Genomic DNA, 72,089 nt, shown 5'->3' with positions numbered 1-72,089 from the left:
AAGATAGTACCTTCCAAAAGGAATCCACTCTGTGTAAAAGGTAACACTGTTTAAAGTGCAAACGACACATACGCTGCCTAAACAATTACTTAAGACCCCTTGTCTTATTGTTTTCACCGCTAAACACAAAAAGTTGATTTATTTATATCATCAGTACCCTTAATAATTTTAAACACTTCGGTCAAATCTTTCCTTTCGCCAGAGCATAAAAGGTTAGATATTTCAGTCTCCCTTCATAGTACACATCTATCATCCTAGTGACTCTTCTGTGAACCTTTCTCCAACAATTCAATGTTCTTCTTGAGGAAGGGAGCCCAAACAGTACACAGTAGTATAAACGAGGCCTCACAATTGATGTATACAGTTAATAATAATTTGTAAGTTTGTTTTGCGCTAGCCATTCCTAATTTAGCAGTGTAAGACTAGAGGGAAAGCATGTAGTCATCACCACCCACCCTCAACTTTTGGGTTACTCTCTTACCAACGAATAAGGGGATTTACCGTCACATTATAACGCCCCCACGACTGTAAGAGCGAGTATGCTTAATGTGACTGGGATTTGAACACGCGACTTTCAGATTTCGAGTCGAACGCCTGGTCATGCCGTAAGGTAAATCATTAGTGTGAAGTATCAACATTCTGTCCTGTAAAGTGTAAGTAAGAAACTGGACTTTACACATATATTCATCATATATTTTTCTTATAAAGCTTTCAGAAACAAGGAGCAGTTGGAGATGATTGAAGTAATAAGAAGCAAAACAATTCTTGGTTTTCTTTTTGTGTAAAATAACGAAGTTTTAAAACAATTAACAAGTGTATATATTTATTTAAAACTGACGAAACTGTCAGTGCCGTCTCCAAATAAATTCATTACAGCAACTCTAACTGTTCTACTCACTGTTTTTTTATCTGCATTTGAAACTAGATTTTCTGAAATAATACTTTAAATTTTACTTCGAATCAAACAATAAAAAATCCTATACAACAAACTAAGACAGAAGAATCACATTCCTTCTACATTCACAAACGTATTGAAGAAGCCTAAATTAGTTAATATTTCCGTTTTTGTTCATCTGAACGATGTATCAATAACTGTAACACTGACACCCAATATTCCTTTTTTAATATTCAAATTTCCGCCACATAATATCTCGTGAAGGTAACCACTTCAACAACAAACAAAACGTATGCTCTTAAATAATTCAAAGTAGTCCGGTAAATAACAATTTTTCCGCTTACAGTTTATATTTACACAATTCGATCAATTCACAATTCATTTCAAGTTGAAACATACCCCTTCCCGGGAAGTCTTTGCAATGTTTTTAAAACTATAAAAGGGAAAAAGCTGAACTTTTGAAGTTTGAACTGTCTTCTGATGCAACTATCTTTGAAATTTAACAATTAGTAAGTGGTGAAATTCCTAAGAAATTTTAAAATTTTGCGTTGTTGTTTTTCCTTGTAAAAAGCCGTACTTCACGTCACTGTTTAGAAGATTATAAGTGTTTAAGAAATATTCCGAAATGCAGTAAGGTCAGATGTTACTTTTTATTTTTTACAGAAGTAAACTTTCTGTTTTGCTTGTTTGTTTTTTTTCCGTTTATTACACTGATCTATCGTTTTCGTGAATGTAACTTACTAAAATATTAACTTTCTGGGAAAATCTATGTGCGACTTACAGTCTTTGGTATCGGACATTAAATCAAACACGTTGATATTGTAAAGTGTATTCACATGTAAACAACAAATCTTTACATTTGTTTTCGTTCTTCTAAATTGTAGCTAGACATTTTGGTGAACAATACCGGACGTTCTCAAAGGGCTCCATTTGATGGAATCTTCACAGAAGTAGACTATCAAATCTTTGGCACGAATGTCTTCTCTCACGTATCTTTAACAAGGGTTGTCCTACCTCATTTCCTGTCAAACGGAGGCGGCCATGTTATGGTGAACAGCAGTGTCGCTGGTAAATGTGGTGGGTGACTCGTACGTTTTCTTTCGAGTTATTGTCAAAAACGTAAAATAAAATTTTAGAAATATGACATCTATCGAAATCGATGTAAGTGAACGAAGGTTTTTTTTTGCATGAGATGTGTATAGTTTTGTATAACGTCACAGACGTATTTTAGATAAATGACTTTTGTGCATTTATCGTGGTGTTAAACGTAGTTTGATTTGGTTTGTTCCGAATTTCGAGTAAAACTACACGAGGGCTATCTGCGCTAGCTGTCCCTAATTTTGCAGAGTAAGACTTCAGGAGAGGTAGCTAGTCATCACTACCCTCCGCCAACTCTCTTACCAACGAATAGCGGGATTGACCGATAGATTATAAAGCCCCACGGTTGTTTGATATGAAGAGGATTCGAACGCACAACCCTCCATATTTTACGTTCAATTCTGGCATTAATCTTCACAATCAATTCGTTTCATAGCAGTTAACCTTCAGATCAAATAAATCCATTCTGTTGATAATAATTCTAGATCAGCAGAAATCTGAAAACAATTGGCAGTAAAATTAGCGTCTTTATTGCAACGGAATTTTTAGAATAATATAAGAGAATTCTAATCGACGACACCAAAGTCTACAAACCCACTAGTCTCAGGCTTAGTTACGTTTGTTTTTGAATTTCGCGCAAAGATACACAAGGACAATCTGCCCTAGCCGTCCCTAATTTAGTAGTGTGAAATTAGAGAGAAGGCAGCAAATCATCACCTTCCATCGTCAACTCTTAGACTACGCTTTTACCAGAAAATAGTGGGACTGACCGGCACATAACAATGCCCCCCACGGTTGAAAGGACGAACATTTTTGGTGTGATGGGGTTTTAAACCATCAAACTTCTCCAGGTGATTTTTAAAAATTAGCATAGTTTATATCTTGTTCTTTACATTCAGTTCTACACTCATATTGTATCTTCTATTATACTTTATGAGATCCCCGCCCAGTGGCCCGACGGAGTCTCTTGACTTACAACGCTGGAAACCAGGTTTCGATAACCGTTGTGGGCAGAGGACAGATAATCTATTCCGTAGCTAGCTTGTGCTTAAATTCGAACAAACAAATAAATTTCGTGGTCGGACCTGTATAGCCAAGTGGTTGAGGCGTTCGACTCGTAATCTGATGTTAGCGGGTTTGAATCCCCATCACACCAAACATGCTCGTCCTTTTAGCTGTGGGGGCATTATAATGTAACGGTCAATCCCACTGTTCGTTGGTCATGACTAGATGTCTTCCCTCTGGTCTTACACTTTTAAATTAGGGACGGCTAGCGCAGATAGCCCTCGTGTAGCAATGCGCGAAATGCAGAACAAACAAACACTTCTTGAAAATAAGCGTTTTAACAAAAACAACTTATTAACACCTACGCTTGTCCGTATTTTCATTATTTACGATAATTCATGATTTCTCTTTTTTCAAATAATGATATAAGACCAAAAGTGTACGTAGTTCTCAGTGATGGAGTAATCGGTACCGTGTGCGTTTGGAAAAGAAGTCACGAAATGTTACTGGCATAAAAAACAAAAATACTAAAAAGAACTAAAAGTCATGTAACCACTGGTTACGAGTATCAATTCGTGGTTGATTATTTGTTTGCTTGCTCGTTGTTATTAAGAAAAAGGTAGGGGAAGGGGTTATTTGTATTGTGCCTACCGCCTGTAATGAAAGTCGATTTAGCGTTACTAGACTGCGAGCTAACCACCGACATACTAATGGGGTCAATGATTAAAATAGACCATTTTAAGTAAAAATTTGTGCAAATTAGGAAACACTCCTTCTCTTCAAATTGAGCATTTCGAACCGTATTTATTTTAAACATATTTCGTGTTTTTTATGTCCTAACTTTTTGACCAAGAAAATTTGTAAGTCACAAGAAATTGCATTTTATTTTAATTGCCGTTAAAACAGCGCGACACTTTTCTGTCGATGGACCTGGATGATGGGTTTAGTTGTGAATCAGAGTGCACGAGGTTTGAGCTGGTTCCCCGTGGTAGTCATAGCACACATAGCCCAATTATTGTGTAGCTTTATGTTTAACTTCAAACGCATAGTTTAAAAATTAATTACTTGTTTTTTATTAGTTCACGTTTTGTTTGTCATGTTTATTGATATAGGAAGCACAAAAAGTAACTTTCTCTGTACAATATTTAATGTTGATACTATATTACTGGTAAATGTTATGATTATATTATCGTTACTTGCAGTCGTTGTTGATAGAAGTAGTAAAATAATGTTAAAACAGGCTTCTTATGTATATTTTGTGAGTGATACTTCGAAAATATCTGGAAGCCGTTGAATTTTTCAAAAAGGCCACATTTAATTTTTTTTTTTTTTTGCCTGGCATGACTTCGTGACTAGGGGGCGCTTGTATCGCAATCTTGAGAATGCGACTTCAAAATTCTGTTACAACGAACATGTTGAGCCTTTCTGCCGTGGGACGATATAAAGTGACTGTTAGTCCTACTATTCGTTGCTAAAAGAATACACCAAGAGTGTGTGGTGTTGACAATTTGCCTTCCCTCTTGTCTATAACTTTTCAATTGACGACGACTGGAGCAGTTAGCCCTCGTATGGCTTCGTGCGAAATTAAAGGAAACAAACCATACAAGCCAACTTCATGCACAAATACTGAAACACGATAAATATAACAAGTAGACTCTTCTACAGTACGGTAAATTAATTGTAGAAAAACAAGACTTTTTTGTGCGAACAGAACAGATACTGCATACATAATAATGATAGCCCGAGGCACCTCTCCTCCCCTCTTAACGAATATATTTATATATATATACGAAGTAAAAATCAGATCACCTAATTACTAAAAATTTCAAACATAACTTAATGTTAGATTATTTTGAAAACATTGTAGGATATTTATATAAATGCTTTAATCTTAAAATATGAGTTAAAACCCAAAGTACCACTATGGAACTTTATATCAACTAAACGGAGCAATAGTTTATTTCACGAATTTAACGTCACCATACTGACGTAGTGGACATGCTTGTTATTAGTTCTGAATCTCATGTAGTAAAAAAATTAAGTTACTCCGAAATCAACAACATCCTCCGCAGTGATAGAGGTCAAATTACGCTGCCAGACTCTTTCTAAAACAAAATCACGACGCAGATAGAGATGGAAAGGGGGGAGGGGGCTGTCAAGGACACATAAAACAAGAAATGTTGTTAACACTATATTCAAAGTGAAATTAAACAAAATACATACATCTTCACAGAGGGTTGAGTACTTGGATATAAAACGACTCTGAATATGTAAAGCAATATGTCTAAGCATCAAAAAATATACATATTACGATATCATTGATAGTGTTAATCATTTTTTATGTTTGATACTGTTCTATGAGTTATAACAGAAACTAAATATCTAAAAACAGATTATGATATTTTATTTTAATTATCTGACTAGTGCTAAGTTTAGTGCTAAGAAAGGAGAGAAGCTATATTAAATAAATGTGTTTTTGAAGAGACTAATTTTCTTTTAAAATATTTACCTATGGTTGTAATGTGTAATTTGAAGATTTTCGAATATTAGCCTTTTGTTGAAAATGAAGAGCAAATGGCAAACTGTAAAAGTTTACGAAAATTGTTTGTGTTAACATTTTTAACGAACCCTTGGATAAGAGAAATACGTGTCATAAAAAAGTTACATATAAGATGTACAAATAATATAATTACATATTGAGTATTTTCTGTTGTAATTGGCTGTAAAAAAGCTAGCAAATCCGAAACTCAAATTAGTTAGTTTTTCGGTCGTTTTGTAACTGAACGTCTACTTGTAATCTTACAGGTATACCTAATTTCGCATCTTACACTGGATCAAAACATGCTATTCAGGTACGGATTCCAAATACTTTGTTTATTTCTCGTGTTAAGCACTACGGAAGAAAACGAAATTCCTTACCTTTAATTGATTGTTATCTCCATTTACTAAGAACATCATAGTAACATAATGAGTGATATCAACATATTTTGTTTGGAGAATATTACAGAAATTGTTTGTTCGTCTTTTTGATTTCGCGATAAGCTATAAGGGAACAATCTGCGCTAGCCATCCCTAATTTTGCAATGTAAGACTAGAGGGATGGCAACTAGCTATCACCACAACCGCCAACTCTTGGGCTACTCTTATACCAACGAATAATGGAATTGAACGTCACTTTATAGCGTCCCCACGGCTAAAAGGGCAAGCATGTTTGGTGTAACGGGAATTCGGATCCGCGATTCTCAGATTATGAGTCGAGTGCCTTAACCACCTGGTCATACCGGAGCTTTATTACAGAAATATTGAATAATAGGCTCCTGATAGAAAGCAGCCCGACATGTGGAATTGGCTGGAAATTTGATGTAAATAGTAATTGGTAAGCATTTGAAATTCAAAGCACAAACAATGGTCAAAAAGGGTTTACAGTAATATAAGAAGTACATGCAATTAGAAATAATTATTTGTCCTGAAACTAGATTAATTGTATTTATACATATGTATGTAAATAAAAAAGTAATCTAATTGGAGTTTACAAGCGTTATGTATAAGAAGTACATCGTTGGTACAGCGGTAAGTCTGCGAATTTACAATGTTAAAATAAGGTGTTCGATTCTGCTCGAAAGACTCAGCATATAACCCGATGTGGCTTTGCTATAAGGAAACACGCACACACACCGATAAGAATGTAAAGATTTATTAAAAATTGCACAAGAGTATAGATGTTTTATCACATTTATATTAATTAGTACATTAACGGTTCTTCATTTCTTCGTCTTGTTATTATATTCAGGGATATTTCGAGTGTTTGAGAACAGAATTTGAAGCTAAAGGAGTGTTTGTCACAATCGTTTGTCCTGGGCCAGTGTTCTCAAGCTTAATAGAACGATCTTTCACAGGGATCCCTGGAGAGGTAAGGTGATTGAATACAGTTGTAACATTATCTGCTACAAGTGTATTACAAGAAGGAAATTAAGGAAATTAAGAAATCTTAATTGTCTTAACTTTTTCACTTACTGTTACACGCACAAAAAAATGGGTTTCATAAACAGTAGCTTCCTCACCAGGCTAAATTACCTCTAGTATTTCTTAAAGAATATAATAGAACTTAGTAAAATTGATACACTATGCTATTTTTGGGAGTCGGTAGAAATTTAGGTAAGAGTTTCTATTTTTTTTGTTACCGAAAAAGTTACCTTAATGATAATTTTAATTTTGAAGAATTTAAAATACCGAAATTTATTAAGTAACTTTGTCAGTAAGATATAAATACACTGCTGGCCAAAATCTTAAGGCCAATGAACATAATATGCATTTTGCGTTGTTAGACTTAACCACTTATTTGAGTAGAGCTTCGAAAGATGAAAATAAGAAAATAAAAAATAAAAAATAAAAATAAAAAACTTCTTAGCATTTAATAGGAAATATGTAAACACTATGAAATTAGCCTAAATACTAGCTGGTAAAAAGTTTAAAAAGTTTATTTTCCATTTTCTTATTTTCATCTTTCGAAGTTCTGCTCAAATAAGTGGTTCAGTCTAAATCCGCAAAATGCATAAGTTTTCTTAATGTTCATTGGCGTCAAGATTTTGGCCAGCAATGCATAAATATTCGTTTTGTTAAATCTTATATCCACTGTTGTCGTATAAAACAAGAAGCTCAAATGGACAGATTTCTTTTTACGAAGATTGCTAGATAGATTAAAACACATTATGGTCAATCAATATCTTGTAGGTGTTTAATGGAAGACAGAAGGAGACAGACAAACGAATGCGTACATTTCGCTGTGCCCAGTTGATGGCAGTTGCATTAGCTAACAATTTAGATGAAGTATGGATCTCTCTACAACCATTCCTGTTAATTTGTTACCTGTCACAGTACATGCCGACTTTCTTCAGAAGGTAAAACTGTCTTAAAGTTTGATAAAATGGTATGAAATCTACTAAATTATGTTGTTTTATTTAAAATATTTATGTATCATTAATTGTTATACATTTTGATCGCAGTAAGTATGTACAGGAATTTATGTCGTGACATGTTTGCATAACATATTCTGTGTTCCATTCGTTTTTCATGTTATTTTGTTACCAGTGTAATTTGGTTTCTTATCATGATGTGTGGGATTTAGTATGAACTGCACTGTAAGTGAAGTTGTGAGTTTATACGAAAGACAATGTATGTCTCCACAATAACATTTTTTTATAATTCGATTGCACTATTTTCAACTAGAGGATCTGAAATGTCATAGGTGGCGTCTTAATGCCTACAATGAAGACACAACTGCAGCCATATTATCATGATACTTATCTTGTCAACCAATTCAGTTTCTTTCTGTGATTATTATCATTTTATCATGTAACTAAAAGAGATCAATTTATATTTTGCAGGGTAATCATTCCAAGGTTCCTCACCCCTGAGAAATTTGCCACCCTGCTGGAAGGAAGAAACTAATTATCATATTTAGAACATGTATAGATACTACTGTGTGTGTTTTATTAGATCCTTATGTTTTTATATATAACAATATAACTCATTCTACTCAAGATATTCAAATTAATGCAATGGTATTACAGTATATATAAATACATTTAATATGTTCATAATTACCCAATTTATCAATTAATTTTATACAATCAGTTAGTAACTCTGAATTATAAAGATACAATTAGTAAATATGTTACTTTTGTAATTTTTTATTTTGTAAGACGTCGTTTCGAACACAGATTTTATTTTCCAATACAACATTTAAAACACTCAAGTTAATTCTATAAAGTAACATATCCACTTTGTGTTTATTTCAATCACACCACACAAAGTGTAGGGGAACAGCGTTTGGATCCACTCTGACTCGGCAACACCACAGTTTCTTAACCTCGTTTATTTATGTTATTTCAACAATTATGGGTTGTTATTGATTTCATTATTTATGTTTGATGGCCCATAAAGGAATTTGAAAATTTCCTGTTAAATCTGCTTCATTAAAAATAATTAATTTCTTTTTCCATAATGTTGATTTTGCTCACAAGATTTCCCTTCCGTCTTTATACTTCCAGAATTTACACTTGAAGTCAATAACAGTTTATTTTAGCTATATGATAAAACCCATTAATAGGAGGAACAATCCTTCATTTCATATGAAAATAACGATTTTATGTCTTAATATTTCAATTGTTATAAATAACCAGAATTTTATTCCAGGTTTAATATATGCAAAATAATTTGTAATGGGAAAAGTAACAATTATTACATCCATGGTAATTGTCTAGATTTGGGTATTAACTTTGTAAATGGTAAAGCACAATTGTTCATTTTTTATAAGAGAAAGACATTTAATTTTCCCATTTTTGGGGCCTAGTGTGGCCAGGTGGTTAAGACACTCGACTCGTAATCCGAGGGTCACGGGCTAGAATCAAAACAGCAAACTGAACTGCAGATATGAGTTTGCGTTTCTCTGACCCCCATCTGGGTTATCAACAACAAAAAGTCTGCATACAAAATACATCAACAAACAATTAAAAAATAAATGTCATTAAGACAAACAGAATACAACAAAACAAAGGCATGTTGGGTATGCAGAACTGGTAAGAGATAAAAAATGTGAAAAGACATTTTTGTTGGTTTTCTCTCTCATCAGGTCAGTTTGAAATACTCTTGTAAGCCTAACGAAAAAAAATCTAAAGCAAATAAACAAAACCTACTAGTGAGAAGTTAAAATAACACAAACTATCTATAAGATTTATAAACAACCTTACAGAAACTTGAAAATGATCTAATAAGTTTGAAAAACTTAATCTAAATTGGAAAAGCTATACACAACCTGCAGTATGGATAGTTCTTTTATATTTTAATAACAACTAGTAATTTTTCCAATAGGTTTGACTCTACCAATTTACATACACATAAATTGTTGTTTTGTTATGTAGAGTTATTCAAGGAATATCATGTTTTAATTTACAACTATTTTGACGCATACAATGTTGAACTGTTTTGTTTTATAATTTTATTAACATGTTACTGAACAACAAGAAGTCAACATTCATTTCAATACAACTCAGTTAAAATGCTAAAAGTTTTTATTTTTTTCAATTCGTACTTTGAGTGGTATTTATGAATTGATAACTGTTAGGTTGTTGTGAAGTTCGCGCAAAGCTACACCACGACTATCTTCGTTAGCCGTCCCTTGTTCAGCAGTATAAAACTAGAATAAAGACAGCTAGTCATCATCACCCATCGCTAACTCTTGGGCTACTCTTTTACCAACGAATAGTTGGATTGACTGTCACATTATAACGCCCCAACGGCTTTAAGCTAGAGCATGTTTGATGTGACGAGGAATTGAACCCGCATTCCTCGCCAGGTGGTTTTAAAAGTTAGTATTGTTTATATCTTGTTCTTTCCATTCAGTTTTACTCTAAACTCATTTTATATCTTCTATTATACTTCATAAGACACCCGCCCAGTGGCGCAACGGAGTGTCATAACTTACAACGCTAGAAACCAAGTTTCGATACCCGTAGTGGGCAGAGGACAGATAACCCATTGTGTGTGCTTAAATTCAAATATACAAATACAGTTCCTCGTCGGCCACGTATAGCCAAATGGTTAAGGCGCTTGACTCGTAGTCTGAGGGTCGCTGTTTCGAATCCCCATCCAAACAAACTTGCTCGTCCTTTCAGCCGTGGGGGCATTATAATGTTACGATCATTCCCACTGTTCCTTGGTCATGACTAGGTGCCTTTCCTCTAGTCTTACACTTTTAAATTATGGACGGCTAGCGCAGATAGCCCTCGTGTAGCTATGCGCGAAATGCAGAACAAGCAAACACTTCTTGACAATAAACGTTCTAACAAAAACAACTTATTAACACCTACTTTTGTTCATATTTCTATTATTTACTCTAATTCATGATTTTGTTTTTTTTCAAATTACGATATAAGACAAAAAGTGCACGTAGTTCTCAATGATGGAGTAATCGGTACCATGTGCGTCTAGAAAAGTAGTTACGAAATCTTCCTGGCATAAAAAACAAAAATACTAAAAAGAACTAAAAGTCATGCAACTACTGGTTATGAGTATCAATCGTGGTTGATTATTTGCTTCCTTGCTCGTTGTTATTAAGTATAAAGCTAAGAAATGGTTTATCTGTATTACGGCTACCGCCTGTGATGAAAGCCAGTTTTAGCATTACAAGCCTAACAGCTTACCTCTGACATACTAATGGGGTCAGTTATTAAAATATACCATTTTAAGTTAAAATTAGTGCAATTTAGGGCCCTACTTCACTTCTCTTCAAAATGAGCATTAATCATATTTAGTTGTTAAAATTTTTCGTGTTTTTTTTTTGTTCTACATAATTTCTTTATCGAGCTTAGTGACCAAGAAAATTTGTAAGTCACAAGAAATAGCTTTTTATTTTTATTGTCGTTGAAACAGCACGACATTTTTCTATTGATGGACGAGGTCTAGCCGAGCGAATGATGGGTTTAGTTGTGAATCAGAGTGCACGAGGTTTGAGCTGGTTCTCCCACTGGTACAGCGCTATGTTTACCGATAGCCGTGGTAATCTGACCACACATAGCGCAATTATTGTGTATTTTTATGTTTAACTTCAAACGCTTACGTTTAAAAATCAATTACTTGTTTCTATTAATTCACGTTTTCTTTATCATGTTTATTCATACAGAAAAGCAAAAAATTAACTTTCTTTTTACAATATTTAATGTTCATACTATATTATTGGTAAATATTATGATTATATTATCGTTACTTGCAGTCGTTGTTGATAGAAGTAGTAAAATAATGTTAACAAAGGCTTCTCATGTGTATGTTGTGAGTGATACTTCGAAAATATCTGGAAGCCGTTGAATTTTTCAAAAAGACAAAATTTAATATTTTTTTTTTTGGCCTGGAATGACTTCGTGACTAGGGGGCGCTTGACGCGCAATCTGAAGAATGCGAGTTGAAAATTCTGTTGCAACGAACATGCGGTACCTTTCTGCCGTGGGACGTTATAAAGTGCTCTCAGTCCCACTATTCGTTGCTAAAATAACAACCCAAGAATGATTGATTCGGTCGGTGTCTTCCCTCAAGTCAATCACTTTTCAATTAACGATGACTGGAGCTGTTAGCCCTCGTATGGCTTTGTGCTAAATTAAAGAAAACAAAACACACAAGCTAAATCCATGCACAAATACTGAAACACAACAACAATAACCGATAGACTCTTGCACAGTACGTTAACTTAATTGGGAAAAAAACAAACTTGTTGTACGAACAGAACAGATACTGGATACATAATATTGAAAGCCCTAGGTTCCTCTCCCCAGTTAAAATATATATAAAAGCCACTTAATTACCACACATTTCAAACATAACATAATGCTCGATTATTTTGAAAATACTGTATTGTATTTATGCAAATGATTGTGTGTTTTTTATGGGCAAAGCCACAGTTGGATATTTGCTGAACCCACTAAGAGGAATCGAACCGCTGATTTTAATCTTGTAAATCTGTAGACTTACCGCTGTACTAATGAGGGTAATTTATATAATTGATTTAATCTTAAATTATGAGTTAAACGTCAAAGTATTACTAGAACTGCTTGTGAACTATAGAACTTTATTTAAGAAAAACGTAGCAATTGTTTGGTTCTCGCATCTAACGTTACCATACTGACGTAGTGGACATGGCTTTGAAAAAGGATCAGTTTGTTTGTTTGTTTGTTTTGTAATTTCGCACAAAGCTACTCGAGGACTATCTGTGCTAGCCGTCCCTAATTTAGCAGTGTAAGACTAGAGGGAAGGCAGCTAGTCATCACCACCCACCGCCAACTCTTGAGCTACTCTTTTACCAACGAATAGTAGGATTGGCCGTAGGATAATAACGCTCCCAGGACTGTAAGGACGATCATATTTGGTGTGACGGGGATTTGAATCCGCGACACTCCTATTACGAGTTTAAACACCCTAATTACCTGACCATGTTGGGTCCAGACAAGAAGGAAAGCAGTTAGTCAAAACTACTCAGCACTACTTCTTGGACTACTTTTTTTTATCTAAAGACTAATTGGATTGAACGTAACATTTTAAAGTCTCCGTGGTTGTAAGGGCATGTTCCGTGACGGAAGCTCGAATCATCGATCCGGAGATTGTGACTCCACTGGCCTAATCATCATGCCCCATACCCCCATCCTATAACATAAAAATATATATTGTAAAAGAAAGTGGTTTCAAAGCTAAAGTCATTTGGTCCCTGTATTGTTATCGTACATTGTGTACGTGTTCTTACTAAGCACCAGATCTTTAAATATATCAAATTTAATTACATAGTGCCATTAACATAAGTAAAAAAAAATCATGCATACGAATATTTCAATAAAACAGTGAATCAATTTGTTGGAATTCTCATCTATTCAGACAATCCCACAGTCGATCTCAAAACAGTGTAATAATTTAATAATTATAACCACTTATGCGAAATATGTATTTATTTTAATAATAAAATGACTTCAGTTTATTGAATTAGTTATTAATTAGTTATTAATTCAATACAAACACCACAATACGTATTTAACTTGTATACGGACGTGATCGCCGATCCCAAACACTGTATAGACGTGCTGTAATAATAACAACGATAACTGGTTAAATCCAAGTATTAGCAACCAAATACGTAAACAAGTAAAACGTGATATTTTACTTAAGTATACATTTTAGTTTAAAAATATGAAAATAAAATAGAACAAACACATTTGATAAACTGAACCATGGATAATACAAATAAAAAATCCGATTATTTCCATTAAACCCATTCGCTACAGTGAGTACAGATATATTCCTTGTTCTTCCTAGGGAAGTCCGTTTTCGCTGATTGTTTATCCGCCTGGAAAAAGGCACTCTGGTCTATATCACTGTTGTTCCTTTTGTTCAAGTGGAGGTTCACGAGACGCCCGTTGTGCTTGTAACGGGAAAATCCCAGGTATGTTGGGTAAGAATAAACAATGCCTCTGAATGCATTATGTTTTGTTTTTTTTGTGTTTAATAATAATTATGTGATGGTGGCTGTTTATCTACGAGATTTGTTTTATGGAAAAAGCTGCAATGTTTATCTGAAAAGTTCTGAACATTATATCCCAGTTTCACATAGCTCAAAATTATTTGTGTTTAAGTAGAGATGATTATATATGTTATATTTTTAAAAAATTCATAGCTTTATCACATCATTACAAACCAAGTCCCTGCATTCGATTCTGCTCTTGTTTTCCCAAGTTGATAAGTACCTCTTTGTTTTCCAATGCCAGTAAGTACAAACGATACCCTCAATCATGCAAGTTCTAAATCTCAATCTGAACACATCTTTAAGACCTGAGCTTATGAATATCTTGTGTCAGAAAGTACTATGCATACCTTTCTCAAAATCGATCGGTTTTCGACGGTATCACAATAACTACAAATTACCAAACAATTTATAAATGTAATTCTGATAGATTCCATTTCAACATGAATTTATATCGACTGTGGTTTGTTTTTACATGGCTTGCATATTTAGATATTCAAAGTCATTTTAATATAACTGAGTCATATGAGTTAATAATTAGATTTCAGGGGAATGTGTAACGGATTTAGAATTACATATTTATTTTAATATCGACTTTTGTTTAAGCTAAATTTATATTTGGAAAGTACGTAACTGATACTCTTAAACCTGTGTTGCGAAATTCTCATCTATTTATTAGTTGTAGATTTGTTTGTTTGTTTTGGAAACACCACCATTCCTATTGCAAGTCGAAATGGGTAATATTTTGTTATTTCTCATGCAATCCGAAAATCTCCAGAGGAGTTAAATTGCATAATAATTCCGATTCTAGAAGATAGATTATAAACATTGTTGGTTTGAAATCACTGTGGAATACATGTTGTATGATGTGATAGATTATCATGTTAATGAAATGTTTATCTTTGTTGCACAATTAATTCAAATTAATTAACGCAGTATTGTCAATACCTGAGAACAAGTTTGTTTGTTTTCGGAATTTTGAACAAAGCTACTCGAGGGCTATCTGTGCTAGCCGTCCCTAATTTAGCAGTGTAAGACTAAAGGGAAGGCAGCTAGTCATCACCACCCACCGCCAACTCTTGGGCTACTTTTTTCCCAACGAAAAGTGGGATTGACCGAACCCGCGACCTTCAGATTACGAAGCGCACGCCTTAACGCGCTAGGCCATGCCAGGCCTGAAAAAGGATCAGAGGAAGTGCTCGTTATTAGTTCTGAATGTCATGTAGTAAATAAAATGACATTACTCAGAAATCAACAACATGCTCCGGGTGGTATAGAGGTAAAATGCACCATAACCCTCCCAGGTTTTCTGCAACAAAATCCCGACGCAGACAGAGATGGGAGGCTGTATCAGACACATAAAACAAGAAAAGTTGTTAACGCTATATTCATATCTAACACAACCAGAATTTTACATGTAAAACTTTTTATTTCAATATTTCATAAATATGAAACCAATTCTGTGTTTCTTTCTCATGAAAATTTAATGAAAATATGTTTCAAAATTAAATAGATAAGTACTACTTTGGATCTTTTCATGGTATATACGAGGTTGGTTAAATTGATGTAATATGTATAGTATTAGGACAGAAAAAATAATAAAGTATAATATTGATAAAAAACATTTTATATTTATGTTGGGGCCTGGCATGGCCTAGCGCGTTAAGGCGTGCGCTTCGTAACCTGAGGGTTGCGGGTTCGCGCCCGAGTCGCGCTAAACATGTTCGCCCTCCCAGCCGTGGGGGCGTTATAATGTGACGGTCAATCCCACTATTCGTTGGTAAAAAAGTAGCCCAAGAGTTGGCGGTGGGTGGTGATGAATAGCTGCCTTCCCTCTAGTCTTACACTACTAAATTTGGGACGGCTAGCACAGATAGTCCTCGAGTAGCTTTGCGCGAAATTCCCAAACAAACAAAACAAATATTTATGTTGGAGTTTTTTAAAAGATTATGTATATGATGTATGATCATTTTTCAGGTGAAGAAAAGTGTTCTAAATTTTAAATTGAAGATGACTTTGCACTCAGTACAATCAGCATTCACTCCATATACTCATATACAAAATTTCAGCAAAAATGCTTAATTAAAAACTGTGGTGTTTTTTGTATTTTCTTTTTGTATCAACAAAAAGCAACAAACTCTTAATGTTCACCAGAGGCTACAAAATGTTCATTGAAATAAGCATATCAACTCTTTCACTGTGGCTGAGACGTGTATTTTCCAGTGCTCTCACCCATTCATACTGTGACTGTAGATTTGATAAACAATAGATATTGTTGTATATTTTGTACATTTACGCACATCAGAAAAACGGACTGTTTGATAAATTGTATTCCAATTCGCAGCAGTGGACATATTGGCATTTTCTGAATTATTTTAATTTAAAAGGTATAAACGAATGATTCTTACAAGTCCGGCAAAAATAAGGTATAGCAAACATTAAAAAAGAAACTTAATTAAAAATTAAGATAACCAGTATATTCATATTTTATCTGGAGTACCTTGTCACATTTCTGTTTTAGTGCCGAGACTTTAGTTTTGTAACTAGCAAAGGAAGGTGATAATATATTATCCTCTGGTATATTCCTTAGCAAAAAAAATAGACTGATCTAGAAAACTGGAATGTAGACGTTGACGTAAATTGTCTGTATCTAAGTTACGGTGAAACAGACCCCTTTAACTATTTATATTCAGTTGAAATTCGTGCAACTGAAGATTATAGACATAGGATATTCTACATTTGTTACACAAAACAGCAACGGTTAGAGCGCTTGCCTCGTAAACTGAGGGTCAAAGGTTCGAGTCCTCGTCACAATAAATAATCTTGCCCTTTCAGCCGTTGTGGCGTTATAATATGATGATCAATCTCACTATTTGTTGGTAAAGAAGTAGCCCAGGAGTTAGCGGTGGGTTGTTATGACTAGCTGCTTTTCCTCTAGTTTTATACTGCTAAATTAGGGACGGCTAGCGCAGATAGCCCTCTTGTAACTTTGCGCTGGGTTAAAAATAAGCAAACAAACAAAATAGATAGTACATGCGTTAAATTAAATTGTGCATTTAATTTGGATTCTGTGAAATGATGAGTTGTCACACGTGTTAACTGAACAGCTTGCAAAATATATACTTGTACATTTCACAATGTTAGTGGTGTTTCTATCTCCTCGAATAAACATGTACGTGCATGAGTAGAGGGTAGATAGTCGAATCCCGGCATCTAACAAGAGAGGTACTAAGAAGAAAAACAAAAGGAATTTTTCTGTTCCTTCTGCTCCATTGGAGTAACCTGTCAGAGAGTAATAATTGCTATAATAGGTCATTATTCTTGTGGTTCTCGTGCAACAAAATATCTTAAAGGACTCTATGTAAGCTCTCCTTGTCAAAGAAATATATCTGTAAAACCCCATTCTGTTCTTCAGAGTATATATTTTTTGAAGAACAAAACAAGACAAGTTTCAAAATTGTCAGTCCATTATACTTATCAAACGTAATATTAAAACTATTCCAAACTACTAAATTTATGTTTTCATACACGTTCAAGAAAAAAAGGAAACATTCTCGCTAGTAGTCAGCAAAAAGTGAACGTTTAATAAGAAGTAATTCATGCTGAGTTCAGTGCTGCCGATTTTTAATTTTATTATCAGAAAAAACAAACAAATGGAAAATGGTTCTTGATTTAACACCTGTGGTCTATACATAAATTGAAAGACCGTTTTGTTACTTCTTGGTGTCAAAAATTTCAGAGTGAAAAGAAACTAGGATGTTTTTTTCCTTTCACGCTGTGACAGACCCGGACAGGCACAGCATGGCCAGGTGGTTAAAGAGCTCTACTGGTAGCGGGTTCGAATTCCCGTCACACCAAAACATGCTCGCTCCTCCAGCCGTAGGGGCGTTATTATGTAATGGTCAATCCCTCTATTCGTTAGTAAAAGAGTAGCTCCACAGTTGGCGAAGTGTGGTGATGACTAGCTGCCTTACAACTCTCAATTATGGATGGCCCTCGAGTAGCTTTACGTGAAATTCAAAGGAAACAGTTTAAATTACGATAAAACAGGTTGTGCATTTGCTAAGCAATCTGGCGTTTATTGTATTGTGTTTTTTTAATAAGTTAAAAACTAATAAAAACTAAAACGTTTCTAAGTTATTTTGAACATACTCAAAAGAAAAAGAACTTCTCTGTTTTCTGTTTTTCACTGTTGTGCAAGTTTTCGTATCTCAGTTTCTGTAGCCACCTAACGACAGGCTAAGGTAATAAAGTGCTGCAGAAGCGGAAGGATCACTACTTCATGTGATTTGTCTTTGTCAGTTGATTTTCCAGGCAAAATTTAAAAGAACCGTATACAATGACAAAAGGTACATGCTGAACTCACATTGGAAAATAGACTAACTGTGACCGTTTTAAATATTTTACTGTTTCTGATTGGGGCAAAAAATATGGAGCTGAATCTTGGAACGTCCGGTGATCCTTGATAAATATAATAAGAAAAAGCCAAAGCAGAGGATTTCTCATAGAAGATGTTTATAACAGTCAATGAAAATCAGTGACATCACCTTCAACCTGAAGGCTATGGTTTGGAATGAGATCCCTCTTGCTGAAAAAGAAGGCATGAAGTGGCTCATGTTGTGGTTTGTTAACAATAAAATAAACAACAATTTTTGTTCGACGAAGTGTGACAAGCTTCCAGCCACACCTCAGAATTAAACCAAATATATGGAATAAGAGGTTCGATTTCCTTTAGTGGGTGAACTCAACAGATCGCCCGATGTGGCTTTGCTGTTAGGAAACATGCAGACACCTATTAGAACGTAAATATTTGTTAAAAATTACACTAAATTATACTTGTTTTATCACATATATATTAAGTGGTGCATTAATGAAGCTTCATTTCCTCGATGTAGTTTAGCGTAACGTAAATGTTTTGTTATTATATTCATGGATATTTGGAGTGTTTGAGAACAGAATTTGAAGCTAAAGGAGTGTTTGTCACAATAGTTTGTCTTGAGCCAGTATTCTCAAACTTTACAGAACGATCTTTCACAGGGATCTCAGGAGAGGTAAGGTGGTTGAATTTAGTTGGAACAGTATCTGCTACAAGTGTATGACAAGAAGCAAAATTATTATTTGTCTTAGCTTTTTGACTTAATGTTACAAGCACAGAAAGATGGGTTTCATAAACAGTAGCTTCCTCACCAGACTAGATTACCTCTAGTATATCTTAAACAATATAATAGAACTTAGTAAAATTGATACACTATGCTATTTTTGGGAGTCGTTAAAAATTTAAGTAAGAGTTTTATTTTTTTCCAAGTTTATTTTGTTTTGTTACCGAAAAAGGTATCTAAATGATAATTTTACTTTTGAAGAATTAAAAATACGAGAATTTATTAATTAATTTCATCTGTTAGATATTTATGTAAATATTCGTTTTTTTAAAATATTATGTGTATTATTGTCGTACTTAACAAGAAGCCCAAATGGACAGATTTCTTTTTACGAAGGTTGCTAGATAGATTAAAACACATTATGGTCAACCAGTATCTTGTAGGTACTTAATGAAAAACAGAAAGAGACAGACAAACGAATTCCTACATCTCGCTGTTCCCAGTTAATGACGGTTGCATTAGCCAACAACTTAGATAAAGTAAGGATCTCTCTTCAACCATTCTTTTCAATTTATTACTTCTCACAGTAATAAATATCACTTTCTTCAGAAGGTAAAACTCTCTTAAAGTTTGATGAAATGGTATGAACAAGACTAAATTATACTGTTTTATTTAAAATATTTATGTATCATTAATTGTTATACATTTTGATCGCAGTAAGTATGTACAGGAATTTATGTCGTGACATGTTTGCGTAACATATTCTGTGTTCGATTCCTTTTTTATCTTATTTTGTTAACCAATGCAATTTGGTTTCTTATTATGAATGTGAGGAACAGCGCTTAGATCCACTCTGACTCGACAACATCACTGTTAATTAACCTCGTTTATTAATGTTATTTCAACAATCGTGGTTTGTAATTGATTTCGTTATTTATGTTTGATGGTCCATAAAGGAATTTGAAAATTTCCTGTTAAATCTGCCTCATTAAAAATAATTAATTTCTCTTTCCATAATATTGTTGGTTTTCTCCACAAGATTTCCGGTCCATCTTTTTATTTCCAGAACTTACACTTGAAGTCAGTGATAAAAGTTTGTTTAAGCTTTTTGATAAAATCCATTAATAGGAGGAGCAATCCTTCATTTCATATGAAAATAACGATTTTATGTGTCAACATTTCTCAAGACACAATTTAGCTATCAAAAGGCTGTTTGTGCACACTTTGGATAAACATGAATCAAACCAATAGTGTAGTCGTTTGAAATAGGTCAGTCTTCATAAGGACGAAAGACACGTTTAGTCGTAGAAAGAAAATATGCAACATAGTCTTAATTGGTAAGCATGTTATATTGGAATCTGATACTTTAAATTACTGTGCATAAATTAGTCTTTATTGTTAAATATTAAAAATAGTAATAATGCTAATATAAGAAAGCGTGTATACTTTAATACCTAATATATCATAAGTATGTTGTGAATAAATTCTAAAAGGCGAAATTTAAGAATGTCAGAATTGACAATAGTTATCTCTTTAAAATCTGTGAAACTTAACTTTTAGTTCTTCTAATGTTACCGTATTACTTCAGTAAAAGTATTAAAAATAATTTATCTTGGTCGCTGGCGCTACTATTACTTTAGTAAAAACTAATTATTCATTCTGCGATTTTAATTTAAGTGTTCAATATTCAAGTACAAAATAGACTCTAAAACGCGCTGTTTCAGATAAAGTAAAACATGGATTAATACCATTATATAAATTAGCAAATTTCTGCAAAAAGTGAAGTGTCAAACACTACAGTTAAATATATATATATATCAAAAGATGCGTTGAAATCTGAACCACTTATGTTAAGAGTAGGCTCAGAAGACAATCCGAGCTCCTCAGATCAGATGTTTAGTTTACTGAGATACAAACGTACATTTAGAAGTTGCCTTGATGCAGAACTTCAAAAACCGTTAGTGTAAATTTGACCTTTTCACAATGGATTCAACTTGCTCTGAGAACAGCTGAACAGATTCATTGCACCGAAAGAGTCTTTGTTCCAGAAGAGACTTAATATTGCATCTTCCCTTTCTCTCAACAAGTACAACCTGTATCTGGAGAAGAATATGTTCGTCTAACGAGTCAAAGTTAAGATCTGTGGCGCCCAGAAATACTCTTATGTTTGTAGTATAAGTAATGATTGATTAAATAACAGTTATTTTTAGCTTGCTGTTATGCATGATGGAGGTAGCATTCCAGTACGAGATTCTTTAACTCATCCAAAGAGGAGCTATACAGCATTGACGGATTCTTTGATTTTACCTAATATAAACAAATATCTATTTTCTATGCTGTTCCTTCTGACTGCCGTTTAATGAGATAAATTTCATTTTACAGCCCAGTTACGATACCTACCACGTGATCTTTTGCGAAATGTAAGAACAATAAAGCTCTTACTTTCAAAATAGAATGTAGCAAAGAAACTGGCTTTTTTGAAATAACACGTATCCTTGTCACTGGAACATGGCACAAGTGCTTTGAATCCAGGCTTCAAATACTATGTGTACATTAACATAAAAGTAAATGAAAGTTTGCAAAAGGGATATTCTGTGCCAACAGTCAAACATGTAGAAAACTCACCGGTTATTTGGGATGTAAAATTTTTGTAGGGTGGTGCATATCATAACAACAGTTGATGAAGTCCTGTAACAGTAAATATGCCACAGTATATTACTCCATCATGTTATGCCCTTTGGAGAGAAGTTCATTGGGTATAATTTCATATTTCAAGAGAACTGTCATTCAACATCAAAGAAAGGTTAATCTTATTTGACAAAGAAAAAAAGCCCATGAGGTCTATAAGAAATGGAAATGCCTCCACAAAACCAGATCCTAATTGCATAAAACAAATGTAGGATTTGGACCTCACACTAAACGAAAATAACACCTGGAATGACTAGTTCTTGATGATAAGTCATTGTAGGCGTTTATTTGTAAACAGATTTGTCATCACTGGCATGGGTCATCTCACTGGTACTGCAACGATCTTAATTGATACACGTTGTACATGGTCCAAACATTTAGTGAATGAGTAAGCTGAAGAACCTGTTCTTTGTTCAGGTTATGAACTCAAGAAAATGTTGGGATAGATGCAATGATAAATAATTTAAAAATCCTAATTTTCACACAGGTTATTTGTAATACAACATATTACTACAGTATTCATTATTACCTCACCTATAGCTTTGTATAAACTTTAAACATTCAATACGCATTTGCTTAAAACATGGTATACACTGGACGATGGTCTGGATAACTTTGTAGTAAGAGATAGCCTCAAAAAATAGTTGAGGTTGGGGAACTTTTTGTTACCCACTTTCAAACCAAACTATTATGTTCTTATATAGTGTTTCACATGATTAATTAATTGACAGTCATTTGCAACAGAAATTTCTTACGATTTTAAGTTGAAACGTTATGAAAGAAAGTAGGAATTGGATATAATTTAAGAAATTGCCTTGATGTTAGTACTAAATTGACTGTTGGAGTATAACCTTCGTCTGAGTTTATATATTATTACAATAGTGACGGCCATTTGTTTTCATTGCACTCCTCTGTAGAGAGAACTAGTGTACTCTCTGAAATATATATAAGACGTTTGTGTGTTCTTCTCCCACACTGTGCAATGTAAATTATTTTATTGAAAATTTAATAGTTTTTCTGTTTTCTGGTGGAAGGACGTGGCACCACCAACGAATGTCGTTAATTTCAAAGACATTAAATGCTTGAGTGTTTCCAGCGTTTGTGAGCCCCAGTGACATGCCCCTTGTTCCAAACTATTTTCATTAAATTATTTGCAGACTTTTGACAGTTGTTTTAATTTTTATTTTGAAACTGCTTATTTACTTTTCTCGTACAACTTTTAATCACATTGGAAAGTGTACCTTAATGGTAGAATAAATAATTATTTCCAATTAATCTCTTTTTTTGTTTGTTTTAGTAGGCACAAAGCTATACAATGGGTCATCTGTGCCATGCTTACCGCGAGTATTGAAATCTGATTTGTATTGTCATAAACTCTCAAACGTTTCAACAAGTCACCGAGGGTTGATCTGTCAATTTTACATATTATATATTAGTGTTTGTTGAATTTCGCGCGAAACTATTCGAAGACTTTCCTCGATAGCCATAATTAATTCAGAAGTGATAGAATAGGAAAAAGAGAGCTAGTTAACACCAAATCCTGCTCACTAAAATAGAATAACGGGAATGCGAATCGAGCAATCTAACTAACAAGCTCTGCTCAGCCACATGTTAGTGAGATTGATGCAGGTTAGTTAGCGATTTAGAGTACAATATTTTGTACATAGCGGTATGAAGAACGAGTCTCATTTTTCCATTTTATTAGTATTAAAATTAATATTAATCTAAATAAAAGTAAAAATGTAAATTAAGTTGTTAAAATAAAATAATTTAAAATGAAGAAAGAGTTATAATCAATTTTTTGTATTTTATGTAATACAATAATATTGGTACTGTCGTTTTCCTGTTCTTGTTTCTTCAAGTGAAACTCTTTTTTTTTTTACATACTCTTACGAACATAAAAATCGTATTTATATACATGTGGCTTGCAAAGCACAGATAGCCCTTGCGTAGCTATTTCTAGGAATTCTACCTTGATATTAAGTAAACCAAACCCAGTTGTCGATATCGTTCGAAACAAAGACAGTGAATTTAAGACACTAGAAGTCATTCGAGGTATTATTAATTAAAATTTTGAGACCCCAAAAAACCTTTTGACAATATCTTTGAATGTTTCCACTAACAAATTAGCATAAAGTTTAAATTTAATATAATGTTGTAAATATAAGTTATATTATATTAAAATAAATTAAAACGCGCAAGCCGGTTGGTGCTCTGGTGGTGGTTTTGAAAGAAGACCAATGTGCTTCTAAAATGACTGCGGAGATTGGAGTACTTGCGGCAATTCAGTTTGCGTATGATGAAGCTAAAAAGAGATTAGAACATGTGGAAGAAGACATTCGAAAGATAACTGGAAGAGAACCTTCTACAGAATTTCAGTATGAAGTGGAGAACGTTTTAACCAGAATCTGAATAACGTTGAACTTTAATATTATTATACTAGTAGTTCGTTTATATGTATATACATGTAAAACTATATTACGACATATTATTATTTTTACTTTAAGTTTCGACTGTTTTGTTCGTAAACTACTGACAAATATTTGCATGTGATAAATACTACTCTCTACTGCTACTCACGACACTGGTAATTTAATGATAAAGTGTGGACTGATTTTATAAATTTTAGCTTACTCAGCAGTATTAGAGTAACCTAATATTAAATATACTGAACAAATTACAAATCCTTCAGTTACCCTAACATTAAATTTATCTATGCAGAATACTTTTGTGTTGTGAAATTTTAACGTGTAATCGTTTGGATGAGAGAAACATAACATAAAATTTTCACATTTTCCAAGATGTATTTTTATTGATTGTTAGATTATCAATGACCTTTCTTTAACAAATAAGAATAAATGAAATTATAAAATCATAAATCAAGCATTCCGATAATAATACCTCACTTCAGTGATGTCGAGAAAACCCACTTGTAGAAAAATATATATGTAAAAACGGCTCGTTTGGGTTGAGAAAATATTTTACGTAGAGGAGCGAACAACGTTTCGACCTTCTACAGTCATCGTCAAGTTCACAAAGAAGGAAAGGGGAAACTGACCGGAAGCTGACCACATATTTGAAAGGGGTTGTGTAACTGAGTGTCGGAATGCAGAGGACGGTGTTAGGTGTTTGAATATATAATTTTATTTTATTATATGTAATATAGGTGTAAAGGCGTTCAATTACATTGGTTTATTTTGGGTTTAAGTTGTTGTATAAGTAAGGCTTTTTTAATTTTGCGTTTGTTTATGTTCGTTTCTTTATGTACTTTATATACACTCAAATACTAAATAAAGAATAAATACTAAAACAGAAGAAACTTTGTTTGTTTTGTAATTTCGCACAAAGCTATTTGAGGGCTATCTGTGCTAGCCGTCCCTAATTTAGCAGTGTAGGACTAGAGGGAAGGCAGCTAGTCATCACCACCCACCGCCAACTCTTGGGCTACTCTTTTACCAACGAATAGTGGGATTGACCGTCACATAGTAACGCCCCCACGGCTGAAAGGGCGAGCATGTTTGGCGCGACCGGGATGCGACCCCGCGACCCTCAGATTACGAGTCGCACGCCTTAACACGCTTGGCCATGCCGGACCTCGTAAGAAACAGGTTAAATTACGATGATACGTGTTGGCATTTGCAAAACAAGCTTACGTTTATTGTATTGTGTCTTAAAAGGAAGACATGCAAAACGTTTTAACACTTATATATTTAATAACTAAAACAAAAACGTGTCTAGTTTATTTTGAACCTACTCAAACAAAAGTGCTTCTTTGTTTTCTCTTTCTCACTGTTGTGCAAGTTTTCGTATCTCCGTTTCTGTAGCCATCTAACGACAGGCTAAGGTAACAAAGCGCAGCAGAAACAGAAGGATCACTGCTTCATGTGATATGTCTTTGTCAGGCGATTTTCCAAGCAAAACATTTAAACGAACCATATATAATGACAAAAGGTACATGCTTAATTCGCATTGGGAAACAGACTAACTAGGACCGTTTAAAACATTTTACTGTTTCTGATTGGGGCAAAAAATAAAGGGTTAAAACTTGGAATGTCCGATGACCCTTGATAAACATCATATCGGCTATAAAGTGTGTGTTTTTTTCATACATTCCTCTTAATATGTCAATCGTAGATTTATCTAGTGAGCGTCAAAAACAGCTTTTGAGTAGTATTTATCATAAATTTTAAACCAAACAATTAAGCTTGGCAGGTAGTTTTCCAAAAATTAAGCCTTGTATTACTTCAATGAAAAACAAAATTAGTTGAAATAATTAACTCTGTACGGGTAGAATCGAAACCGGTAATATATCTAGTTGTGCCATTCAAACGGGTGTAAATTTCCTTGGTGGCAGTTTGATGGGTGGAATCTATAAAATATTACAGAAATCTAAAATTGAATAGTAAATCATAATAATTTGACTGTGCGTAAACACAGCAATACGTATAACAAGTTCACCACATTTACATGATATTATTTGAAACTAAGAAGTTTCACAAGACAAATTTGTCAATACACCAATTACAGTGGAAGTATTGGAAAGGAAAACCTTGGTGAAGTTAGTACGGTATCAAAGTTTCTTTGTTCTTTGACTGGAAATATTATATGTATTAACTGAATGTCATTAACAATGTTCTCGTTTAATGATATAACTTATGACACTGACAGTGTAAGAAATACTATGTGTGTAAATGTCAACAGATTAAATACATTTAGATCAATGTAATTAACCTAAAATTAAAAGAAATTCTATTTACACAGTACATATCAATATATGTAGAGTTTTATAATACTTAACCGTCTACACGGGGTGTCACTTTTGAAAAATTTAATCAAGTATGCGAAACCATAAATACTGGGAATGAATGAACAGGATATTCAAGAAGTTTATTTTATTTATGCACGTTTCTCTTTGAAGCTGTAACACTTAACTAACGCTACTAGTGTTGCAACTCAAAATGATCATACACGTGTGTACATTTACCTTGTTCACAACAGCATGCAGCCAACCATATGACATACGTCGTTTAGCGTCATTAGAACTAGTTATACCGAACTATACAGAGGAGAAGTTAAACACAGTAAACAACAGTATTCCTAGTCTGTCGGCAACATGGACACTGAATGGATGTGGCTAATCTGTCTTTTGATATTACTGTTTGTGGTTTTGTCGTTTAGGTGGTTTTATTTTCATGCAGATGGAGATCTAACTCTCATGTGGGCTGAAAGATATGGAAGGTCACCAGGTAGTGTTATTCATGATGACGAGAAACCCACTTGAGGTAAAAATGTATTCTCAAGACGGTTGGTGAACACCTAGAAAGGTCGAAACGTTGTTCTGTACTTAACTTTTATAAAAGTCTTAAAACCTATACCAGCCGTCTTGAGAATACAGGTAAGATTTTAAATAACAATTTTAGATGGGGAAGTAATGTTGTTGGGATTGTAATGTTACTTTTAACTACATTAATAATTATACAGAAGCTGATTGTCCCCAGGTAAGGGTTTATCATTTTGAAACCGTGCTTAAATGACAATGTAATGAAGTCCTAAGAGTTGTGTGATTACTTTTAATATATAATATTTCAGAATTAGAAGGTCACAAGATAAGGTTATAACGTTGACAAACTATGCCTAAATAATAAGGAACAGCGTAATAAAGTCACTGGAATTGTGTAGTTAATTTTTCAATGTAACTGTGCACATGGTGAAAGCCTTGAAAAATAGTATATTGGTTTATGGGTTCATTTATAAAGAATTTATGCTATAGATATGTAATTTGTTTTCCAATTCACAACAATCGTGCTGATAACAATAAACATTACAATGTTTTTCCGTAATGGAAGGTACCTTACAAAAGAATAAAGAAAAAGGCAGACGACAAGAGGCGCAGATAGCCTTCTTGCTTTGCGCCGTGAAACGCCAAACACACTCACCCACATAATCAACCGAACACAAGGTCAGTTTCACTTTGATCTTGCTATTTACCTTCAGGGTCGGGACAGTCATACTTGGTAACAGGATATTCGATTGTCAACATTCAGTAGGAGCAGTTCATTGATGATTGAACAGGATCTGTCTCCTTACTTGAGTAAAATGAAACATAGAGACGATTTGTGTTGCATATTTTCTTTTATACTGCATATAAACTTATGCGCACTGTTTTAAACACTTTTACAGAACTCGCTAATTCTAGCGAGTCTTTGTGAGAAACAATGAAACACAATCTGAATTTACAGAGTAAAGTATGTATTTATTTAATTCATCAATGTCAGTAATTACAGTGATAGTTTAAGGGTAAATATCTGATGTACATAACGTTTACAAGAAGGAAATGCTAAGTTCTAGTCCTTTATTTTTTCCGTATTTAATCTTAAATTAACACTTCTCTATTTTACTAGCATCTCACTTGAGCTCCAGTATTTACGTTCTATTAATATACAAAAAGATAAAAACTATTATATCAATGTATTCGTTAGAAAACATCACTGAACGTCATATAATAAGTTTTTGTATTTTTTAATTAACATATATTTAATATTTTCCCAAAAGAACTCAAAGTAGTTGAATATAACGATATTTCTAGATCACATGTTTAGCACCTTGTTTGTTCACTCCTTATGTACTTCATATTTTTCCACACGAACTCACAGTAGTTGTAGGTAATGTTATTCCAGGAATTAAATAAGTAATTAATTAAAGATATTTCGGTACGCATGTAATTACTGTACGACCTCTGGATAAGATCCTGAATATCTTTTCAGCTCGTTAGTGTACTATAGCATGTTATCAGGTAGGACAATCAATTCTTAAGTACTGTTTTGAATTTCGCGCAAATCTACACGAGAGCTATCTGCACTAGCCGTCCCTAATTTAGCAGTGTAAGACTAGAGGGAAGGCAGCTAGTCATCACCACCTACCGCCAACTCTTGGGTTACTCTATAACACCCCCACGGCTGACAGGGTAAGCATGTTTGTTGTGACGGGGATTCTAACCCGCGACTTTCGGATTACGAGTCGAGTGCTTTAACTATATGGTAATGGCGGTCCTCTTGCAGCTGAAGGAAACTTTTATTAAACTTTCATTTGAAATTATTACTAGATATATGCTGTTCTGTACTAAACTTTATACTAAGTTCCTTGATTGTTCTTTTGTTTGGCGAAGCTACTTCTCAGGTTTGCGTTACTTATGCCTGTACGGTTAACATTTTCAGAAATTCAGACATCCACTCACATGTTAACTGTGAATGAGGACTGTTGAAGAGGGTTCTGGTGGATGAATGGTGAGAGAAGGAAACACAACATTGGTTTTGAATTCCCAAATATCGGAGGTCCTAGGGTCATCTTAGATCAGTGTTATTCTAATGCCAGAATTGAATACCTTTGATGTGATAGACATTATGTGAAGTGCTGGTGTTTGTGTTATACTTTACAAAAGGAAAAAAACAGTGACATTGCTGCGCTGTCCTCAACATGTTGAACTTTCAACAATATAACATGTTGCTCTATAGAAATCCGTTGTAGATGAGGTCAGTGAGAAATAAAAGTTTCGATTTTAAACAAACAATTCATTTAAAAAAAACTTCGGTAAACAAACACAGTACAATAATTATTTAAACTTCCTATGTCTTGGTTTCTGATTATTTTCATAAATTATGAAAAAATTATTTTCCGTTGAGAAAGATCTACTTATTATTTGTGTTCATAGCTAATAGGTTCGATACCAAACACAAAATGGATCGTGGTTTAAATTTACTTCAAGCATATTTTTCACCATTATATTTAAAGTGTTTTAGGACAACGCTAAGAAAAGTTATCGGAAAACCCACTTTATCATTACAATAAGTTTGTAACTTATAAAGTATTGCTAATATTCTAAGAAAGTGCTTTTCCTATCATATAAATGCCTACACCTTTACTTTTGTCTTATGTTTTGTATTGCAAAGCCACATTGACCAATCTGCTGTGCCCACCGAAGAGAATCGAACTCCTGGTTTAAGCATTATATATCCGAAGATATACTTCTGTCCAATGGTGGGAATTCTTAACGAGACAGAAAGAAAACACTACAATACATATATATATATATATGTTTTAATATGGTTAGTTTTTCCAAAGTGCACTTCTCATTTACATCAGCTGATCATTCCAAAAGCCAAAATATGGATATCCACAACTGTTGGTAAACTATTTAAAAAATACTGTAACTAAAAAGCATAATATTTGAAGTATGTAGTAGCTTTTATCAGAAGAGCCGCTTTTTCTCTAATGACACCTCCTATTCAAAAGCTCAGTAACATCCTCAAAAGAATGATCCTTTACAATGTGTGATAAATACGGAAATAAGTCATCCCGCACAATAACCTCGTCACACATAATTTTACACTTATAGTCCAGAGGGAAGGCAGTTAGATAGTGGCGTCCACTGTCATGTTTTGAGATAGTCTAATCGAATAGTAAGATTTCACTGCCACTTTTTAACACATTCATGATCCTACGTTTTTATTCAGCAATGGAACACATAACAGCACACTAATCCTTAGTCCACACATGTCCATACGACACGTGTAAGTTTATTGAATGTGAAAAGCTCATATTTCTGAGCTGAGATACATATAACACGGTATTTTTCACCTACTAGATGCTAACTCATTTACTGTTAGATAATCACTAGCTTTTATGTTGTGTAGATATTATTTTCAAAAAGAATGAATTATGGTTGTTTGATTAAACATCACATTTAATAATTGGATATACCATTCCTTTGTTGTTATGAGTTTTTAGCAGTGCGCAAAACACGAAAAGTGAGATCAAATTATCAGATACAGCTCTTCAAGCTCATATCAGGGAATATGTTCATTCTTCATTTATACTTTGAATAAGGTAAACTCCAAAGTTAATGTTAGTAAATGTTAATGTGAAAATATATTGATGAATATTACTTTTTATTAGCTGAGTTACGTGGTAAAGTTGCATGGATCACAGGGGCTTCTAGTGGAATTGGAGAAGCATTAGCTTACGAGCTGGCTAAATATGGAGTCAGACTAGCTTTATCTGGAACAAAGGTAGACAAGTTGGAGGCCGTAAAGACAGAGTGTATAGGTAAGTATTATTAAAATCAAAAAGAAATCACATTCTTAAGAATAAGACTGGTGTTAAAAAGACGTAAGTACCATTTTCGTTTACCTACAGCCCTCTCTAATCCAGTAGAAATTAAATAAATTGACTAGTTGTGAATTTTCTGGTCACGTAGAAAATATTCTATTTACATATACTTACTAATAAAGTAAAAGCCTAGAGTATAACTAGAGTCATGCATTAGAGAATAATTTACTGCAAAGACTGTGGATTCTTATTTCTAATTAAAAACTTCAATAGCTATAACTTTAAAAGTAACAGTTATAGCACCAGAACCAACACTTTTAGCTATTAACAGTTATTGCACCAGAACCAATACTTTTAGTTACTAACAATTATAGAACCAGAACAAACACTTCTAGTTATTGAAGTTATAACATCAGAAGCAACATTTTTAGTTATTGACAGTTACAGTACTATTTATCAACAAATATAGAGGACAGTCTGGATACTTTTTATATAATATATTTTCTTATTTTAAAGTTGTTTTGTTTCTAATAAGATTGTTTATTTTGGACTAAAAAACAGGGATATTAAGACTAGAATATTTTGTAAGTATTCAGAAGAATGAAAGGGCAAATTTTTATGTTTATATAACTGAGAAATTGCAAAATGTGTAGCACTGATTTATGTTCATTCAGTTTGTTTTGTGTGAAATATTTATTGAATTTTTGTTTTAAAGCTGTCTGATTACTTTTCTTATAAGTTTTTGGATTGTTTTCATGGTGGAGAGGGGGTTAATACTTTGTGGTTGACCACTCACTACCTTATATTTTGTTCTCAATCTGTAATTGCACTGTGAAAAAGTTAAATTTAAAATTTTGCTTCCAAAGATAGAACAACTTCAGAGAACTTTTTGACACAACGATCTAGCCCTGTGAAATTAATGCTTCTAAAACAAAGTCGTAAATTATGAATAAGCCCAGATTTTCATGCACCTAAATTAATTTTTCCATTTTAAGTCCGAGGTTCGTTAAAAGATGATGACGTTCTTCTTGTGCCCTTTGACATTACGGACTTTTCCAAACACTCGGAATGTTTTCAGAAAGTTGTTGGACACTTCAAAAAGGTATGTAAGTGCAATACATGCATTAAATTTTCAAAGATTGAGATTTGTGTAAGGCGATTATGTGTTTTACAGATTCGAGCAATTTGTCTTTAAGCATTGTACTAAATACTTTTTCAAGTTTAAATGCCTTCCATATCTTTATATATATAAACTAAATCTGCCTCAGGCTTGATTGCGGTTGACATAATTTTACATTTCTCACAATAATAAACGTGTGGTATTCACAGATTCATAAAATTTTAAAGAATCATAAATGAACTTATTGGCCTTGTAGCTCCCAACTACAAATACCCTTATTACTAATATGTTCATCCTATCTTTTCTGCCTCAACCACCATCAAAGATAGTTCATTTCCAAAGCAGTTCACTCTGTATAAAAGTAATGCTGTTTAAACTGCAAACGACACCTACGCTGCCAAAACCTGAACTTATGACCCCTTGTCTTATTCTTTTCACAGCTAAACACAAAAATGTTTGATGGAAATACGTCATCAGTACCCTTAATAATTTTAAACACTTCGGTCAAATCCTTCCTTTCTCCAGAGCAAAAAAGATTAAATATTTCAGTCTCCCTTCATAGGACAATCCTACCATCCTAGTGACTCTTCTGTGAACCTTTCTCCAACAATTCAATGTTATTCTTGAGGAAGGGAGCCCAATCAGTACACAGTAGTATAAATGAGGCCTCACAATTGATGTATACAGTTAATAATAATTTGTAAGTTTGTTTTGCGTTAGCCATTCCTAATTTAGCAGTGTAAAACTAGAGGGATAGCACGTAGTCATCACCATCCACCGCCAACATTCTGTCCTATAAAGTAAATAAAAAACTGGACTTAAGACACTTATTCAAGATATATTTTTCTGATAAAGCTTTCAGAAACAAAGAGCAGTTGGAGTTGATTAAAGTAATAAGAAGAAAAACAGCTGTTGGTTTTTTTTGTGTGTAAAATAACGGAGTTTTGAAACAATTAACAAGTGTATATATTTATTTAAAACTGACAAAACTGTCAGTATCGTCTCCAAATAAATTCGTTACAGCAACCCTAACTGTTTCACTCACTGCCTTTTGTATCTAAATTTGAAACTAGATTTTAAGAAATAACACTTCAAGTTTTAATTCGAATCAAAAAATAAAAAATCCTATACAACAAAGTAAGACAGAAGAATCACATTCCTTTTAAATTCACAAACGTATTGAAGAAGTCTAAATTAGTTAATATTTCCGTTTTTGTTCATCTGAACGATGAACCATTAACTTTCACACTGACACCCAATATTCGTTTTACTAACATCAAAATTTTCTCTATATGATATTTCGTGAAGTTAACCACTTCAACAACAAACAAAACGTATGCTCTCAAATAATTTAAAGCAGTTCGGTAAATAACAATTTTTTCGCTTACAGTTTATATTTACACAATTCGATCATTTCAGTTCAAGTTGAAACATACCCCTTCCCGGGGAGTCTTTGCAATGTTTTTGAAACTATAAAAGGGAAAAATCTGAACTTTGAAGTTTGAACTGTCTTCTGATGCAACTATCTTTGAAATTTAATAATTAGTAAGTGGTGAAATTCCAAAGTAATATTAAATTTCGCGTTGTTGGTTTTTGTTGTAAAAAGCAGTACTTGTCGTCACTGTTTAGAAGATTATAAATGCTTGAGAGATATCCCGAAATGCAGTAAGGTCAGATGTTACTTTTTATTTTTTTACAGAAGTAAGCTTAGCCTTTCGTTTTTGTTTGTTTGTTCCGTATATCACACTGAGTTATCGTTATACGTGAATGTAACAAACTAAAATATTAACTTTCTGGGAAAACCTACGTGCGACTTGTAATCTTTAGTACATTGGGATAGGTGTTTTTTACATGAAAGCAAAAAAGTTGATATTGTAAAGTGTATTCACATGTAAACAACTAATCTTTACATTTCTTTTCGTTCTTCTAAATTGTAGCTAGACATTTTGGTAAACAATGCCGGACGTTCTCAAAGGGCTAAATTTGATGAAATCGTCACAGATGTAGACTATCAGATCTTTGGCACGAATGTCTTCTCTCACGTATCTTTAACAAGGGTTGTCCTACCTCATTTCCTGTCAAACGGAGGCGGCCATGTTATGGTGAACAGCAGTGTCGCTGGCAAATGTGGTGAGTGACTCATGTGCGTTTTCTTCCGAGCCATTGGCACACAACAACATAAAATAAAATTTTAGAAATGATGACATCTATCAAAATAGATATCAGTGAATGAAGGTTTTTATTGTATCAGATGTGCGCAGTTTTATATAACGTCACAAACCTAGTTTAGATAAACGACCCTTGTGTATTTATCGTGGTATTAAACGTAGTTTGGTTTGGTTTGTTCTGACTTTCGCGCAAAGCTTCACGAGGGCCATCCCTAATTTAGCAGTGTAATACTAAAGGGAAGACAGCTAGTCATCACCCACCGCCAATTCTTAGACTAATCTTTTACCAACGAATAGTTGGATTGATCGTCACATTATAAAGCCACCGCGGTTGAAAGGGGAGGATTTTTGGTGTGACGGGGATTCAAACCACCCGATTATGCTGGGCCTCTGGAGTTATAATAATTTCTGTAACAATATACATAATCAGTATGTATGGAGTTAAAAAACAACAGTAAATGTTATCAGTATGAGTTAATTAACGATCTGGATTTAAAGAAATTTCGGATATATTAGAATACGTAATGGAATCCGTTTATAGTTAAGAAAACTAATGAAACTTGCGTTTGCAAATTCAACTTTATTTTCAGCATTCAAATGTATTGTCTAAAGCACAAGTATACGACTTCACAGTGTAATACCAGGGCACACACTAACACACTGGGAACAATGTAACAACACGGCAGAAAAATGCAAAATGTAATGAAAGCCGGTTTTAGCGTTACAAGCCTTCACGCTTACCGCTGACATACTAAGGTGGTGAATTATTAAAATATACCATCTTGAGTTAAAATTAGTGCAAATTAGGAATCGCTACTTCTCTTCAAAATGAGCATTTTGAATCGTATATATTTTTATATGTGTAAAAACGGCTGGTTTAGGTTTTAACATATATATTTTTCTGTACTAATGGGTTTTATCGTCATCACTGATTCATATTTAATTTTTAATTTTCTCGTGTTTTTTTTTATACAATATTTGATGTTGATACGATATGACTGGTAAATGTTATGATTATATTTTCGTTACTTGACTGTTGTTGCTAGAAGTAGTAAAATAATGTTATACAGGCTCCTTGTGTGTATTTTGTGAGTGATTCTTGGAAAATATCTGGAAGCCGTTGAATTTTTCAAAAAGACAAAATTTAAATTTTTTTTGGCCTAGCATGGCCTCGTGACTAGAGGGCGTTGACTCGCAATCTGAAGAATGTGAGTTCAAAATTTTGTTACAACGAACATGCTGGACGTTTTTGCCGTGGGACGTTACAAAGTGGCGTGTCAGTCCCACTATTCGTTGCTAAAAGAAAACCCCAGGAATGAGTGGTGTTGACTTCCAGCCTTTTTCCTAATCTGTCACTTTTCAATTAACGACGACTGTGGAGCAGTTAGCCCTCGTGTGGCTTTGTGCGAAATTAAAGAAAACAAAACATACAAGCCAACTTAATACTGAAACACAACAACAGTAGCCGATAGACTCTTGCACAGCACGTTAAATTAATTGGAAAAAAAACAAAACTTGTTGTGCGAACTAGACAGATACTGGATACATAATACTGATACCCCAAGACACCTCTCCCCAGTTAATATATATATATGAAGTAAAAAGTAGGTCACTTAATTATTAGACATTTCAAACATAACATAATGCTAGATTATTTTGAAAACATTGTAGGGTATTTATGTAAATGTTCTTATCTCAAAATATGAGTTAAATGTCAAAGGACTACTAGAACTGCTTGTGAACTGTGTAACTTTATACCAACCAAATGGAGCGAAAGTTTGTTTTATATATCTTACGTTACCATACTGACGTAGTGGGCAAAACCTTGAAAAACGATCAGAGGAAGGGCTTGTTATTAGTTCTGAATGTCATGTAGTAAATAAAATGTCGTTACTCAGAAATCAACAACATGCTCCGGGAAGAGAACCCTTCCAGGTTTTCTGCGACAAAGTCCCGACGCAGAAAAAGATGGAAGGTGGAGGGGGCTGTAACGGACACATGAAACGAGAAATGTTGTTAACGCTATATTGAAGGTGAAATCAAACAAAATACATACATTTGTACAGAGGGTTGAGTACTTGGATATAAAATAACTTTGAATATGTGAACCAATATGTCTAAGCATCAACAAATATACATATTATGATATCGTTGAAAGAGTGTATCATTTTTTATGTTGATACTGTTCTACGAGTGATAACAGTAACTAAGCATTTAAAAAGAGATTACGATATTTTATTTTAATTTCCTGATTATCTTAACGTTGTGAAATTACTTAACCAGATACATAACATCATCACTAGTCGTGTCGTGTAATTTAGCTCAAAGATTCTACATAGTGCCATTACTTTTACAAACAAAATGTACATAAAAATTAAAGCACAGTGATTTATGTGAAAACAAAAAATACACCAAACACCAAGGTGATGACAGAGTAAGAATACTGGAACTTCTTTGTTAATGTTCTTTTTGTTGCTGCGTGATATCAGTAATTTCCGTGGAGAAATATATTTTTGTAAAGTTCTGTGTAGCAAACGCCATTTTATATATTTATAGATATTTATATGCAGGTTGGTCGTGCAGAAAAGCTCTGGATTTTGTAGTTGACAGGCCAGGTTTAAATTCCTGCTACATCAAAAAATATTTTTCATACTTGAACCAGTAGGTGTATTTTAACAGGCCAGGTGGTTGCGGGTTCTAATCCCTATCACATCAAACATGCTCGCTTTTTCAGCCGTGGGGGCGTTATAATATGCGATCAATCCCACTTTTCGTTGGTAAAAGAGTTACCCAAGAGTTGACGGTGGGTGGTGATGACTAGCTGCCTTCCCACTAGTCTTACACAGCTCTATTAGGGACGGATAGGGCAGATAGCCCTCGTGTAGCTTTGCGCGAAACTCAAACCAATCCTTTTTAAACAAGTGTTTTCGTATAAGTGACAAAAAGCCAAAGCAGGGGATTTTTTTAAAGATGTTTAGAACAGTCAATGAAAGCCAATGACATCACCTTTAAGCTGAAGGTTATGGTTTGGAAAGAGATCCCTCTTGCTGAAAAAGATGGCATGAAGTGTCCCACGTTGTGATTGGTTAAGAATAAAACAAACAAGAATTTTATGTCGAAGAAGTGTGACAAGCTTCCAATCACACCTCAGAATTAAGTCAAATCTATCGAGTTTTATCAATGCCATTCGATCATGTACCTTTCTGGTCTTTCGATGCAGCTCCAATAGAATATTGTTCTGTTTATGTTCTTAAACGTGGTTTTTGAATCTCAAAATCCGCGTAAAGTGGAAGAATATGTGGAAAGTGTAAAAAGATGTTTAGGCGAACATTTATTTCGTCTTTTTCGCAAAAGCTAATAGGAATAGAAATTATGGTGCCGGGTAATATTGCATAAACAGATGGAATAATAGATGTGCAAAAGGCACCTCTAGACTTGTAGCATCGTTTTCATATTAACCTAACTATTCGATGAAAGAAACACGTAATGCTCAAACAACGATAAAAGGCTAATTTGTTACGTTTATTTAAATAGAGGATGATTTTATTTATACAAATACGTGTTTAGTGCTAAGAAAGGAGAGGAGCTATTTTAATTAATTGTGTTTTTAGAAGAGACTAATTTTGTTATAATATCTTACATATGGTTGTAATAAGTAGCTTAAAGATTTTCGAATTTTAGCCTTGTTGTGAATAAAGAGCAGATGGCAAACTGTAAAAGTTTACGAAAATTGTTTGTGTTAACATTTTTAACAAATCCTTGGATAACAGAAATAAGTATCATAAGAACGTTCCATGTAAGATGTATAAATAATATAATTACATTTTGAGTATTTTCTGTTGTCATTAACTGTAAAAAAGCTAGCAATTCCGAAACTCAAATTAGTTACTTTTTCAGTCGTTTTGTAACTGAATGTCTACTTGTAATTTTACAGGTTTACCTAATTCAGCATCTTACACTGGTTCAAAACATGCTATTCAGGTACGGATTCTGAATATATTTTTTTTATTTCTCATGCTAATAATTTACTATACATCATCCGTTAACTTTTAAGCACTACGGAAGAAAACGAAATTCCTTACCTGGAAAAAATATTCTTGTTGCATATTTATTTAATAGTTTGTTATCACCACTTCCTATGGATATCATTCGTCAAGAACATCACAGTAATATAATGTGTCATATCACCATATTTTGTTGTGACAATATTAAAGAAATTGCTTGTTTGTTTTTAACTTCGTGCAAAGCTACAAGAGGTCAATCTGCGCTAGACGTCCCTAATTTTCCAGTCTAAGACCGTCACGTTGCAACGCCCCCACAGCTGAAGGGGCGAGTATGTTTGGTGTGACGGGGATTCGGAGCCGCGATTCTCAGATTATAAATCGAATGCCTTAACCACCTGGCCATGCCGGTGTTTTATTACAGAAATATTAAAGAATACGAACCTGATAGAAAGCAGCCCATCGTGTGGATTTGGTTGGAAATGTGATGTAAATAGTTACTGGTAAGTATTTGAAATTCAAAGCAAAAAACAATGTTCGAAAGTGCTTTACAGTAATCTAGGAAGTACGTGTAATTACAAATAATTATTTGTCATCAAACTATATTAATTGTATTTATACATATATATCTAAATAAAATATAATCTAATTAGAGTTTACCAAAGTTACCCATAAAAAGTCTCTCGTTGTTACAGCGGTAAGTCTGCGGATTTACAACGCTACAATAAGAGGTTCCATTCTTCTTAGTAGACACAGCAGATAGCCCGATGTGGCTTTGCTGTAAGGAAACACGCAAACACCTATTCGAACATAAAGGTTTGTTAAAAGTTGCACAATATTATAGATGTTTTATCTCATTTATATTGATTAGTCCATTAATGGATCTTCATTTCCTTGACATAGTTTAGCGTAACGTATATGTTTTGTTATTATATTCAGGGATATTTCGAGTGTTTGAGAACAGAATTTGAAGCTAGAGGAGTGGCTGTCACAATAGCTTGTCCTGGACCAGTGTTCTCAAGCTTAATAGAACGATGTTTCAGAGGGATCCCTGGAGAGGTAAGGTGGTTGAATTTAATTGGAACAGTATCTGCTATAAGTGTATTACAAGAAGCAAAATTCTTACTCGTTTTAACCTTTTGACTTACTGTTACACGCACAGAAAAATGGGTTTTATAAACAGTAGCTTTTTCACTAGACTGGATTACATCTAGTGTATCTTAAAGAATATGATAGTACTTGGTAAATTTGATATACTATGCTATTTTTGGGAGTCCTTAAGAATTTAGGTAACAGTTTGTTTGTTTTTCAAATTTTTTTGTTTTGTACCCGATGAAGTTATCTTAATGATAATTTTACTTTTCAAGAATTAAAATACTGGAATTTATTAAGTAACTTTATCAGTTAGATATTAATGTAAATATTCGTTTTTTTTAAATCTCATATCAATTATTGTCGTACGAAACAAGAAGCCCAAATGAACAGATTTCTCTTTACGAAGGTTGCTAGATAGATTAAAAGATATTATGGTCCACCAATATCTTGTAGGTACTTAATGAAAAACAGAAAAAGACAGACAAACGAATGCCTTCATCTCGCTGTGCTCAGTTGATGGCGGTTGCATTAGTCAACAACTTAGATGAAGTATGGATCTCTCTACAACCATTCCTGTCAATTTATTACCTGTCACAGTACACGCCGACTTTTTTCAGAAGGTGAGACTGTCTTAACCTTTGATGAGATGGTATGAACAAGACTAAATTATGTTATTTTATTTAAGATATTTATGTATCATTAATTGTTATGCATTTTGATCGCAGTAACTATGTACAGGATTTAATGTTGTGACATGTTTGCGTAACATATTCTGTGTTCGATTCGTTTTTTATCTTATTTTGTTAACCAATGCAATTTGGTTTCTTATTATGATGTATGGAATTTAGTGGTAACTGTACTGTAAGTAGAGCTGTGAGTTTATACGAAAGACAATGTATGTCTCTACAATAACTTTTTATAATTCGATTGCACAATGTTCCAACTAGAGGATCGAAAATGTCAGAGGTGGCATCTTAATATCTACAATAAAGACTTAACTGCAGCCATATTATCATGATACTTATCTTGTCAACCAGTTCAGTTTCTTTTCGTGATTATTATCAGTTTATCATGTAACTAAAAGAGATCAATTTATATTTTGCAGGGTAATCATTCCAAGGTTCCTCACCCCTGAGAAATTTGCCACACTGCGAGAAGGAAGAAACTGATTGTCATGTTAAGAACATGTATTCATACTAATGTGTGTGTTTTATTAGATCCTTATGTTTTTATATATAACAGTATAAGTCATTCTACTCTAGTTATTCAAATTAATGCAATGGTATTAGAATATGAATATATACATTTAATTTGTTCATAATTACCCAATTTATCGATTAATTTTATACAATCAGTTAGTAACTCTGAATTATGAAGATACAATTGATAAATATGTTACTTTTGTATATTTTTATTTTGTAAGTCGTCGTTTCAAACACGGATTTTATTTTCCAATACAACATTTAAAACACGCAAGTTAAATCTATAAAGTAACATTTCCACTTTGTGTTTATTTCAATGATACCACAAAAATGTTGGGAACAGCGTTTAGATCCACTCTGACTCAGCAACATCACTGTTAATTAACCTCGTTTATTAATGTTATTTCAACAATCGTGGTTTGTAATTGATTTCGTTATTTATGTTTGATTGCCAATTTTGAAAATTTCCTGTTAAATATGCCACATTAAAGATAATTAATTTCTCTTTCCATAATATTGTTGGTTTTTCACACTACATTTCCCTTCCGTCTTTTACTTCCAGAACTTACACTTGAAATCAGTAAAAGTTTATTTAAGCTATATGATAAAATCCATTAATAGGAGGAACAATCCTTCATTTCATATGAAAATAACGATTTTATGTGTTAAAATTTCTTAAGACAAAATTCAGCTGTCGAAAGGCCGTTTTTGCACACTTTGGATAAACCTGAACCAAAACAATAGTGCAGTTGTTTGAAATAGGTTTGTCTTGATTAGGACGAAAGACACAATTAATCGCAGAAAGAAAATATGCAACATGGTCTTAATTAGTAAACATGTTATATTTGAATCTGATACTTTACATTACTGTGCATAAATTAGTCTTTATTGTTAAATATTAAAATTAGTAATAATGCCAACATAAAAAAGCGTGTATACTTTAATACCTAATATATCATAAGTTTTTGTGAATAAATTCTAGAAGGCGAAATTTAAGTACGTCAAAACTGAAAATAGTCTTTGAAATGTGGGACATTTAACTTTTAGTTGTTCTGATGTTACCGTTTGAAAACTGATATTCATCAATAATAAATTTTTGAATTTGAATTTCTAAAAGTATTAAAAATAATTTATCTTGGTCCCTGGCGCTACGATTACTTTACTAAAAACTAATTATTCTTTCTGCGATTTTAATTTGAGTGTTCAATATTCAAGTACAAAACACGACTTTAAAACGCAATGTTTCAGATGAAGTAAAACATGGCATAATGACATTATATAAATTAGTAACTTTCTGCAAAAAGCAAAGTATCAAAGACTAGAATTAATATATATATATATATATATATATATATCAGAAGATGTGTTGAAATCTGTACCACTTATGTTAAGAATAGGCTCGGAAGACAGTCTTAGTTCCTCAGATCAGATGTTTCGTTCACTGAAATACAAATGTAAATTTCGCAGTTGCCTTGATGCAGAACTTCAAAAACAGTTGGTGTAAATTTGACCTTTCTACAATGGATTCAACTTGCACTAAGAACAGTTGAACAGATTCATTGCACCGAAAGAGTCTTTGTTCCAGAAAAGACTTAATATTTCATCTTCCCTTTCTCTCAACAAGTACAACCTGTATTTGGAGAAGAATATGCTCGTCTAATGAGTCAAAGTTTAAGATCTGTGGCGCACAGAAACACCCCTACGTTTGTAGTATAAGTGGTGATTGATTAAATAACAGTAATTTATAGCCTTCTATTAAGCATGACGGAGGTAGCATCCCAGTACGAGGTTGTTTAACTCAAGCATAGAGGGTCTATACAGCATTTATGGAGGCTTTTATTTTACCTAATATAAACAAATATCTATTTTTTATGCTGTTCACTTCTTACGCCGTTTAATGAGAGAAATTTCATTTTACAGCGTAGTTACGATACTTACCACGTTATCTTTTGCGAAATGCAAGAGCAATAAAGCTCGCACTTTCAAAAGAGAATGTAGCAAAGAAACTGGCTTTTTTGAAATAACACGTATTCTTATCACTGGAATATGGTATAAGTGCTTCGAATCCAGGGGTCTATTTATGAGTTGTTTGGCTTCAAGTACTATGTATACTTTAACATAAAAGTAAATGAAAGATTGCAAAAGAGATATTTTGTGCTAATGGTCAAAGATGTGGAAGACTCACTGGTTATTTGGGGTACAAAATTTTTGTAGGGTAGTGGACATCATAACAACAGTTGATGAAGTCCTGTAACAGTATATATGCCACAGTGTATTACTCCATCATGTTATGCCCTTTAAATAGAAGATGATTGGGTATAATTTCATATTTCAAGAGAACTATTATTCAACATCAAAGAAAGATTAATCTTATTGACAAAGAAAGAAAGCTCATGAGATCTATAAGAAATGGAATTGCCTCCACAAAACCAGATCCTAACTGCATAAAACAAATGTTGGATTTGTTGGACCTCACACTAAACGAAAACAACACCTGGAATGACTAGTTCCTCATAATAAGCCATTTTAGCGGTTTATTTTTATCCACTTTCAAAGCCAAACTATTATGTTCTTACATAGTGTTTCACATGATTAATTAATTGACGGTCATTTGCCACAGAAATTTTTTACGGGGTAAAGTTGAAACGTTATGGATAAAAGTAGAAATTGGTTATAATTCAAGAAACTGTCGTTCATATTAGCCTTATGGTAACTGCTGGAGAAGAAGCTTCAGTTGAGTTTTTGTTATTACAACAGTGACGGCTATTTGTTTTCATTGCACTCCTCTGTATAAACTCTTCAAAAAAACGAAACGCAAAAGGCAAAATTTGAGACATATTGTTAACAAGTTTATTCCCGGTAGTTCTGTATGACATGTGTGAAACGTTGCACATTCACTGCTGAACATCAATAACGAGTATGCCCCCCGTGAGCATCAATAACTGCTTGGCATCTCCTGCCCATGGAAGCGATGAGATGACGAATCACATCCTCTGCAATGGCTGTCCACTCAGTCTCCAAAGCTGCTGCAAGCTGAGGTAGAGTCTTCGGTTGAGGTTGTCGCCGTCGCAGACGTCGGTCCAACTTGTCCCAAAGATGTTCGATGGGGTTTAAATGTGGTGATCTGGAGGGCCAGGGAAGAACGTTGATGTTGTGGTGTTTCAAGAAGACAGTGGTGAGTCGGGCTGTGTGAGGACGGGCATTGAAAAACGTCGTTGACGTTCACCATGATGGGTTGCACATGGGTCCTAAGAAATCCGTCGACGGTTGCGTACGGTCTGATCGGAAATCCTACGCAGCCCTGATATGGTTGAGGCAGTAGACGTCGCAGTAGTGATTCTATTCCGAAGGTGACGTAACCGGATGTAGCGATCTTGTGCGGGCGTGGTCACACGAGATCTACCAGATCGTGAACGGTCACGAGTTGATCCATGTTGTTGGTGACGATTCCATAGCCTTGTGATGGTGCTTGGGTGGACATTCACAGCTCTGGCAACATCTGATCGAGATTCGCCTGCTTCCAAGCGACCAATGGCGTTGTTGAGTTGTGCTTCAGTCAGTTTTGGCGTAACTGTATTGCGTGTCGTTGAATTAACACTGAGCTATGGAAACCGAGAACCCGTCACTTTTATAGGGATTTTGCACATGTTGCACTTGCAGAACATGCAGATCTCTCAAACAAATTTATTGGACATGAATGCGTTTTAGCGAAAAATCCGTTGTTTTACTCTGTTTTCAAAGTGCACAACTTTTATTGTCATTTTGGTCTGACAATCACGTGTAACATCACATACTCTGAGCTTGTAACGTTATTACATATATTTCTCTTTAAAATAACAAAAATATCCATTTTGCGTTGCTTTTTTTGAAGAGTATATATATAAAACGTTTCTGTGCTCTTCTCCCACACTGTGTGTGTGTGTATAACTTATTTTATTGAAAATTTAATAGGTTTTAGTTTTCTGTTGGAAGGACGTGGCACCATCAACGAATGTCGTTAACGTCAAAGACATTAAATGCTCGATAACGGGGATGGAGGGGGCTGTGAGCCCCAGTAACATGTCCCTTGTTCCAAACTATTTTCATTAAATTATTTGCATACTTTTGACAGTTGTTTTAATTTTTATCTTGAAACTGCTTATTTACCTTTCTCATACAACTTGAGAACACATTGGAAAATGTACCTTAATAGTAGAATAAATAATTATTTCCAATCACTTTTTTTTTAGTAGGCACAAAGCTATACAATGGATCATCTGTGCCATGCCTATCGCGAGTATTGAAATATGATTTGAATTATCATTAACCTTCAAACGTTTCAATAAGTCACCAAGGGGTGATCTGTCAATTTTACGTTAAATATTAGTGTTTGTTGAATTTTGCGCGAAACTATTCGAGGACTTTTCTCGATAGCCACGAGTAATTTAAAAGTGATGGAATAGAGAAAACAGAGCTAGTTAACACCAAGTCCTTGTCACTAAAATAGAATAACGGGAATGCGAATCGAGCAATCTAACTAACAAGCTCTGCTTAGCCACATGTTAGTGAGATTGATGCAGGTCAGTTAGCGATTTAGAGTACCATATTTTGTACATAGCGGTATGAACATCGAGTCTCATTTTTCCATTTTATTAGTATTAAAATTAATATTAATCTAAATAAAAGTAAAAATGTAAATTAATTTGTTAAAATGAAATAATTTAAAATGAAGAAAGAGTTATAATCAATTTTTTGTATTTTATGTAATACAATAATACTGGTACTGTCGTTTTCCTGTTCTTGTTTCTTCAAGTGAAACTCTTTTTTTTTTTTACATACTCTTACGAACATAAAAATCGTATTTATATACCTATGGCTTGCAAAGCACAGATAGCCCTTGCGTAGCTATTTTTAGGAATTCTAGCTTGATATCAAGTAAACCAAACCCAGTTGTCGACATTGCACGCAACAAAGACAGTGAATTGAAAACACTAGAAGTCATTCGAGGTATTATTAATTAAAATTTTGAGACCCCAAAACACCTTTTGACAATATCTTTGAATGTTTCCACTAACAAATTAGCATAAAGTTTAAATTTAATATAATGTTGTAAATATAAGTTATATTATATTAAAATAAATTAAAACGCGCAAGCCGGTTGGTGCCCTGGTGGTGGTTTTGAAAGAAGACCAATGTGCTTCTAAAATGGCTACGGAGATTGGAGTACTTGCGGCAATTCAGTTTGCGTATGATGAAGCTAAAAAGAGATTAGAAAATGTGGAAGAAGACATTCGAAAGATAACTGGAAGAGAACCTTCTACAGAATTTCGGTATGAAGTAGAGAACGTTTTAACCAGAATCTGAAAAACATCGAACTTTAATATTATTATAGTAGTAGTTCGTTTATATATATATATATATGTATAACTACGTTACGACATATTATTATTTCTACTTTAAGTTTCGACTTTTTTGTTCTTAAACTACTGACAAATATTCGTACGTGATAAATACTACTCTCTACTGCTTTTCACGACACTGGTAAATTAATGGTAAAGTGTGGACTGATTTTATAAATTTTAGCCTGCTCAGCAGTATTACAGTAACCTAATGTTAAATATACTGAAGTTACAGATCCTTCAGTTACCTTACCATTAAATTTATCTATGCAGAATACTTTTGTGTAGCGAAATTTTAACGTGTAATCGTTTGGATGAGAGAAACATAACACAAAATTTTCATATGTTCTAAGTTTAACAAATAAGAATGAATGAAATTATAAAACCATAAATCAAGCATTCCGATAATAATACCCCACTTGTTTTCTTGGAAAGTATTATTTCTCATTTTTCTTTATCCAACATAACCAGAATTTTACATGTAAAACTTTATTTCAGTATTTTAGAGATATGATACCAATTCTGAGTTCCTTTTTTTATGAAAATTTAATCAAAAATAGAAATGTTTGAAAATTATATAGATAAGTATTACTTTGGATCTTTTCATTTTGGATATGAGATTGGTTAAATTAATGGAATATGTATAGTATTAGGGCAGAAAAAATAATAAAGTATAATTTTGATGAAAAACATTTTATATTTGTGTAGGAGTTTTTACAAGATTATGCAAATGAAATTTGATCATTTTTCAGGTGAAGAAAAGTGTTCTAAATTTTAAATTGAAGATGACTTTGCACTCAGTGCAGTCAGCATTGACTCCATATATTCATATACAAAATTTCAGCAAAAATACTTAATTAAAAATTCTGTTTTTTTTTTTTGTTTTTTTTTGTATTCACAAACAAAACTAAATTTTAATGTTCACTAGAATCATGAAAATTTTCATGGAGATATAATGGCTGGGGTATGTATTTTTCAGTTCTTTAACCCCCTCTTGGTTCGGCATGACCAGGTGGGTTGAGGCATGCGACTCGCAATCTGAGGGTTGCGGGTTTGCATCTCTGTTGCACCAAACATGCTCGCCTTTTCAGCCGTGGGGGTGTTATAATGTGACAGTCAATCCCACTATTCATTGGTAAAAGAGTAACCTAAGGGATGGCAGTGGGTGGTGATGACTAGCTGCCTTCACTCTAGTCTTAAACTGCTAAATTAAGGATGGCTAGTGCAGATAGCCCTTGAGTAGCTTTGCACAAAATTAAAACAAAAAATTCACCCCCTCATACTGTGATGGATGTATGATTTCCCTCAATGTTTTCCACTCAACCTTTTAGTAACCAACAATATGCCTGAGTGGAATGTACATCAACTGAATGCAGACTGTGCCTGGGTCCTAGATCAGGGAGAATAACCCTAATTAGCATGTGAATATGCTAATATGTAATTGTTCCTTTGAATTTTCAATGCCTTCACTGAATCAGTTTTAATGAAAGGGGATTTTCATGTTAAAGAATAAAAGTATTTTGTTTTCATTTGAATTTTCTTGCTTCATGTTAATAATTTCAAGAACCTCCTCAATGAATATCTAAAGTTTTCAATAAACATCTCTTGTTTTCTGTAACTTGGTCATCAAAAGAATGTTAAGTGAAAAGTTAAAAATATGAAATGATCCTTATCACTGATTGTGGTACTGATCAGATAATTTCAAATTATGTAGTTTCAACATTTTTTACTTGGTCACATTAATATTACATTAAGAGTATTACTGCAGGGTCACATTCATCCAGAACTAGTAACTTTTCTTGTCGGATAAATATACTGATTATTAATTTTATGCAGTCTCTGTGTTATAGATACATTCCCTTTTACCTCATATTCAAACATGGTTTTATTTTGAATATACATTATTGTCTTTTAAAGAACTTCTTGACTTGAACTTTTCTACATATAGGTGCAACATTGATTTGCTTTGAAATTTCCTTTATCGCTAAATCCAAAATACTTTGTTGCAGTAAATAATGATTAAAGTTTCTTTGTGAATGTTACTTTCTACAGTAATTAGAGAGTATTGCAGATTTTGTGTGGAATTGTAAGTGCTTCCATGAAATAATTGTATCACTGGAACCAGCTACATATACACATGGTAAAACTAGAAAGAAAACATTTATCTGTCAAGTGATCATGCTCGTGGATTTCATTTCACTGATTAATTCAACTATCTCGAGTTAAAAGTGTAATATTATCTATGCTTTGGAAAATTTAACAATGGGTGTAAGTATATTGTTATTACAAGTGGGTTTTTGAAGAGTCTCATATTTAGCCAGGATTTCATCCACAGTCACTAGACTTTCAATAATTTGACATAGATTTGGGCAAAATCCATGGGAGTCAACCTCTAAAGAAAGAAAAAAATTTTCTGAGTACTTTAGTTATCTTATTGAAAAATGAAAATTGAGGTCAGATGTATTAAAAAATCAAAATAATGATTTTTGGTAGCATATAGTACAAATCCTCAAGTTACTATAATAATTGGTATTATTTTTCTATATATCAATTTATTCTGTATAGCTTTATTAAATGTGTTCAGTTTTACACTTTTATTTAAATATTAAACTTCATTGTCTTAGGAAGCGAGATTCTCGATTTGAAGATGGGCCTCCATCTAAAAAAAGAATTATTAGCAGTGCCTTCAGAAGGTAAAATATTTTAATGTATCTTCTGTTTTATGAAATGTTATCTTAGGAAAGCCCCTAAGTTACAACTAGATTAAGAAATATTAAAGTGTTTGATTTTTGAAAAATAATCAAATCAGTGTCTATTAAACACTTTGGTAATCATTTTTAAAACATAATAAACAAAAAATTTTAATTTGATATTACAATTAAAAAAAAAAAGTTTTTCTTTCCAGTTAGGTAAATGACGTTTTTAGATAAAGAAATTTATTGATTCGTGTGGAATTAAAAAAGACCTTTTGTTCAGCTGTATGTTGCAATAAATGGGCATTAAGAAGGTCAACGAATCAAATGTCCAGAACTGTGAAACCAATATCTAATTGAATTATGAAAACAATATAATTATGTTCTTTTTTCCTAGATTGGGGAGCTACAAAGAAGATTCCAGGGACACTTCAAGAATTCAAGATCATCAGAACAGTTCCAGCACAGCACCACGGGAATTAGGATCCCAGAAACACGATCTGCAGGATGAAGGTAGTGGAGAAGAAGATGAACCTACAACAAAGGTAGTGGTTGTAATAAATGAATGCAATTAATAAACTATTAAAATAATTTATTTCTTGTTGATGAAAAAAATATTTATTCACTGAGCAGAATTGTAAGGTCAAACCTTTTGGCATTACTATTCCATGTACCTGTTCTTCAAATATCTATGATTATAGGTTGCATGTGGTAAGTAAAGGACACTTCAGTATAGTCAGCTGCTGGTTGACACCCCTGTATAACCTGAAGCTCCATTGTTCCTTAGAAGGAGAAAGCACCCCAGAACATGATGGAACCTCCTCCACTGTGTCGTGTAGAAAATGTCTCTGGTGGGATATCCTTATCGTGCCAGTAACGTTGGAAGCCACCTGGACCATCCAGGTTTTTTTCTCATCAGAGAACAAAACCTTTGTCCACTTTTCTATGTTCCATGTTTGGTGCTTCTCAGCAAAGTTTAACCTAGCGATTTCATGGTGTGGAAGGAGGTGTGACCTTTGAAGACATTTACGGGTTTTAAAGCCTTCCTCTCTTAGATGCCGTCTTATTATTTTTTAGCTGCAATCTGCATCTGTAAGGGCCTTAATCTGGTACAACGATCGGTTGGTGTCTTGCCGCACAACTCGCCGAATCCTCCTGCTCAACGCCAGTGAAATCTTCTTGGGCCGACCACATGAAATTCTCATTCCATATCCCTCAGGGTCTTTTAAGAAATTTGCAACAACAGTGTTACTATGCCCAGTCTCACCAGTGATGGCACATTGAGAGAGACCTTGCTTTTGCAGCTTGACAATTCTGCCACGTTCAAACTTTGTCAACCTTTTAGCCTTTGCCATGTTTTTACCCAATGTAACACAGGAGATGTCAGTGGGAGATGTTGACAACCTTAATGCTTGAACACAAATGACTAAATTTCATTACATGTTTTCCAATTTAACGCTTAGTTTCAGTACGATCTTAAACTTTTGACCAGCTAATATTTTGCCTAATTTCATAGTGTTCACATTGCTAAACAAGTTTTTTATTTTTGTTTTCCCTTTTCTTATTTTCATCTTTCAAAGCTCTACACAAATAAGTGGTTAAGTCTAACAATGCAAAATGCATATTTTTTTCTTTATGTTCATTGGTCTTAACATTTTAGCCAGCAGCGTATATCTGACCACTGTCCAATCTAGACCTATTCCATGGACTATCATGAAAAAGCCAGTACCCCTTAGTCTTGTGCCTACTTTTCTGGTTTGAGTTTGCTGACTCTTTAAAATAGGGATATGCAGTTACCTGTTACACTATCTCCAGTAAAATACATTTCCAGCTGAAGGACCAATGGATACTCAACTTTTTTTTCTGGTCTCATCAGTGCAAATTATTCCCCTCCTCTTATCTTTGAATGAAGCATTGGAGAGCTTTGTCTTGTACCAGTTTGTGCAGCGACAGTGTGATCTGTATCTGTTTACTGGAGTTGAGAGCAGCATATTACAAGATTTGTTTCTTCTTCCTACAGCCTGCAGTATGGTCCTCCAGTATAACTAAAGTTGGCACTTTACACATATTGTGCTCTCTTCCTGTACACATCACCTTTTCAATTTAGTTTAGGCATGAACGCACACCATTACACATTATAGCGTGAAGTTTGTGCTCTCGTCATGCAGCTGTTGTTGGAAAAGAGTCTTGATGGTAGAATTAGGGTGAGCTCAAAGTGCAGTGTGAACATGCTCTAAACAGATACAAATATTGACTCATCTCTTGTACTCAAGTGCTAGGATGGCAACATTCTTATTCCACCGACCTGTAAGATGCAGTGCCTGTGCCTCTCTTCTTTCTCGGCAAAGAGTATATTCTGGAAGATATGAGACGTGGGTTTCCCACAGGTGTGCCCCTGTGGAACTCCTGGCATGGTGTCACAGACCATGGTTTTCTTTGAGTAGTTTTGGAAGATACTGCTTGTATCAGTATTATTTACTAGCTATGGAGATTAAAGCACCCACTGATTTTCACAATATTATTTACTAGTTATGGAGACTAAAGCACCCACTGTTTGTAACAATATTATTTATTAGTTATGAATATTAAAGCACCCACTGTTTGATGCAATATTATTTACTAGTTATGAAGATTAAAGCACCCACTACTTGTAGCAGTATTATTTATTAGTTATGAAGATTAAAGCACCCGCTACTTGTCGCAGTATTATTTACTAGTTATGAAGATTAAAACACCCACTACTTGTTGCAGTATTATTTACTAGTTATGAAGATTCAAGCACACATTGTTCAACTTTTTGTTTAAAACAGAGAACTGTCAGGTATATGCAGATAATATCTAATATACGCAATCATTTACTGTTTATTTTCACTGTAATTTTTCAAATCTTGATTGAGAACATCTTGACTAATGAATTTTGAAGAAAACAGTTAAAGATACAACTCCTGAAAGGATCTTGAATGTTAATATGAAACATTGGTCATCTATCAATCTCAGATGTTGGTTTTCATGATAAGATCCTGCATATCAAGAACTCTGTAAATACAAAGATATTACTTTTTTATAAAACATTCATTTTATTTAGTTATTTAAGTGATACTGATGCAGCTTTTGATAATTTTGAATGCATAAAAAGTTTGTGGACAAGTGAGAAAATAACCATTTGTTTTAAACTGTCAGAATTACAATACATTGCTTTAAGCTACTTATATGTACAGTTATTAAAACTTTTTATGATTATAAAATATTCCATTTTCCTCTGTCTGAAATAAGTTGTATTTTTAGTCTGCAGAAGTTTCTTTGAAAAATTGCAGAAATCCCATACATAATTAATTATTCTAAGCCTGATTGAAGTCTCTCATGAAATCGTACCAGTCACCACAAAGTATTTGAAAAACATTGTGTATGTTAAAATGTTTAGCATTTTTTATGTTGTGTTAAATAATGAAGTTGATAAAACCATATGCTGTCTTGCACTTTTGGTTTTGAACTTGTGTGTCATTCACTCCTTGCAGCCTTCTCTCCAGTCTTCTGTTGTTGCAACTGTAACAAGTGTTCGCACCCGTAAGGCTACTCTTGAGGCTCAGAAAGGGGACAGGAAAAACATGGAAAGGTTTGGATTTTTTTCTTCTTTCAATACAAGTATATTAGAACATTTTTAGTATTTAAGTTATTTGAAACTCAATTATTTGCACAAACCACATACAAGTATCTCACCTGTTTATTATGATTTCGTAATATAAATTCATTTTTAACCAGTAGTGTGAAACTTATCAACAAGTTTTAGTCCTACTTGTAAAGCAAACCAAGTAGTCTGTTACACCAATTTTCATCTGTTTGTTGTTTTAGTTATAAACACCAACAAATTCATGGGATAAATAAAATAATTGAAAATTCAGAACCCTATAAATTAAAGATGACTAGTTAAGATAGTTCTTGATTAGCTTCCTGTGAAATTTAAAACAAGCATATGAGTTGAGAAAGAGGTGTCATGGTTTCAGGTGTCAAGTGCACATTTGCATATCTATTAAATTTTAAAACTTAAGTAAGAATAGTAATTTTCACTTTGCTTCAACTTGTCTTGTTCAGAAGTAGCATGTAGTTTTCTAAGCCTTATTTAGAATAATTCACAAAGAAACATTTTAAGTGCTCCAACCTTGACTTCTACACAGCTGTAATGAATGTACTTATTAGTTTAAATGCTTTCTAGCCATCTAAAACTATTGGTTTGCATTTATTTAGAAATTGCCATTCCTTTCAAGTAGACGTATTCTCATCTTGTATTCTAAGTGGATTTTCTTCACTCTATTATTTTATTTCTATAGCCCTGCATAACTTAGCTTTTTATGATGCTAGAGCAAGAGGGTTACACAGTACTTAATATATCTTAACTTTGAAAGTAAGGAGAATCAACAAAGGTGTAATTGGAGAGAAAATATTCTTCTTTATTTCTGTCAGTGTAAAGTAAGTAAAATGGTGTAAAAAGTTTGTTTTTGGAATTTTGCACAAAGCTACTCGAGGGCTATCTGTGCTAGCCTTCCCTAATTTAGTAGTGTAAGACTAGAGGGAAGGCAGCTAGTCATCACAACCCACCACCAACTCTTGGGCTACTCTTTTACCAACGAATAGTGGGATTGACCATCACATTATAATGCCCCTACGGCTGAAAGGGCAAGCATGTTTGGCACGACAGAGATGTGAACCCGCGACCTTCACATTATGAGTCGCACACCTTGACACGCTAGACCATGCCGAGCCCAGGTGTAAGAAGTAATTTATGGTTTTGTGAAGAAGTGAGTGTAAGAAGCTGACAGAGGAAGTGTACAAAGAAATCTGATACGAAATTTACAATATTTAGGAATGACCCACAAACTTAAACATTGTCGTGGATTTGTTTCACATTTTTTTCATTCATAATAATAATATTGTGTGGTATATGTAAGAGAGTTTCAGAAATATTCTATTAAAACATGGGGATTTTAGGGTTAGTAACCTTGATAAGCTAGGATTGTGGTAGCAATCTGTTTGGATGACAATATTTTTTTTTTGTAGAGTATATGTTAGTTGTTACTTAGTATAATCAAGAACAAGAACTCCATAGTTATTAATAAAGTAATAATTGTTTAAAAATATTTTCTATATTATCATAAGCATAAATATGAGTGTAAGTTATGGTTTATTGTTGGATATTTTTCAAAATTTTATGAAATAGTTAACATTACAATTAAATTACCATTTTTTACTTAAAGTATAAAATTTAATATGAAAATGTATATTCTCAGTCCCATAGGTCTACTCACCAGACCAAATATGGTTAATTAATTTTAAACATGTAAACAGTTTATGAAATTCTATAATTTTGAGTAATAGTGTGAAGCAGTAACAGATATTGATGCATCAGTAGACATGCCAAAAATTAGTCTATATATCCAGTTGATATTTATTTATATTCTTGTACAAGAACCAAAAATGCTGTTTAAACAACTACCAAGTAGAACTTTTTTATGTATCTTAATATGGCATTTTCTAAATAAAATTTTGAAAATTGAATATATGAGGTTAGGCTTTTTAATTTAAAATGGTAAAAAGAAATCCTTATCTATATAAACATAAAACATGTATCAATGCAGAACATCTTGAAGTTGGCAAAACAAGCTGTGAAAAAATGTTTCTTATTGCTTGGGTTATGTATAAAAAATTAAAATATAACCCTCTAAGTTAACACGAGAATAATTAAATGTTTTTCTGTTTCATTTTTTTAAAGTTTAATGTCTGTTATTATGGCAGTCCTGTTTATTTCGAGTAAATGTATTTCACAAAGAAAGATCACTCTTGACCAAACTGCACTTCTCATTTGTCAAAGTTTAATTCTCTTGATGGATCAGCAGTATGTTGATAAACTTACAGTACTAAAATCTAGGGTTTGATTCTTCACAGAGAGCAAAGTGCAGATAGCCTAGTATGTTAGTTTTGAGCTAAACAGTCTTCATTAAGGGTTAAAATTTAGCTATGTGTTTAAAAATTAAGCTGCATTTAATATAAGTGACTTTTTGGAATGTTTAAATAAGATTATAGATAGGTTTTTCCGTTTCTAAGAGCGTCAGGTAATGTGAGTCATGTTTTTAAGTAAAGTTGAAAACAATGTATTCATATGTTTTCTTGCACAGGAACCGTAGGATGTTTGGAATGATATTGGGAACTCTTCAGAAATTTCAACGTGAAGAATCAAGTAGGAAAGAACAGGTAAGAAAACAGTTGTAACAGCTCTTTGCTCATAATGTTTGTGTATAAATATAAAGCAAAGTTCATTCAAGGGTTAGGTAATGAGTGATTAAATAAATAATTGTTCCAACTACCATTCATTACCTGCAGCCAGTTGTGGGTATGGTATTAATGCCTAAAAATGTTTTTAAGATTTTAAAAGTAACATAATGAACATTTTTGTTATTAAGAACCACATTTAATTCCTACCACTGTCAGACACCTAACTTGCATCCTTATTGTACACCTAACAAATCAAAGTGTGTGTGTGTATATATGTAAATATGTATGTTTAGTAAAATAATTCAGTAAAGGAATATATAGAAATGTAGTTAATTTTCTGTATTTAATTTGAAATGAAATTGTCAGTTTATGTAAAATTAAAAGTTGGTGTGAACTTGAAATATAATAAAACTAAATGATTTGTATGAATAGCTGCTCGTAATGCAGTTCGTAACTGGTGATATATCTTCTAACTATTTGTTTAGCTTTTTTCAAGGGAAAAAGTTTCTTGTTTTGTTCATTTGTTGTTGTTTTTTTTAAGCCATGTACTGAATAACAGAAAGTTAGATGATATTGTATGAATAACCTTTGCAGATGTTTGCAAATTGGTATGCATGTTTCTTTGTAATTCCAGACACAAAAACGAGAAGAGATAGAAAAAAAGTTAGAGGAAGCAGCTGTACAAGAAAAGGAAGAAGCCCTAAAAAGGAAACAACAATTATTCCGTGAAAGGAGAAAAAAACAAGCTGAAATTAGATGTCTTGACCAGAAGATGGAGCTAGCAAGGATAGTAAGTGTATTCACTATACTTTTGTCACCCTAAAATAAAACATTTTAATAAATATCACAGACCTGTTTGCTTTTATAAATTTTTGTATTTTTATATTTTCTTTTGACTATGAACAGATAAATAGTAAATAACATGAATGTCATAAACCAGATTGTATGCATCAAGTATTTGCTATAAAACAGCCTGTCAGTTTACACTTGGTTATATCAACTGTTATTCATACAACGATTAATCCAGGTTATATGTTTTGAGAGAAATTTTAGGGCTAGTTAGTATGGACAACCTTCTGCCTTTTGAAAGACCATCAAGACCATAGATATAGTATTGTGATGTTATTAGTTATTTTGTATGTTTATGTTCTAATCAGTTTTTATTTGAGAACTAAAATGAAAACAGTTCTTAAAAAACTGGTTCATAATTGTACTTTTAATCATCATACCCATGTGATAACTGGAAACCTTGACAAAAAATAAAATTGAGAGTAATTGTTGTTTTAACTCTCACTTAAATGTTAATATGTGTGAAAACACAGACTCAACACCTGGGGAGATGATTAACTGATGCATTGTATGTCATTGTACTGTTCTGCTATAGTACAATTTACAATTCCAAGATATAATATCTTGATTCAATAGGAAAGAAATATATGTATACAGAAATGCTATTTTTAACTTCAATAAAATATACACAGGAGAGCAGAACCTAAACATAGATGCATTTGTGTTGTTTCCCTTGACTTCTCATGCTATTCTGAGTATGCTAGTAAACTTTCTTTCAGACAAGATTCATAATGGTAACCGACCATACAGATGAAACTGCTACAAAATTGATTATGAAAATTGAACTGGTAAATGTTCCAAATTAAAACATTCATGTGTGTTACACTGGTAGTAAAAGTAACATTGGTAATCATATTCATAGGAAACACCCTGAAACAAATATGAAAGATAAAACTGAAATCTAAGAATAGAAGAAAGTTACAACAACAGATCACTATGTAAGAGTTGACTGGAAAATGGAAAACCCTGTTTAATAGATGCATCTTACGTATGAATCTTATACTGGAGTAAATATTGGTCAAATGTTTACTGGTGATAGTTTGTATGGATGTGTAGCTGTAATAAGTGACAATGTAAGTTATGAGTGAAGCTATGGAAGAATCTGGACTTGGTCCACATGCAGGCTGTTTTGCCCATATGTTGAACTTAACTAACAGAGAGGACTTGAAGAAAACTAGATGTTTATATTATTAGGCAATATATGTAAAATTGTTGCATATCCTCACAAGAATATAGTTGTTAATGTATTCAGTGAAAAAAAAAAAACAGCTAGTTGAAGATAAGTAGTAAAGGTGAAAGTTGTTGATCTTTCAACTTTAAGCAGATTTGTCATGAAGAAAGAACCAAAAGGGGAACCTCAAGTTTGAGACTGCTCTTCTTGACCTAGCAGTATATCATGCTAATGATAATGTTACAACTTTCTCAACAACTGCAAATCATACGACTAAGAATTTAAATGTAATGGGAGATGTGTTTGTCACACAATTGAAAAGCCAAAATTCCTTATAAGGTTTGCTCTTTTGAAGCAGAACCAAGTTTTAATTTAACCTTTAACCCCCTGGGATAACAATGCCAGCAATGGCTACTAAGTATTATCTTGGTGCTCCTGGGATAAGTGTACCTAGCAAACATCTATTCTGTTCAGTTGGGAACATTGTTACAGCCCAGAGGTCACTTTTAACACTGATCTTTTGTTGCATATTGTTTACAGTGTTGAATGTTCAGATTTTTTCTTAGAATTTTTATATATAAAAAGGTTTTAAAAACTATGCTGTTGAAGAAGTATATATAACCATTGTTTTTTTGTTTCAGAAATTATTAGGCTTGTTTATGAATAGTATTGTGTGAGGAAGTTAACTATGTTTTGACTAAAAATTACCAATTTTAGTAATGTGTGATCATTTATAATTTAAGTGGCATGTTTTAAATAGCTTAAATAAAGCTGTTATTTCTAGTGTTTTATTTGGCCTATACTGTATTTTAGTCATTGTCTCTTGAATTAGTTTTGTTGAGTAAGTTCAGCAAAAATTATGTTCTGTTTTCCAGACAGAAAAGTTTTAATATTTGATTTTTAAGTCAAGTTTCTATTTATTGTTGCCATGTATAAAGAATTTTTAAGTTTGTTGTAGATTGATTCAAGCTCTGTTACTCTTATTTTTGATATAAATGTTTAAAAATCCAAATTTTGGCAAATTTAATGAATGGTTGATCCTTTAAGAACTTCTTTGTTGCTGAATCCAAGTTGAAAAAAGAATTTTCATTTTAATGATAATGCATGTGTTTAAAAAATCTTAAATTATTCTATACTAATTTATAAAATGCACATGCCAAATGTGTTTTTTAACCTCTTGCTTAGAAACTACTAGGACTTTCTGTTTTGAGAATAAACATATACTATCTGTCTTTAATAAAAATGGTGTGAAAATGTGTGTTTACATGTGTAATTTAACTACAAAAACACAACCCCTTTTATAGTAAAATTTCACCTTTAACCTTATCTTTACACAGGTAATGAGTTAGACTGCATCATGTTTGTTAACTTGCATTAAAAATTTAGTGAACTACTATTTCTTGAATTTATGTCAATATGTATCAAACTGTACATTATAATTAAAAGTAAATATTAAAAAAATGTTCAAAATTTGATTTTTGTGCATCATATGGTATGTTGAATGCAGCATTGGTTCAAATTAGAAGTATGTGATTGATGTCAAAATACAAAGTCTATAGTTTTGTACAAATTGGGAACTCAAATTACCACTACTGACAAGCTAAAATATAAAATAAGAACCTCCTATTTGTTCTGTTTGCTGAGATGTCACTCACTGAATCAAACACTGTGGCCCCCTCACCTCTTTCTATTTTTAGAAACAGTCCCTCACACACACACACACACACACACACACACACACACACACACACACACATAATTCTGTATGTGACATGTAACCAATCCAAAGCTCAGAATATCCTGAGTTGTGTTCTCAGCCATTTTAAAGTGTTAGGATGCCATCTCATTGTTCAAAATAACATTCAAAAGGAAGAGGAAGTAGGTTGTTTTTAGTCTGCTTAAAATTTCATTTTTTTTTAGATCGAAACACAGCCTGGTTATTAAGCTTGATAAATTGCAGTAGAATTCTGTGGTATCAATATAATAATTTGTGATATATATAAAACCTTTAAAAAAAATTTGTAACATATCCTCCACTTGTGGGATTTTAAAAGGCTTAGCAACCTACACAAAGCAACAACTGAGTACAAAGTTTATTACTAGAAGAGGTAATTGTTTGCTTTACTTCTTTATTTACTGTTCTTTGTTTTAAGAAAAACATCTTTAATAACTTATTTATTAATGGTTATGATGCATATACATGTGTAATGTATTATAACTGAAACATGATTGTATTTTACAAAACTATAAGGCTACTAAGTGAAACATAACCAAGACAGGTCACTTTGTAAAGATCAGTTTTATATTCTTGGATAGGTTAATATGAGTGTGTGTGCACTCATTCATTGTGGTTTCTGTATTGTTAGCTAGGCAGGGGTTGAATATTATTATAGTAAAATAATAAATGTATGAGATTTAAGCCATTTAGACTAAACATTTGTGTTTTCAGATTGTAGTTTGTAATCATTCTAGAACAAAGAGCATAATTTATATTTCCTAACTTTTTAGGTAATTACAAGGTCAGTCAAGTTTACACACCCCATTCAGTTAGAATAGAGAAAGTAACGTAAAGTTTTACTGAACACAAATGTCTGAAATGTATTTAGGAGGTTTTAGTGATTACACAAATAATATTTGAGATTTTTGGGATGAATATTTTTTTAACTCTTGACATGGAAATCACTTTGCATTTGGACTAGAAACAAAAAGTGACTTGATATTTCCATAAACAAATCTTTTTAGTAAAAATACTTCATATAAAATTCTGTTTTTCTGCACCAAATACTTCCATTCTTTAATAAAAGTCTACCAACTTTTGTGAAGAGGAACATTGTGTATCTAAAATTATAGTGCAAATACTTAACATGTGTAAATGTGTAGACAAACTTACATATTATACTGAGCCCATTGCGAAAGGGTTAATATGCATTAACTATGAACACTTGCATACTTATCATGTTTACCTTTTTATTTTAAAATTGTTCTTTATACATCATGATTTAAAACATATCTTTTAAAATCTTTCCTAAAAAGGACCCCATTTGTATTTTGAAATTTTACATGTATAAATGTGACAAGTGTAATATATAACACATTGAAAAACCACTAAAAAAACTGATAACACTTATCTTAGCATTGATTGAAATGCTTTCAAGTCATGATTTTATAAGTATTCATATTAGGACTCACAAACTCCTTAAACTGTTTACCATTAAATGTGGTCGCTTACTTTAAGTTACACTAAGACATGAACAGTATGAACTTGTATTAAGGGTGAAATCCTAATTGTAAACTAAATTCCCAAATCCTCTTAATAGTAAGTTCTATTAAACCAACTACCAGATTGTGTGGTTCAAGTTTCATTATACACTTGTTATGAATAGTTCCTGTAGTCTTGTACAGAATTTTCATTTGTTAGCTAATATGGTAGTGTAAGATAAACTTATTAAATGCTTACTATAGGTATATTTTTTTAAGAAGACAAAACATGTAAGACAGTATGTGCAAATTTATTTTTAACATTGTTCAGTTGAAAAGGGTATTTGCTTTAAAATCTTTTTTTTTCAATTTCTTTTGTACCATTACATGCCATGTTGCATGTTTTTTGTGGCTGTGTTGTATGTAGTTTATTTTTATTCAGTTGGTTGAAAAGTATGTACAGCTGAATATGGTGCTGCAAAAACTCAACAGGTCAGTTGTACTAATAAAAGATGGTTTGAAAATTACACAGTTTTTTTATTTGTCAGTTTTAATAAAGTGATGTATTAGGTTTTTGACTATCTATATTTTGTGTAATTTATATAATTCTGAGACCCAGTATAGCCAGCTGGTTAAAGGTGCTTGACTCATAATCTGAGGGTCACATGTTCAAGTCCCAGTCACACCAAACATGCTTGCCCTTTTAACTTTGGGGGCATTATAATGTGTTGGTCAATCCTTCTGTTCATTGGTAAAAGAATGGCTCAAGAGTTGACAGTGGGTGTGATGACAAGCTGTCTTCCCTTGCCGAATTAGGGATGGTTAATGCAGATAGCCCTCATGCAGCTTTGCATGATATTCAAAAGCAAGCATCTAATTCTGAGTAGTTGATAGTATTTTTTTTATTTTCCAAAACCTTGTTACTTTTTTTCAAGACTGTTGCACTTCATTGTGCCAAATAAAAACTATGTGAATGTTGTAGAAAGATTCTTTTGATATTTGTTTTTCATAATTTATATGTTTTACCAATTTAAGATGATTTTCTTTTTAGCATGATGAATGGGAAAGTAGACAGAGGCTACTAATGAAGTTTATACAAACTAAGACCAAACCACACATCATGTACCTGCCAGCCAAACCCTCACCTGAATCTGAGAAACGGCTCAAAGAAAGTCAGCAGAAGAGACAAGGTGAGTTTGACATAATGTTAAGTCGAAAGTAACATGTTCATTAATTTATATATATTTATATACTGAAAGATAAATGGTGGTTCTCTTAATGCATGGATCATTCCATGGATGATAAGGGGTTAACTCTTTCACTATAATGCAAGTTTTAGTATACTCCTTCAAACTTTAAGTTTTAGGTAAGTATGAAATAATGGAACATATGTCTTGTTTTGTGGCACTTACAGAGTTGTTTATCTATTGGGTTGAGGAATAATTCGTGAGCATTTTTTCAAGTTAAACAAATATATTCATAAATGAAACGCTTTAGCAAAATATTTCATGTCATTTGGTAGATAATTTTTTGCTCTAATAGATGGTGTGTTTGATTTTCATGTCTTTAATTTTTGCTTTCATTTTCAGCTCATTAAATGGACTGTCAAGTGGACAAAATCGAGCATTTTCGACACCATCTGCTTTTCGCATTTAATTTCTTGCAATTTCATTCAAAACAATGCATACTATATACCTAGGTATTACATGAAATAAAGTATCATAATAAATGTTTTCGGTGTAATGTGTTCATGCATTGAAGTATTGTATAGTCTTGCATGTAATGCTTGAATGAAATTATTTAAAAATGCTCACGAATTATTCCTCAACCTAATAGAAATGTGGAAGTGTGAGTGTTGATGCTTTTGAATTAATACCCAGCATGGCTTGGTGGTTAGGGCGCGACTTGTAATCTGAGGGTCATGGGTTCAAATCCCCGTCACTCCAAACATGTCAATTCTTTCAGCCAGTGTGAGTGTTATAAAGTTACAGTTGATCCCACTATTCTTTGTTGAAAGAGAGTTGACAGTGGGTGATGATGACTGAATGCTTTCCCTCTAGTTTCACACTGCTGAATTAGGGACAGCTAGTGCAGATAGCCCTAGTGTAGCTGTGTGAAATTCAAAATAAAATAAAAAGCTTTTTCATCATGCATAAAGCTTTGAATGTGTGTATCTTATATGTATTTAACTGTAGACTTTATAAAATATTAAGAAATTTCTATTTGTTTTGCAAAATGTAATGTATTATTCTATTTAAAGTTTTTTAGAATGAGATGAGGATTAAAGATACAAGTCTCAAGGTACAAAAACTTAAGCTGTAATTTAGAAATCACTTAAAATTTGTCTTAATACTTTATAGGTTATAAAACTTTTTTGCTAGTTGAGCACTTGTCATGTAAAATAAACGTGAATGTTTTCGAAGTATCACAGTTAATTAGCTGTTCTCATGCCCTTCAAAAAATATTCTAATGTGCTGGTGTTGTGGTGATACATGTGGGGAAGGTAGGGTTGAAGTAAGTGTTCAGCACAATAGTTTAGTGTGATAGGTGATAGTTAACACACTGAGAAATGTGTACACACCTGCCCATATTGTCCTGAATTAAAGAAAGTTATTTTTTTCTCATCTTGGTTGAGTTTTAATGTGTACTTAATACTGTCAGTAAATCTTTAAGACAGTTACTGGTAAAGTTGTAAACTTTGTGTATCAATATCTACGTTAAAAAAATTGTTTTCAATACAGTTACATGTTTAATATTACCTTGAATATAGTCTTAACTTTAAAAATTATTGATGACCTTCTAACTGCTGGTATAAATAGCAAATTTGTTTATTGTTGATAGATCTAATTTTTGCTCTGTTTTTAAAGTGGAAAGTAAACAAGTAAATGTGTCATAAAGTAAATTTAATACATAGAGCAGAACTTGTTGAAAAATTACTTGGAAATATGTAAATGAGTTTTTTGGGTTTTTTTCTCAGTCACTTTGTGAATTTTTGCAATCATGTTTTGGCAAGATTTGGATGCAAACTGAAGAACTGGGTAGAGTTTGTAGGAATAATTCAAAATGAGATTGTGAAATTAAGATCCCAGATTTTGATGATTATATTTTATACGATAAAGAAGTGGGTTTTTGATCTGACATGCAAGTTTGTTTTTGTTTTGTTTTTTTTATTGTGGCCAAATATATAAAACTTACTTTGTAATTAACAGAACACATATAGGATTAGGTTGTATTCATAATTGGATAGTTTTATTTAATTACAGTAACTTTCTTGTCTTGCAAGGCTAACCAAATCAGCTAAGCCTATGATTAACATTCTAAGAATGTTTTCACTCACTGAGTAGTGAGTGTTATATCTCACCAGTGGTATCAGTATGAGTTTGTCTGGACAGTAGGCCTATTGTTTATGTAGTTTTTCATTAAATTGCAGATATTTTTAACAGGATTATTTAATTTCCAGCAATGTTCACGAGAATCAACATTCAGGTAATATTGTTTATTGTAGCAGTAGTAACCATAAACAGTTGTCTAACTTATTGTTGTGTAATACACGAACAGCAATAATTGTGGCTCAGTCAGCCAAGATCCGGGAGGAGTTGCAGGAGATAGACGAACTGTACCAAAGAGACGAAGAGCCTGAAGAGGAACCTGAACAGCCAGAGGCAGGCATAGACAAGGAGAATAAAGGGCCAGGAGGTGTTGAGGGTCAGATGGTGGAGGAACAAGTGGAGATGAAAGCTGATAAGTTGAATCACACAGAAGAGGAAACACCTCAGGTAACAGAAGGTAAGGAAGTAAGGGATGGAGATGTCAGTGTTGGTATTGCAGTACTAGAAAATGTTGTTGTCCCATCTGAACCCGAAGGTGAAAAGGAGCAAGATATTAAAAATAGTCAACCAATAGAGTCTTTAGGCGATCAAGAATTTGAACCGATCTATGATGATGATTGAAATTTCGATTATTTTTTTTTATTTGTAACAAACAAAAAGAGGAAAATTTTAAATTTTATTTGTGTATGTAAGGAATTGAAAAGACGCAATTGTTGTTTTGGGTAAAGATTGAGTTGTACAGAAACAAGTTAGACTGTTTCAAATGGTGTATTTTCATACATCATTTGAAACTTATTTCTGTATGATATCCAACGTTTTGTCCAAACATTTTGTGTCATTCATTAGAAAGCCTTTCATGTACACTGTCAGGAAAGAGGGACAGGGGTCAGTAAAGAACATTGGTTTTGAAGGGTTTTTTTTTCAAAAAACAATGACACATAAGCAACACAAGGATTCACTATTTTCAAACTTTTTAACAAGTTTATAGTCTGTTCTTCAAAATGTCTTCAGGTGAGTTATCCTGGACACATTTCATGAAGTGATTGAAAACTTGCTAATTAAGTTTGGAATGTATAAAGAATCTATTTAATATGTATGGTATTACACTTGTACTTTAGGAATGATGGGAACTGAGCAGTATACTTGTATGTCAGGAATGATGGGAATTGGGTGGTATGCTTGTATGTTTGGAATGATGGGAATTGGGTGGTATGCTTGTATGTTTGGAATGATGGGAATTGGGTGGTATGCTTGTATGTTTGGAATGATGGGAATTGGGTGGTATGCTTGTGTGTTTGGAATGATGGGAATTGGGTGGTATGCTTGTGTGTCTGGAATGATGGGAATTGGGTGGTATGCTTGTGTGTCTGAGATGATGGAATGATGGGAATTGGGTGGTATGCTTGTGTGTCTGAGATGATGGGAATTGGGTGGTATGCTTGTGTGTCTGAGATGATGGGAATTGGGTGGTATGCTTGTGTGTCTGGGATGATGGGAATTGGGTGGTATGCTTGTGTGTCTGGGATGATGGGAATTGGGTGGTATGCTTGTGTCTGGAATGATGGGAATTGGGTGGTATACTTGCATTTTAAAATTTTGAAAATCGATCTCATTGTCATGTTTGACATATCAAACAGACTATGACAAAGCACTCAAAATATCTGTTTACTATACTTGAAATGTTATTTAGGTTTCTTGCTTTCTGAAATCTTCAGCCTAATGAAATGACATTCAATGCTTTAAATTTGTGACATACCACTTTGATTTCCAATTTGACTTTTTTGTTTTGACTTGTTTCAGTGTGAACTTTCTGTGTGTGTGTGCATATCATTACATCAAAGTCATTCTAATTCCTGAAATCTGTAAATTTAAACTATTCATAGAATATAGAAAATGTAATTTTACTTGTTGAGTTATTAATAACTTCAGTTAAGCAACTAAATTTTATCAAAAATTATTTGTATTTGTTTTCTGAATGTGACGTTTGTGACCAATGTTGTTTGATGCATATAATATTTCATTTGAAATTGTTTTTCTCATTTTTGAAACAACAAAATATTTATGTAAATTATCTCAGTTATTCCTGTTTATTCAGATTCTTGTTTCATGTGTTTGATTTTAAAAAAAGCATTAAAATATTCCTTATTTTTAAAATACTATGTGTGTATCATATGTTGTTTTTTAATTACATTTCTTTCAGTCAGTTTCTATAAAACAATTCTTATCCACAGACATTGGGTTTAGAGATCAAGATGGTTTTCTATGTAGTTATTAAATTCATGTATTTCAGAATTACAAAGTTGAATAGCAGTGAGCATAAATATATTTTAAATATAGTAAATAGTGATTTATCCAGCACTGACTTAACACTGAAAATGAAAATTTATAATACATCCTGAAAATGAAATTTGATACTTACTATGAAGTTATTTCAAACATCACCAGTTGTATATTCATACAGTCTGATGAAGGTTAATAATTATTATATTTGATTGTTCTTTTGCAAGAATGATATTGGCTCTGCTGACCCAGCTGTATTATTAACATCTGTTAATTTACAGGCTCTTTCCAGTGTAAAATATCTGTAGTCCTTGTTTGTGTTTTTTTCAATAAAGAAATTCCAATTTGTGAATGAATAATTGTTGAGCTGTTATGTTCATTCTAGTGGTAAATATCAAAATAAATGGTGTGATGTTGACTTTTTGTATTTGAAATTAAACTTTAGGACTAAGTTAACTTGTATTCTTCTTCTTTCTGTTTGATATCATATTTTAACACCAAATTCTGAAGTTAACTAGGCTAATGTTTGTATTAACACGTGTGGTACTAAAGTTTTTTCAATGAATTCTGAAATGTCCAAAACCAGCATAACAACTGAAACTGATAGTTACAAAATGCAAACTAGTTGTCAAAGCCGAACTATGTTGATGAATATTAGCACCATTTTTGGTGTAAACTTTGCTAAAAACTTTAATATTTCTGTGTAACCACTATAATAGCATTAATAGGAAAAGTACATAAGATGACCTTCAAGAAATCTTTTAGCAAAAGAAACATAGATGAGATTGAAATTCAATTTGTAATTAAATTGATGTTGGACATTGCAGGTAAAGTATCAGTTTTCTTGGTTATTTACACAGTAGCTGTTTCAATTTTCATTCATGAATCATTTGATTGATCATATCTACCAAGGTTATTTCATCACATGATGTTCCAACACAGTAGTTTCCAAGGGCATTACTTGTGACTGTTTAGCTTTGTACCCAAGCATCTGTATTACTTCATCACAATCATTTAGGATGTATTCTGTGAATAGATTATTTGAATTCCTAATAAGAAACTTCTGTGAGATTTACTTCTTGGAAACACTGTCAAGGCTATGTTCCCTCTTCTGCCACTGTCCTCATTTTCAGCAACCAATTTCTTCATGTTTCTACCATGACTTGATGAGTCTTCCTGATGTTCCAGATTCACACAATTTGTTCTGTGATTTACAATGAGCAAATTTTGATGTACAAAAAAGAGAAGCATTGAGGTTGAAATGCTGAGATATTGGACGAGAATTTTTCTAAACAGTGAGTCATAATCTTCTTGGATAAATAAACTTTTCATTTGGTGAACTTGTTCAACTCATATACCATTGACAAAATAGTCTCACACACATTTGATAGTCTGGATCTATTCATCTCTGCAAGATGTACAGCTGAATTCAGAAGTCTTCCACTTAATTATTGTGTATTAAAAGCTAAGATGCCAGAGTAACATTATTATCAACTTTATTCAAGTACAAATTCATTCATGTGCCCTTTCAAAATGATCATTCTTTGAGGACCTTGCCGTATTATGATTTAATGTAGAAAAATAATTCTTATTCCAATTGTATATAAGAAACAAAGCAAGATCTCTTTGTTCATATAAAGTTTTGTTTTTTATAACACAAACCTTTTCATGTGAGTTAGTTGACATATGAGATGCATCATGAAGTATTCCATTAGAGAGAGAGAGAAAAGTGCACACATCTTGTTTGTTACGTATTAAAACATTGTCAAAATTCATGTTGTATACTGATTACCCAGCTTTTTAGTTTTTTATTATTACTCTATGCCATCTTTTCTCTCCCCCCCCCCTGCATAAATTTATGTTGTAATTTCTCTTAAATATGTATCTTGAAGTCACTTTCAAACATAGTAATAGAAGCGTGTATTTAACTCTTCTGGGTTCATCTGATATCACCTTTTTTTTTATCGATTAACAGTCCATAATCTATGGTATCACAGTGGCATAACTGTACGTCTACAGATGTGTAATGTTAGAAATCAGGTTTCAATACCCATAGTAAGCTCAAAACAGATAGTCAGTAAACTATAACTTTACAAAAAAGAAACCTTAATTGGTGTCCCATGAAGACCTTTAGTTTTTTCTCAGTATCTACAAGAACAGATGTGATTTATTCATCAGTGTCAGATATCTCAGTAACAATTAGATGGAATAAAAGACTTGCAATCATCTAGTTTATGTTTCTGTGACTATTAATTCTTGTTTAATTTACAAAGACCATCCTTATTGTTTCAAATAGTCATGGTTTTGCAGATTATACCAATTTGCTTAGCTCTTTATTGGCTGTAGAATCGCTTTACATTAGTTCTCATCAATATTCAAAACTGACTGGCCCATTTCTCTTTATCATCCACTTCTATCCGTTTTATCTGGACACCAGGCCACATTGGTATTTGTGGGAATGACCTCACTGACATTGCAGCTATGTCTGTCTGCTCTGGTGCTATCACTTCTGTGCTTGTTCCATACATGAACTATGGTCCTATATTCAAGGCTTGGCTCTGCTACAGTTGGCTGTTGACTTGGAGTGAGCAATGTGATAACAGGCTCTTCCAAATCAAACCTTCTGTTTTTCTTTGGCTGTTTTGTTCCAGAAGGATTGGAAGGAGAAAATTGTCCTTTCTAGGCTATGCATTGGTTACAGTTTTGTAACTCATCATTTTCTTTCATCTGGGACTGATGCACCAACTTGTGGTCTGTGTGACACTCAAATTACAGTAGCCCACATTTTACTGTCAAGCCATTGATTCAACCATGAGTGGCGGCACCATTTTAAATGCGTTCTTTATACCATGGGTTCACCTGTGACATTGGGCAGTGTCATTAGTGATGGTGAAACTGTCCACCTCAGTTCTTTTTAAATTTTGAAGGCCTTTTTAATTCTATTTAAGTTTTTAATTTGAAAATTGGCCTTTGTTTTATTTAACATGATTCCTTTTTACATATTTTAATAATCCTACTTTTAATTGTTTATTGGTTGTTTGGTGTAGTTAACCTAGTTGCTTTGTGCCAATAAACACCAAACATCCTGGTCTTACAGCAGCTATATTTTAAATAACAGCCGACTCAGAACTGGCACGGACTGGGGAAATCCGACTGTCTAATTAAAACAAAGCATTGCGATGGCTGATGCAATGTGATTTCTGCCTAGTACTCTGAATGTCAAAGTGAAGAAATTCAACTAAGTGCTGGTAAACTGCAGGAGTAACTATGACTCTCTTAAGGTAGCCAAATGCCTTGTCATCTAATTAGTGTCCCGCACGATTGGATTAACAAGATACCCACTGTCCCTGTCTACTATCTAGCGATTGGTGTTAATTGGTACATTATCTTGGTATAGATAATGCAAAAGCCATCACGGTACTAGGTAAGTGTTTGTTATGGCATTTTGTTCCATTTACAGGGTAATTCAGCCTAGCTTGTGAAATAAGGAAGGCAGGAATGTCTTTAATAGTTTTTACATCATGCCTTTTTATTATTTCACATGCAAAGCAACTTTTGGAAGCCTTTATGACCAGTTTGGTATCATTCCCTACATATTGAAAAAAAGTTTAGATGGAAGTGAAATCTTTAAGAATAGTTTTGTGTGTGTCCCAACATAGCTTACCATAGTCACTTTTTAGTAAAGTTCTTCTCTGCAGCAACTTCACATTTTTTTTTTTTTTTTTTTGTTAAGCCTTCAGTTCCTAGTGATTTTAGAGCATTAAATTAATATCCTTTTAAAACAGAACTCCAATTTTGTTTCAATGGCTGGATGTACTATTTGCAAAAGATCTCAAATAGACTCTCTTAAAGTGTTTACCATGTTTTTCTCTAACAATCTTTGGTATTTCATGTTTCTTTGAAGCATCTTCACATAGTTTTTCTTGGTATTTTCTTGAATACAGATCATGAGTATATTCAAAAATATGTTAATTGTCAGTAGGTTTAGTATTCTTGTTGATGATTGAGGTAAAAGTCAAAAATATAACATTTATAAAAGGAGGACATGCAGAAAACAAATTTCTTTTCACTTCTAGCTTTTGTTTGATTTGTTTTAGGGAGGTGACTTTCTGACCTCTAATGTTGATAACCTTCTTTAACTGGAACGTAGTAGAAGGCATAAGATTGTCTTTTGGTGTTTCTACATTGCTTCTTTGCTTTAAAATAGGAAACTGTGCAGTAAAAACCACTTGGCCTTTGGCCAGAAAAAGGGAAGTATTGATTAGAAGAAGAGCAAAGAATATTCATAAACTCTTTAATGGAAAACAATACCAACATTTAAATGGGAACTATTGGTTAGAGAGAAGACCAAAGAATGTTGATAAACTCTTTAATGGAAAAAAATACCAACATCTAATCTTCACAGAATAAAGTACTATTCTATGATTATCCTTCAAGCTTATTTTAATATTTTTGAAGATGTTTCTGCATGTTACATACTCATTTATATTACCAGTTTCAGCCTGACTGAGTCACAGATTTAGGGTTAAATAACATATGAAACTGGAAAATGAACGGATTTGAGTAATTGGTTTAATTATTGTAATTATAAATTTTTAATGATGGTTTATTAATCATAAGAAAATGTTAGTGTATGCTGGTCAATTATTCTGGGAAAAATTATTGTTACATTAGCAAAAAAAGTTTGCCAGTCATCAATGTTTGAGGACTTGTCTTTGCTGACACTACATAAGAGGATTTTGCACAGATAATCAGATTCATCCATCATGCAACTTTGTTTCATTCAGCTTTGCAACAAAATTTGTTTTTCTGTTCTTTATAAATAACAGGTGCTTACAAGAATATTTTATTTTAGATTAATAGTTATTCAAGTATAGATAATGCAAAAGCCATCACAAAATTAATTTCACACAAATACAGTACTTAATATGCTGAATTAATTTCTGATTGAACATTCTATGAAGGTGTTATTTCCATTATTTGTCCAATGAAAAAAAAATTTTTTTTTTTTTACAACATGTAACTCTCTTATATTAATCATAGATCTAAATGTTAATCTAAATAATAAATCTATTATTTAGTAGAAGTGTTTGTTACTGCTAGGGTATTTAATACGCTAGTTAGTTAGCAACTAACTAGTCTTAATTATAATATCCATAATTTTGTCAGTAAAAAGTCTTGAATCAGACTCTTCTATGCTGTGGTGGACTGGACTTCAACACTGCCAGTTTTGCACTTGAAGATGCATTTTCCACAAATAACATAAAGTTACGGCTGTACTATAATTGTAAGTGTTTGTTAGAAATTTAGAGAAACACACTACATGACATCTTACACAAGAAATATGACCAGAAATGATTCTTTGATAGTGGGTTGAGTATGCCTTGTGAACTTGTCAAGATCAATTTTAAGCAAACAATATCAGTCCAAGTTTCCCTTGCTAATCCTAGTGTTTATTTTTTGTTTGTAGTTAAGCACAAAGCTACACAATGGGCTGTATGTGCTTTGCCCACCACTGGTATTGAAAACTGGTTTCTAGCAGTGTGAGTCCACAGACATATCTTTGTCCCATTGGGGTAGACAACTGATCTAAGTGACCATAATGAGATGGAAACATGGAGTCACCTCTGTCAAATGTTAATTTACAAACATAGGTCCAAATAATCCATGACAAAGAAATCAAATGTTTGGTTCACATAAACAAGAAATAAGCCATGGTTGACATTAGAACAGCAGTTTTGACATTTCATAGTTAATATATTATAAATTCTAATTACCTTTTAATTGTTTTATATTTATGTGTTATCACAGTGTGTGTTTGCGTTTTGTTTTGTTTTCGATTTATGAAATTCTTTTTCAGAACCAGAGGTAGACTTGTTTGTTTAATTGTTGTTGGCAGTCAAACTCCAACAGATAGTGTTGGAATTTTTTAAGATAGTGTGCAAGATTGGAGAATACCTGAGTGCTGGTTATCTGAAGAACTAGTTCAGTATCTGGCTATCTGTATAGCACTGTCTGTCACAGACTACCTTAGACAAGTGTTCTTCATTAAATTACTACTTCTACTGATGTAATACATCATATCAATAATAGCCAAAGTACTAATTGATAAATCGGTTCTTTCTAATCAGTACGAATTTTCTGGAAATGAACACATTCTTGTACAGACTTGGACAGTCAGTTATTCAATAAGTGGTATGTAGGTGTCTTTTCCTTTTTAATCAGAAGTTGTTTTTAATTCACTTTACAATGTTTTTTGTTGTATTTATCTTTAACACGACTTAGTAGTCCTTTGGTGGGACAGCAGTAAGTCTTCAGATTTACAGTGCTGAAATCAGGGGTTCAGTTCCCCTTAACAGACACAACAAATAGCCAATGTAACTTTGCTATGAGAAAAC

The 72,089-nt window shown here is 33.1% G+C and overlaps 3 protein-coding genes across 4 annotated transcripts in view; all 3 read left to right on the top strand.

The window, feature by feature from the left end:
- The window catches only part of LOC143252260 (dehydrogenase/reductase SDR family member 7-like), a 12,576-nt gene extending 3,908 nt beyond the window's left edge, over window positions 1-8,668 (top strand). The window contains exons 4-8 of the mRNA XM_076504131.1: window positions 1,780-1,972; window positions 5,804-5,850; window positions 6,789-6,908; window positions 7,730-7,896; window positions 8,383-8,668. Coding sequence (XP_076360246.1) covers window positions 1,780-1,972; window positions 5,804-5,850; window positions 6,789-6,908; window positions 7,730-7,896; window positions 8,383-8,446 — 591 coding nt within the window. The 3' untranslated portion in view covers window positions 8,447-8,668. The remainder of the gene's footprint in view (window positions 1-1,779; window positions 1,973-5,803; window positions 5,851-6,788; window positions 6,909-7,729; window positions 7,897-8,382) is intronic.
- An 18,175-nt stretch (window positions 8,669-26,843) lies between these two features.
- On the top strand, window positions 26,844-41,045 carry LOC143252259 (dehydrogenase/reductase SDR family member 7-like). Its single transcript, XM_076504130.1, has 8 exons — window positions 26,844-27,084; window positions 30,791-30,940; window positions 31,939-32,045; window positions 34,001-34,193; window positions 38,166-38,212; window positions 39,172-39,291; window positions 39,781-39,947; window positions 40,433-41,045. Exons 1-8 carry the CDS (start codon window positions 26,952-26,954, stop codon window positions 40,494-40,496), a joined length of 981 nt encoding a protein of 326 aa, XP_076360245.1. The 5' UTR covers window positions 26,844-26,951; the 3' UTR covers window positions 40,497-41,045.
- Window positions 41,046-45,679: 4,634 nt separating this feature from the next.
- On the top strand, window positions 45,680-66,047 carry LOC143252258 (pinin-like). Of its 2 annotated transcripts, XM_076504128.1 has the most exons (8): window positions 45,680-45,838; window positions 48,532-48,600; window positions 48,998-49,145; window positions 52,116-52,213; window positions 54,768-54,843; window positions 55,499-55,654; window positions 61,134-61,272; window positions 63,641-66,047. In XM_076504128.1, exons 1-8 carry the CDS (start codon window positions 45,714-45,716, stop codon window positions 64,030-64,032), a joined length of 1,203 nt encoding a protein of 400 aa, XP_076360243.1. In that variant the 5' UTR covers window positions 45,680-45,713; the 3' UTR covers window positions 64,033-66,047. The 2 variants fall into 2 exon arrangements, with proteins under 2 accessions (XP_076360243.1, XP_076360244.1); XM_076504129.1 differs by lacking the exon at window positions 48,532-48,600 and having other exon boundaries at window positions 45,686-45,838.
- Window positions 66,048-72,089: the final 6,042 nt, after the last annotated feature.

Source organism: Tachypleus tridentatus, chromosome 6, assembly GCF_004210375.1.
Source record: "Tachypleus tridentatus isolate NWPU-2018 chromosome 6, ASM421037v1, whole genome shotgun sequence".
Lineage (NCBI taxonomy): Eukaryota > Metazoa > Arthropoda > Merostomata > Xiphosura > Limulidae > Tachypleus > Tachypleus tridentatus.
Note: the sequence above shows the minus strand (reverse complement) of the source record. Positions and strands in the feature narration are given on the sequence as shown.

Excerpts from the sequence above, each read along its gene's own strand:
- LOC143252259 (XM_076504130.1), top strand. The coding sequence starts at position 26,952 with ATGGACACTGAATGGATGTGGCTAATCTGTCTTTTGATATTACTGTTT. Across the intron at positions 30,941-31,938 it reads CGTAAAGACAGAGTGTATAG|TCCGAGGTTCGTTAAAAGAT; the intron begins GTAAGTATTATT and ends TTCCATTTTAAG. Across the intron at positions 32,046-34,000 it reads TTGTTGGACACTTCAAAAAG|CTAGACATTTTGGTAAACAA; the intron begins GTATGTAAGTGC and ends TCTAAATTGTAG.
- LOC143252258 (XM_076504128.1), top strand. The coding sequence starts at position 45,714 with ATGGCTACGGAGATTGGAGTACTTGCGGCAATTCAGTTTGCGTATGAT. Across the intron at positions 48,601-48,997 it reads ATTAGCAGTGCCTTCAGAAG|ATTGGGGAGCTACAAAGAAG; the intron begins GTAAAATATTTT and ends CTTTTTTCCTAG. Across the intron at positions 52,214-54,767 it reads GACAGGAAAAACATGGAAAG|GAACCGTAGGATGTTTGGAA; the intron begins GTTTGGATTTTT and ends TTTCTTGCACAG.